This window comes from Enhydra lutris, unplaced genomic scaffold (assembly GCF_002288905.1).
Source record: "Enhydra lutris kenyoni isolate GAN:26980312 unplaced genomic scaffold, ASM228890v2 scaffoldscaffold33, whole genome shotgun sequence".
NCBI classification, from domain to species: domain Eukaryota; kingdom Metazoa; phylum Chordata; class Mammalia; order Carnivora; family Mustelidae; genus Enhydra; species Enhydra lutris.
The window spans coordinates 2,824,198-2,893,792 of record NW_019154117.1 but is presented as its reverse complement, the minus strand read 5'-3'; the positions used below and the strand labels follow the sequence as shown (position 1 = coordinate 2,893,792).

At 48.5% G+C, this 69,595-nt stretch overlaps 3 protein-coding genes and 1 pseudogene across 3 annotated transcripts; 3 read left to right on the top strand and 1 right to left on the bottom strand.

Moving 5' to 3' along the window:
* The first annotated feature begins 11,474 nt into the window (after positions 1–11,474).
* LOC111153638 lies at positions 11,475–11,940 on the top strand (annotated as a pseudogene).
* A 16,075-nt stretch (positions 11,941–28,015) lies between these two features.
* Positions 28,016–30,917, top strand: LOC111153511 (basic salivary proline-rich protein 1-like). Its single transcript, XM_022512571.1, has 3 exons — positions 28,016–28,118; positions 29,651–30,542; positions 30,779–30,917. Exons 1-3 carry the CDS (start codon positions 28,016–28,018, stop codon positions 30,915–30,917), a joined length of 1,134 nt encoding a protein of 377 aa, XP_022368279.1.
* Positions 30,918–30,932: 15 nt separating this feature from the next.
* On the top strand, positions 30,933–40,427 carry LOC111153510 (NUT family member 2G-like). Its single transcript, XM_022512569.1, is given in 10 exon segments — positions 30,933–31,136; positions 31,893–32,013; positions 34,080–34,220; positions 35,469–36,168; positions 37,058–37,186; positions 37,574–37,713; positions 38,163–38,458; positions 39,177–39,293; positions 39,662–40,225; positions 40,227–40,427. Coding segments are annotated over 10 exon segments (2,613 nt in total).
* Positions 40,428–48,996: 8,569 nt separating this feature from the next.
* Positions 48,997–56,903, bottom strand: LOC111153477 (putative serine protease 47). The gene is made up of 5 exons (XM_022512499.1): positions 56,711–56,903; positions 55,696–55,858; positions 54,130–54,407; positions 52,556–52,722; positions 48,997–49,311 (listed from the first exon to the last, which is right to left on the bottom strand). The coding sequence occupies exons 1-5, from the start codon at positions 56,901–56,903 to the stop codon at positions 48,997–48,999; spliced, it is 1,116 nt and encodes a 371-aa protein (XP_022368207.1).
* Positions 56,904–69,595: the final 12,692 nt, after the last annotated feature.

Below are 69,595 nucleotides of genomic sequence, written 5' to 3'. Positions count from 1 at the left end.
AATCACTGCACCAGGATGATATAACAATCCTAAATGTGAATGAACCAAATAACAATATGTGTGAAGCAAAAACATAGCGCTGAAAGAGACTTTGAGAAAATTCATTATTACTGTTGAAGACCTCAACACTGCTCTCTCAGCAACTGAGAACTACAGAACAAAAATCAGCAAGGATGTCTAGTAGACCCGAACACCATAATCAAGCACCAGGATCTGACATATGTATCACTCCATCCAAAAACAACAGAATATGTTTGTTTTTCAAAGCAGCAGTGAAATACTCACCAAGACCATATCCTGGTCCATAAAACATACCTCAACAAATTTAAAAGAATTAGTAAAGAGTATATTCTTTAATTAAATCAAACCAGACATCAAAAACAGAGACAACAGGGACACTTAGACTCTGAAATTTAACAGAGTACTAAACGATGGGTCAAACAGGAAGTTGTTTCAAAGGAAATAATTAAAAAATACATTGCACTGAATGAAAATGAAATAAAACATATCAGCCTGTGGGGTGCCACTAATGCCATGAAGAGGAAACTGATAGCACTAAATACATCATACATACAAAAATGTTTCAAATCAGTAACTGAAATTTATACCTAAAAAACTTGAAAAGTAGAACAAACCCAAAAGAAGCAAATGGATAGAAATAATAAAGAGTAAAGACCAATGTAGTTCATACAGAAAAATAGTTAAAGGAATAAAATGCTGGTTCTCTATGAAGTAAAAGAAACTTGACTAATCTCTTGTAAGAATGACACAAATTAGAGCAAAAATACAGATTATCAAAATCAGGAATGAAATGGGATATCACTATAGATCTTGTAGCCATCAAAATGGTAATAAGGAAGTGCTATGAACAATTTTACTATGGTCATGAATTCGTATCTCTGAAGAAGTGGACCAATTCCTTAAAAACCACATCCCCAAATTCTAGATCAAATAGATAATCTGAGTGTTTACATAACCACTATAAAAATGAATTCATAATATTCCTTTTATACATGGTTGGGTTCTGTTTGCTAATTTTGAGGATTTTTGCATGCGTTTTCATGAGAGATACTGGTCTGTCATTTTATACTTTGACATTTTCTTTGCTTTTGTTATTAGGGAGTACTGGCCTCATGAAATAAGTTCGGAAATGTTCCTTCCTCTTTTCTGGGAGAGACTGTATAACATTGGTATTAATAATCCTTCTTCAAATGTTTGGTAAAATACCCCAGTGAAACCATCTGGGCCTGAAGATTTCTTTTCTAGGAAATTTTAAGATCTACTACTGCTCTTGTACTGAGTAACTTTTCAGACCAATAAGTACTTCAGTAATTGTGCATAAACCCAAAACTCTACCAAAAAAGAGAAAAAAAGTAATGCTTAGGCCTCATAAGCACCACATTTCCAATAAAGTGCAGTCCTTTACTGTATCTCCCAGGGCTAGAGCTGAAAGCCACAAGGGAAGTTTGTGTGGTGGTGTGTTTTAGGCAATCAGAACAAAGATAAAATGGCCTTTCCTTCAACTGTGGTGCTGCTTCTGTTCCATATGGGAACAACAACAACAAAAACCTCCAATCATTTTATTTTTTTTAAATGGTAGAAAGATGGGACACAATTTTTTTTTCTATTAAATCCACATAATATGGTTGGCCCAGCTGAGCACAGAATGAAGGGTCTATCTTTTCAGTCTGTGAAGGAAGATTCTGGTTTCCTCAGCAAACCACTACTTACTCACTCTTGGGTCTCCTGGAAGGGATAGGGTTTTGCAATCAGCACCATCCCCTCTCTGGTCTCCTGGCTCCATTCCAGAAGGAAGCAGACTGAAGTGTGATGAGAACTCTCAGAATAATCAGTCCAAGAAGAGAAGAGGCAGCACAAATGGACATGACTCAGGAAAGCAGCAGCCCTGTTTTCTGCGTACATGCCTGAAAGCCAAGCATGTAACTCATTTATTCTGTCCATAGGACAGATATTTGTCATCCTTGAAACTGGTAATAATATCTACCTTTTGGTTTTCTTGTTTTTGTTGTTGTTGTTTTAGAAATAAGTGACACAACATGTAGAATGTTCAGGGTACGAGATAATCAAATATTAGAAACTCTGCATTCCCAACTTCCGCTCTTCTAGAACAACTTCTAAAATAAAAACATTTGGGGTGCCTGGGTGGCTCAGTCGTTAAGCGTCTGCCTTCGGCTCGGGTCGTGATCCCGGGGTCCTGGGATCGAGCCCCACATCGGGCTCTCTGCTCAGCGGGGAGCCTGCTTCCTCCTCTCTCTCTCTGCCTGCCTCTCTGCCTGCTTGTGATCTCTGTCTGTCAAATAAATAAATAAAATCTTTAAAAAAAAAATAAAATAAAAACATTAGGGGTTTTTACCCCCTTTCATAAAACATCAAGATCCCTGAAATAGGACACATTGTTCTAACATATATGCCCACTCCCCAACACAGGGATTCTAGAAAATCATACAATTTTAATACATAGCTTGCCTTGAAAAAATTGAAATAAATAAAAGATGAACAAAACACAAAACAAAAATCTGGGGGCTGATGTTAACATTTTCTTAGACCAAAATACAATAAAATTACAAATAAGAAAAACCATAAGAAAAAGCCTCTTATATTTAGAAAACTAAAACAAAATTCTATTCACGTGTTAAGAAATGAAATCATAGGGACGCCTGGGTGGCTCAGTGGGTTAAGCCGCTGCCTTCGGCTCAGGTCATGATCCCAGCATCCTGGGATCGAGTCCCACATCGGGCTCCTTGCTCAGCAGGGAGCCTGCTTCTCCCTCTGCCTCTGCCTGCCACTCTATCTGCTTGTGCTCACTCTCTCGCGCTCTCTCTCTCTCTCTCTCTCTCTCTCTCTAATAAATAAAATCTTAAAAAAAAAAAGAAATCATAGAAACCTATGTTTGTAACTGAATAATACTGAACTCAATATATATCATAAATAGAGAACAATTAAAATGTTAAAGGAAAATCAATAGCCAAGATGCCATTATTTGACACTAATATTGGAAGTAAATGAGCATTTCGCTCAGAAAGTTGGAAAAATAACAGGTAAATGCTCAGGGAAAAAGAAAATAAAAAACAAGAAAGTGTTTAGTAGTAGAAACTACATGAAACAGGAAGAAAAAAACTTCAGTGTATTCAGGTTCTCCAGAAAAACAGAACCAATAGATGGGGGTGGGGTGTGTGTGTGTGTTTATTAAGGAATTGGGTCATATAATAAAGGGGCTGACAGGTCTGAATCTGCAGGACAAGCCAGCAGGCTGAGAACCCAGTGAAAAGTATGCTTTGGAGCACAAATAAACAACAAAATATAGAGATAAACTCAGACACAAAGAACCAACTCATGATTCCCAGAGGGGAGAATAGGTTAAAAAAAAAAAAATTTATGCCGTAAGGATGCTTGCTAGCTTATCTGGAAAACCTCAGTTTTTGTTGTTATGGCCTTGAACTCACTGGATGAGGCTTAACCACACTTTTAAAGGTAATCTCTACTTAAAGTCTACCAATGGTAGGTGCTAACTACACCTATGAAATACCTTCACAGAAGTATCTAGATTTGTGTTTGATTAAATAAGTAGGTACTATAGTCTAGCCAATTTAACACATAGAATTATCCATCAGAGCCCACCCTTTGTCAACTTGACACATACATACATCTCCTTAAACCATACTTAATCTCCAAATAAAGTAACAACAAAGTTACTTCTGCCTAAAGTGATACAACTCTGTAGGGAAGTGGCAGTTCATTTTTGGTCCTACAGAGTTCATTGGACATGTAGGTGTAGTTGGTATTTATGTCTACATTCTTCCATTACCCATTCTGTATTCTCTTTGCCCTCAGTAAGCCCCTCAACTCATGGTTCTTTGCCAGATGAAGTGTCTCAAACTTTCATTTCTTTTTTTAAATTTTATTTATTTGACAGAGAGCGATCACAAGTAGGCAGAGAGGCAGGCAGAGAGAGAGAGGGGGAACCAGGCTCCCCGCCAAGCAGAAAGCCCGATGCGGGACTCGATTCCAGGACCCCAAGATCATGACCCGAGCCGAAGGCAGAGGCCTAACCCACTGAGCCACCCAGGCGCCCTCAAACTTTCATTTCTGAATGGGCCATTAGTGGTTCTGCCTGAATTGTAATTTTCCATTTACTTTTTAATTCTTTTTTTTTTTTTACAGATTTTATTTATTTATTTGACAGAGAGAGAGATCACAAATAGGCAGAGAGGCAGGCAGAGAGAGAGAGGTCTGAAGCAGGCTTCCTGCTGAGCAGAGAACCTGGTGTGGGGCTTGATTCCGGGACCCTGAGATCATGACCGTAAGCCAAAGGCAGAGGCTTAACCACTGAGCCACCCAGGCGCCCCTTCCACTGACTTTAATCCCAGGACCTGAGCTATGTCCTAGGGTATTTCCTGTGTTGTAGATACTCTCTTCCTTAACTCCACTGTTGTAGTGGCAGCCCAGTTTCTCCTAAATAATTAGGACCAGTCACCCCAGCCACTACAGTGATCTTCTTTTTTGCCTATTGAGAGGCATGAGGATCTGAAAGTGGCTGGGGGAGAAGGAGTCTCAATTTCCAGGTCAAAAGAATGACTGCTGTCTCCTGGTGGAAGCAAAATTTTTGCTAAGGGATCTCTATGGCTAATAGTAGAGCTGCTCCCTTTTCCAACCCTTCATTCCTTCCTGACTGTGGGGAAAACAACACTATATACTGAAGGCAGATTTAGAGCATATACCACTGCTTGGAGTATACTACACGAGCCCTGAAAGTGCTGCCACCTAGGCCGGCACTGGAAAGGAATTTCCAAAAGGCCAGTTCACTTCAGGCAACTATTCAGGATTGTGGGGAAATGGTAAGACCAATGAATTTCACGTGTTAACCCATTCACACTCATTTGCTGTGAAGTGAGTTCTTTGACCAGAACCAATGCTGTATGGAATACCATGAGGGTAGGGAAGACATTCTGTAAATCCACATATGATAGTTTTGGTGAAAGCAATGCCTGCAGTGAAGACAAAACCCTATCTGATAGACTAAGTGTCTATTCTAGTAGAAACAAAGCACCAATCCCTCCATGATGGGAGACAGGTTTTGCAGTCCTTTGTATTCCACAGGACCATGTTGCTGCTTTGTATGAGTAACTCTATGGCTCTCAGGGAACAGAAACCTACTTCTCATGAGTACGGCACTGTACCTAGTCTCTGTGATAAGGAGGGTTGACAAAACAGGAGAGAGAACTTGCCGATATGCCACTTGAGGTCCTGATGGCTTCAAATATCAAAGCACATAATGCTGGATTTTATTCAAAGAAATTATGGCTAAAAACTTCCCAAATCTAGGGAAGGAAATGGACAATCAAATCCAGTAAGCTTAACAGAATCAAGTTAGAGGAATCCAAAGAAGTTCACACCAAGAAGCATTATAATCACACTGTCAAAAGCTGAAGACAAAGAATTATAAAAGCAACAAGAAAATAATGACTTCATGTATAGGGTCCCCCATAAGATTTTGAGCAGATTTCTCAGTGGAAACCTTGCAGGCCAGAAGGCAGTAGGACAATATACTCAATGTACTAAAAGAAAAAAAACCTGACAACCCAGAACACTCTATGTGGCAAAACTATCCTTCAAAAGCAAAGGAGAGAGAAGCATTTTCCCAAATAAACAAAAGCTGAAGTTGTTCATTCACCACTAGACCTTTCTTACAAGAAATGCTAAAGGGAATTCTTCAAGTTGAAATGAAAGCATACGAAACAGCAACAGGAGAGCAAATGAAAGTAATATACTCGCTCGTCGAGATAACTATGCAGAAAAATACAGACTACTGAAAATACTGTAATGGTGAGAAAATAAATTCTAATGTAGAATAGATAAAAACATATAAATGTGTTAAGCAATTCACAGTGTAAATAAAAAGATTGTAAATTCTGACATCAATAACATGAACTATGTAGGAAGAGAAGTAAAGGTATAAAGCTTTTCCATACAACTCCTTTCTATCACAGCTAAACCTAGAGGTTAAGATGGTAGAGTGGAGGAACCCTGAGCTTGCCTTGTCCCTCAAACACAGATCAATGGGTAACTATTTTGAAAAACTAGGAATATAATCAGGATTAAGAAAACAACCAGCACAACTGGAGGGAGAGAACGGGGAAGATGAGGTTCAAGGAGTGGTGAGCTGGGGGAGAGGAAAACTACAAGACAGCGAAAGGGAGGGAAGCTTTTTCGTGGAGAAAGTCAGGGAGAGAGGAGGAGAGAGTGAAGCACAGAGGGTTTGCACAATAAGCCACAGTGAGGGGATCATCTGGGTCACAGGGGAGAAGCTCCCCTTCCTGGAGTACCTTTGGAAGAGTGTAACGTGCTTCTCCAAAAACAAAAGGTCAGCCGGGAGCCACCGAGTGGAGTTGAATAGTGCGGAAAGAGGTGCGCAGACACCCCATACCCAAGTTGCAGCTTTTCGCTATGAGCCGCAACAGATTTAAGCCACCATGTGCCCGCCAAGCAGCTGCTTTTCTGCGACAGAACTGAATAGAGAGCAGTGACACACAGACTGCAGATCACCCGGCTGCAGCGTTTCACCGTGTGCCACAACAGACTCAAGCTGCTGCGTGACTGCTCTTCGGGACGGAACCAAGTAGGGGACTGAGGCGCACGGCAGATCACCCGGCTGCAGCTTTTTGCTCTGAGTGGACAGTAGCCGCCACGTGCACACTGTGCGGCCGCTTTTCTGGGACAGGATGGTGCTGGGTATGCTGCCAGCCTCTCCACAGGAGGAGGGGAGTGGATCCATACATTGCCAGGCACTTTAAAATTTGGAGTTTTGAATCCTAGCCACTGGCCAGAGATGAAATACCGCAGATCCGTGGTTCCAGATGTGCTGATGGCCCAGGTACAGACAGGTTAAGGGCAGACATCTGACAAAAGCCCAGGACATAAGAGACTATTTGCTTTTCTCTGAGGGCCTCGAACTGCCCTCCCAGGGACAAGAAGGTGGGGGTGACATCATCTTCCTCCTTCACCACCTCTCCTTCCACCTGCCCACAGCAGCGACTTGAGAGAGCAGCACACTACTTCCAGGGGAGGCTGGACTCGCTTACCCCAACCCCCTGCCCCTCCCCTGGCAGGGTCAGCTTTACAAGGGCAAGACAGTTTGTGAGCCAGCCCAGCAGAACTCTCCCTCAGAAGACCAACACAGGCCCCTGGCATGTACCAAGTCTACGGATGAAAGAGTGCTACACAGCGCCAGCTTCAGTTTTAGTGGAAATCGGACCAGGCTTTCTTTCTTTTTCTTAAATTTTTCCTTTTTCAAAATGTCTTTTTAAAAAATCTTTTCTTTTATATAAATGTTTTTTCTTTTTTCCTCTTTTTTTGGGTATCAGGCTTATAATTTCTTGTTCACTTCTTGATTTGTTTCCTTCTCATTATTTGAATAGGCTTTTGATTTTTCTTCTTTCCTTACTCATTCACCTTCTTTCTTATTCTTTAGAATCAGGCTTATAGTTTTTTTGTTTCTTTGCTTTTTTGTTCCTTTCCCTTTTCTCTTGTCTTGGATCACACTTTTTTCTTTTCCAAGCTTAACAAATAAAGCAAACCTAGTTAAAGGTCTAAACACTCCCCAGGGAAGGAGGAACTCTGTAGAGGATGGACCAGTGGGAAAGAGTAGCCAAAATCCATCAGCCAACTGAAATCCATCAGCCAACTGTTTCTGGCACCAAAAACAGTTCCTGAAGTGCCAGGCCCTGGACAATGTATGATATATATATATATATATATATATATATATATATATATATATATATATATATATATATATAAAATGATATTATATATATATATATTTTTTTAAATATAGCATACTTTCAGGTACAGGAACCATAATAAGCTTTCATAACATGCAAAATATAGAAACTTAGCCAAAATGACAGGAAGGAGGAATTCTCCCCAAAACAAAGGTCAGGAAGCTATCACAGCCATGGACTTTCTCAAAGCAGGTATAAGCAATATATCTGGAAAAAAACTTAGATCAACAGTTAAAAGACTACTAACTAGACTCAAAAAAAAGCAGAGAAGACAGCAGAGAAACACTTGCTGCAGAGATAAATGACCTAAAAACTACTCAGGCTGAAGTAAAAACTGCTATAACTGAGATGTAAAGCAAACTGGTTATAATTACTATGAAGACTGGAGAAGCAGAGGAGATGACAGATGACATAGAAGAAAAAACTATGGAAAATAATGAAGCTGAAAAGAGGAGGGAAATAAAACTCTTAGATCCCTAAGGAAGACTTAGGGAACTCAGCAATTCCATAAACCAAATGGTATCTGTATCATAGGAGTCCCAGAAGAGGAAGAGTGGGGAAAAGGGGCAGAAGGTTTACTTGAACAAATTATAGCTGAGAACTGCCCTAATCCAGGGACGGAAATAAGCATTCAAATCCAAGAGGCACAGAGAACTCCCTCAAAGTCAACAAAACAGGCTAACACCATGACATATTGTAGTGAAACTTGCAAAATGCAGTGAATTTCAGAGAATCCTGAAAGCAGCTTAGGAGAAAAAAAAATTCTTAACCTGCAAGAGTAGGTACAAAAGGCTGGAAGGAGATCTGTCCACAGAGACCTGGCAGGTCAGAAAGGCCTGGCATGATATATTCACCATGCTAAGTGGGAAAAATATACAGCCATCAATACTTTATCTATAAGGCTGTCATTCACAATAGAAGGAGAGATAAGAGTTTCCAGGACAAACAAAAACTAAAGGAATTTGTGAACACTAAACCAGCCCTGCAAGAATATTAAAAGGGACCCTTTGAGCAGAGAGAGAGATGAAAAATAACAAAGACTAGAAAGGATTGGAGACAATCTACAGGAACATTTACAGGTAATACAGTGGTACTAAATTCATATCTTTCAGTAATCACTCTGAATGTTAATGGACTAACTGATCCAATCAAAAGTACCAGAATGGATTTAAAAAAAAAAAAAGACCCATAGGTAATTTGCCAACGAGAGACTCATTTTAGATACTGAAGACACCTCCAGATTGAAAGTGAGGGGTTGAAGAAACATTAATCATTTCAATGGATATCAAAAGAAAGCTGGAGTGCTCATCGTTATATCAGACAAATTAGATTTTAAACCAAAGATAAGAGATGGAAAAGGACACTATATCATATTAAAAGGGTCTATCCCTTTTAATAAGACCTAACAATTGTATATACTTATGCCCCTCACTTGGGAGCAGCCTAATGTGTAAACTACTAATAATAAAATTAAAGAAACTCATTGATTATAATAATATAATAATAATAGGGGACTTTAATACCCCGCTCACAGTAATGGACAGATCATCGAAGCAGAAGATCAATAAGGAAACAAAGGTTTTGAATGACACACTGGACGAGATGGACTTCACAGACATATACAGGGCATTTCATCTTAAAACACCAGAATATACATTCTTCTTGAGTGCACATGGAACATTCTCCAGAACAGATCACATACTACGTCACAAATAAGGTCTCAACCAGTACAAAAAGACTGAGATTATACCATGCATATTTTCAGACCACAATTCATTAAGTTTTGAAGTCAACCACAAGAAAAAATTTGGAAGGGCCACAACTACATGGAGGTTAAAAAGTATCCTACTAAATGAATGGATCAATCAGGAAATTAAAGAATAATTTAAAAACATACTATGGAAAATAGTGTGGTGGTTCCTCAAAAAAATTAAAAATAGATTTTCCACATTATCCCTTAATTCTACTTCCCATTGTATACCCCAAATAACAGAAATTAGAGACTTGAAGAATCATTTGTTCACTCATGTTCACAGCAGAATTACTTGCTACAGCCAAAAGGCAGAAGAAACCCAAGTGCCCATTGATAGATTAATTGATAAATAAAATATGGTACACATAGAATGAATTAATATTCTTTTAAAAATAGGGTCATATTTGATTCTAATATTTAAAAAATAAAAATACTACATGTATTAACCTTGAGGCATTAGGTTAAGTAAAGTAAGCCTGTTGCAAAAGGACATATACTATTATTATTCCACTTAATATAAAGTACATAGAGTAATTAAACTCATAGGAACAAAAAATAGGATAAATTCGGTTATGATCCCAGCATCCTGGGATCGAGTCCCACATCGGGCTCCTTGTCAGTGGGGAGCCTGCTTCTCCCTCTGCCTCTGCCTGCCACTCTGTCTGCCTGTGCTCACTCTCTCTGACAAATAAATAAATAATCTTAAATTAAAAAAAAATAGGATAAATTCATAGAGACAAAAACCAGGCAAAATTGGGGGTGGGGAAAATGTGGAATTACTATTTAATAATTACAGATTTTCAGTTTTGCAAGAAAAAGTTCTGTGGATGATGGTGGTAATAGTAGCATAGCAATGTGAATGTACTTAATGCCACTGACTTGTGCTTTTAAAAATAGTTAAAATGGTAAGTTTTATGTGTATTTTTTACCAGAATTTTTTTTTAAAGATTTTATTTATTTATTTGACAGACAGAGATCACAAGCAGGCAGAGAGGCAGGCAGAGAGAGAGGAGGAAGCAGGGTCCCCGCCGAGCAGGGAGCCCGATGCGGGGCTCGATCCCAGGACCCTGGGATCATGACCCAAGCCGAAGGCAGAGGCTTCAACCCACTGAGCCACCCAGGCGCCCCTTTACCAGAATTTTTAAAGACATATACACATAAAGAAAAACTAAAGAAGTTCATCACTAGTAGGTCTGCTCAACACGAAATGTTATAAAAGATAAACAGAATTGGCAATCCTATAACAAGATGGACCAAGAAAAAGAGACAAGGCTCAAATTAATAAATTCAGATATGAATGTGGAGACATTAACTTTCCATAAAAGAAAAAGAATCATAGGAGAATCCTATGAGCAGTTTTATGCCAACAAGCTGTATAACCTAGATGAAATCAACAACTTCCTACAAACAGAATACTAAAACTGACTCAAAGAAATAAATCTGAACAGACCTACATCAAGTAAAGGGATGCAATCTGTAGTAAAAACAAAACAAAACAAAACAAAAAACAAAAACCCAATGAAGAAAAGCTCAGAACTAAAGGGCTTTACTAATAATTCTACCAAACACTTAAAGAATTATCACCAATCCTCAAACTCTTCCAAAAAATATAAGAGGGAACATTCCATAATATCAATATTACATTGGCATCAAAGCCACATAAAGATACCACAAGAAACAAATATTATTTCCCTATCCCTCACAAACAGATGCAAATATCCTCAAAAAGATACTTGTTAACCAAATCTAGTAGCATCTTAAGTGGATTATCCATCATGATGAATTGAGATTTATCACAGGAATGGAAAGATGTTTCAAGATATGAAAATTAATCAGTATAACATATGACATTAATAGAATGAAGGAAATAAACATGGCTTTTCCCTTTTGTGGCCATTGCTGAAATGCCAGTAGCCAAAATGAAATTCAATCCTTTTGTGACTTCGGATCAGAGCAAGAACTGTAATAGGCATTTCAATGCACCCTCCCATATTTGCAGGAAGACTATGCCTTCCCCTTTTTCCTTAGAGCTGAGATAGAAGTACAACATTTTTTATTATGTTAAGTTAGTCACCATACAGGAAGTACATATGATCCATGCCCATCTGAAAGGATGATGAAGTACAGGTTGTATGAGGACACTATAGAGGTCAGCAAATTGGCAAAGTAGTCCAAGTTTACAAGAAGAAATACATCATATACATTGAACAAGTACAGTGAGAGAAGGCCAATAGCATAACCATCCATGTGGGCATTCACCCTTGCAAGGTGGTTACCACTAGACTAAAACTAGACAAAGACCACAAAAAGAAAGCCATATCTCACCATGTAGGAAAGGAAAGGGGCAAATATAAGGAAGAAACAATTGAGAGGATTCAGGAATAAAGTAATCATATACTTGACTTTAAATAAAAACTGTTAAAATGAAGAAGACATAATTATCTCAGTAGATGCAAAAAATTTAATGAAATCTATCATTCTTTTATATATGGGAAATGTATATCTATATATACACATATATATAGGAAAAAGATAATCTAACTAGGAACAGAAGGTAATGTCCTAAATGAGCTGAAGAGTACAAAAACCCCACAGCTAACATTATACTCAATGGTGAAAGGATGAATGCTTGCTTTTGCCTCTTCTATTCAGCCTTGTACTGGGAGTTCTAGCCAAAGTAATTAGGCATGAAAAAGACGTAAAATACATCCAAACTGGAAACGAAGAAGTACAGTTATCTGTTTGCAGTTGACATGATCCTATATACAGAAAAGCATAAAGAAGTCACAAAACACTATCTGAGCAAATTAACAATTTCAGCAAAGTTGCAAGATATTAGATCACACAAAAATCAGTTGTTTTCTATAATCTAGCAGTGACCCAATCAGAAAATAAAATTTAGGGAAACAAATCCACTTACAACAGCATCTAAAAGAATACAATGGAATATAAGCCATCAGAAAGGATACATATATACCATTTGCATTGACATGGATGGAACTGGAGGGTTTTTGCTAAGTGAAATAAGACAAGCGGAGAAAGACAATTATCATATTATTTCACTCATATGTGGAACATAAGGAATAGTGTGAAGGACCACAGGGGAAGAGAGGGAATACTGAATGGAAAGAAATCAGAAAGGGAGACAAACCAAGAGAGACTTGGGACTTCAGGAAACACACTGAGGGTTATGGAAAGGAGGGAGTGAGGAGTTGGGGTAACTGGGTGATGGATATTAAGGAGGGCACGTGCTGTGATGAGCACTTGGTGTTAATACGCAACTAATGAATCACTAAACACTACATCAAAACTAATGATGTACTACTATTTGTTGGCTAACTGGACATAATAAAAAAATAGAAGAATAAAATACTTAGGAATAAATTTAACCAAGGAGATGTCAGACTCGTACACTGTAAACTACAAACTACCAGTGGCTGAATGGATAAGCAAAATGTTGGAGTATTTATCCAATCCTTTGTCTTTTAACCATAACAGGAACTAAACAAGGAGTGACATCAAGATGGCAGATGAGGCAGTCACAACCCCATCCTTATACAAAACAATAATATAACAACTACCCACAAATAAAAATAGATCTGAAAAGTGCCAGAATAAAATTAAGAAGCTGAAGCACCCCAGTGGAGCACAAAATCCATGGATGTACACAGAGCAAAGTGAAGAAAGCATTCTACCTATGTCACTCCATCCCCTAGCCCAGCAGTTTGGTGACCAGTGTGACCTGAAACACTCCTCTACAGGCCAAAGGACAGCAGGAGGACCCCAACAGCTTTCATCACTGAGGACACCAGCAGCCCTTGCCATTCACCACCAGGGACTAGTGTAGACTTCACTGATGCGGACCTTAACCAACACAACTGCCCAGGGTTCAGGCCACTGTGCTCCTCGGGAGCAGAAGCCAATGCTGTGAATCCCCCCTCCACCCCTACAACTACCATGCATTCCCATGCCCCAGACCCTGTCACTATCTAATGTGGGTCCATGCCATGGATCCTGATGCCAAAAGAGATCCCTTAAACTGCAACCCCCTTATACAGAGGAAAGGGAGAGCAGAATCCCAGCAGCCTTCACTACTCCCACGGAAACCTTCAGTCTTTGATGATGCTGAAGGAACAAAGCTGCCCATATTCAATACCACTGTGCCCCCTGAGAGCCAGAGGGGGGCTCACTGTTGTGCCACCCTTAAGCTGGAGCTGCCACACCCAACTCAGTCAGAGCCCTCATAGCCACCCGTATGTGAAAATCTTTCCCAAAGCCAGTCCACAAAGCCTGGAAGAGGAGACTGCTCCTTCAAATGTATAGACATCAACATGAGGCTATAAGAAACATTAAAATAACCAGGGAAATATGATACCACCAAAGGAACAAATTTGTAGTAAGTAACCTGAAAGAAGTAGGTTATCTATGAACCACCTGCAAATACTTAAGTTTTTAAAAGAATCTCAGGAAGAAAGGGGCCAAGATAGTGACATAGGAAGACCCTGAATTCACTTCCTCCATGGACACACCAAATCTACACCTATCTATAAAGTAATTACTTTCGAAAAACTGAGGCCTTACTGAACAGCCTCTTCACAACAGAAGACAGAAAGACCATACAGAGAATGGCAGCTGTGAAAGTAAAAACTACAGTGGGGAAGGACGGTGCTGAGGGACCATGAGCTGACTTGTCTTCCTTGAAGTACAGGGGGAAAAACCCCACAATTTGAAAGAGCAACTAGAATATAAAAGATCCAACTCTAGAACTCTATTAAATGGTATGAGAGCTGCTGGAACCTTCTCCAGGATGGGAGGGCTGCCAAGCACTACCATTTAGATTCTCCTTTCTACCTTGATATATGGATGGGAGCAGGGTCTGGGTCTTCTAGCTAACCTACTGCTTCAACTAGCCCTGGGCCCTTAACTTACACAAGCCTCAGCCATCCCAACAAGGTGGCCCCAGCAGAGCACACAATGGTATATTCCTGGTCAGTGCTCATTACAGCTCAAGCCATCCTGCCAAGGTGACACAGGGGTGAGGCATCCTGGAACACTCCAGGCCCAGACCACTTTGGCTTCAGTTGCCCTGCAAGGGCACCCCCAGATTTCCATACCCATGCCAGCCACTGCTCCAGCCAGCCAGCCACATAAAGTCTACACAGGAGAATACTATACAAATAACTTCCTACATTTTCAGGAGAAGTAGCTATTCTAATTTATAGAAACAAAAAAAGCCAAGCAATATGAGGAGACAGAGGAATATGCTACAAATGAAAGAAAAGACAAAACCTCAGAAAAACAGCTAAGTGAAATGATGGAAATAAGTAACCTACCTGTTACTTAAAAGTTCAAAGTAAAGTTCATGAAGATGTTCACCAGACCAGACAGAATGGTGGATGAATTCAGGGAGAACTTCAACAGGGAGATAGAAAAAGTAACTGGGTGATATATGCAACTGATGAATTACTGAACTCTACATCTGAAATTAATGATGTACTCTACGTTGGCTAACTGAATTTAATCACAGTTGAAGAACTAATCACAGTTGAAGAACACAATAAATGAAATGAAAAATACAACAGAGGGAATCAACAGATTATAGGATGCAGAAGTACAGATAGGCCATCTGGAAGACAGGGAAAGGGAAACCCCAAAACATAACAATGAAAAGAAAAAAGAATTTTAAAAAATGAAGTTAAGGGATCTCTTGGGCAACATTAAGTGAGAAAACATTAACATTATAGGGATGAAAAGAGAGAAAGCAGAAAATTATTTGAAGAAAGAATAGCTGAAAATTTCCCTAACCTAGGGAAGGAGACAGACATCTAGGTTTAAGATGCACAGGGTTCAATTCCAAATAAGATGAACCCAACGATATACCAGGCACAACACCTAATTAATATGGCAAAATTAAAGATAAAAGAATTTTAAAAACAGCAAAAGAAAAGCAAGTTGTTATATATAAAAGAAACCCCATAAGGCTGTAAGCGGAATATTCAGCAGAAACATAAGGAACTGCCGTGGTACACTCCAAGTGCTGAGAGGGAAAAGCCTATAATCAAGAATATTTGGCAGAAGATGGCAGAGAAGTTAGCAGGCTGAGGCGACATCAGGTAGCAGGAGATCAGCTAGATAGCTTATCAAACCATTGTGAACACCTACAAATCCAACAGGAGATCGAAGAGAAGGAGAGCAACAATTCTAGAAACAGAAAATCGACCACTTTCTGAAAGGTAGGACCGGCGGAGAACTGAATCCAAAGCGACAGGAAGATAGGCCGCGGGGAGAGAGGCCCACTCCTGGCAAGCGGCAGAGCAACGGAGCACAAAATCAGGGCTTTAAAAAGTCTGCTCCACTGAGGGACATCGCTCCAGAGGCTAAACCAGGGTGAAGCCCACACGGGGTCAGCATGGCCCCGGGTCCCATGGGGTCACAGAAGGATTGGGGGTGTCTAAGTGTCACAGAGCTCACAGGTATTAGAGCGGGGAAGCTGGCTACAGAGACAGAGCCAAGGAGTGAGCTCTCAGCTCGGGGTTACCTTGAACCGTAATCCATGGCACAGGCCACTGTTCTGTGGGTGGGTTCCCCACAAGATCCAGGGAGACACCCCCTGGAAGAGCTCAGGGATCTGCGTGGTTCAAAGACTCCAGGCAGAGCTGTGTACCAGAGACAGAGATGCTTGGTCACAGGCTGGGTGAGCTTGGAGCGCGGCTGGAGGCCAGGGAGACAGGAGCGATTGAGCAATTTCTCTGATGATGCACTGAGGAGTGGGGCCCCGAGCTCTCAGCTCCTCTGGGCCAGAAATTAGGAGGCCGCCATTTTCATTCCCATCCTCCGGAACTCTACGGAAAGCATTCAGGGAACAAAAGCTCCCCAAAGCTAACCTGAGCGGATTACTTAGCCTGGACCCTGGTAAGGGCAGTGCAATTCCGCCTGGAGCAAAGACACTTGAGAATCACTACAACAGGCCCCTCCCCCAGAAGATCAACAAGAAATCCAGCCAAGACCAAGTTCACTTACCAAGGAGAATAGTGGAATTCCAAAGGAGAAGAAAGCAAAGCATGGAATTCATAGCTTTCTCCCCATGATTCTTTAGTCTTGCAGTTATTTTTTTTTCTTCTTCTAAATTTTTTTTAACTTTTACCCTTCCTCTTTTAACATTTTTTTAACTAGTTTATCTTAACAATAACCTTTCATTAAAAAAAAAACTTTTTTGAACCTTCATTATCATAGTCATATTTTATCCTTCATTGTATCTAACTTTATTTTTTGTATACACATAGGGTTTTTTCTTCTAAAAAACTTGGGGTACAACTTCTTCTAATAGACCAAAATATACCCTAAATCTAGCTCCTGGCTTGTTCTGGTCTCCAGCCCGAGCAAATTCTTTCCACTTTCTTTTTATTTATTCTCCCAACCAACTTACTTTATCAACTCCTTTTTTAGAAATTAAAAAAAAATTTTTTCAGCTTTATACACATATTCCATTCCTTCATTGTGTTTAACCTTATATATGTTTTTCATTCTTTAAAATATTGGAAGGTAGTTTCTTCTAAGACACCAAAATACTCCCAGAATTAAGTGGGTGACCCTGTTCTAGCCACCAGTCTAATACATATATATTTTTTTCTTTTTTATATTTTTTCTTTGTTTTCTTTTTTTAATTCTTTTTTCCTGAACTTCTTTTTATCCCCTTCCCCACCCCCCAACGATTTGGGTTCTTTTCTGATTTGGTTAAAGCACATTTTCCTGGGGTCTTTTCCACCCTTTTAGTATTTTATTTGTTCCTTCATATATTCTTATCTGGACAAAATGACAAGGTGGAAAAACTCACCACAGAAAAAGAACAAGAGGCAGTACTGAAGGCTAGGGACCTAATCAATATGGACATTGGTAATATGTCAGATCTAGAGTTCAGAATGACGATTCTCAAGGCTCTAGCCAGGCTCGAAAAAGGCATGGAAGATTAGAGAAACCCTCTCCGGAGAAATAAAAGCCCTTTCTGGAGAAATAAAAGAACTAAAATCTAGCCAACTTGAAATCAAAAAAGCTATTAATGAGGTGCAATAAAAAAATGGAGGCTCTTACTGCTAGGATAAATGAGGCAGAAGAAAGAATTAGTGATATAGAAGACCAAATGACAGAGAATAAAGAAGCTTAGCAAAAGAGAGACAAACAAATACTGGACCATGAGGGGAGAATTTGAGAGATGAATGACACCTTAAGATGAAACAACACTATCTGAGGGTTTTGAAGGGGTGGGGGGTGGGAGGTTGGGGAAACCAGGTGGTGGCTATTAGAGAGGGCACGAATTGCATGGAGCACTGGGTGTGGTGCAAAAACAATGAATACTGTTACAGTGAAAAGAAATTAAAAAAAAAGATGAAACAACATTAGAATAATTGGAATTCCAGAAGAATAAGAGAGAGAGAGGGGAGCAGAAGGTATATTGGAGAGAATTATTGTAGAGAATTTCCCTAATATGGCAAAGGGAACAAGCATCAAAATCCAGGAGGTGCAGAGAACCCCTCTCAAAATCAGTAAGAATAGGTCTACACCCCATCACCTAATAGTAAAATTTACAAGTCTTAGTGACAAAGAGATAATCCTGAAAGCAGCCCAGGAAAAGAAGTCTGTAACATACAATGGTAAAAATATTAGATTGGCAGCGGACTTATCCACAGAGACCTGGCAGGCCAGAAAGAGCTGGCATGATATATCAGAGCACTAAACGAGAAAAACATGCAGCCAGGAATACTATATCCAGCTAGGCATTCACTGAAAATAGAAGGAGAGATAAAAATCTTCCAGGACAAACAAAAGCAAAGAATTTGCAAACACCAAACCAGCTCTACAGGAAATATTGAAAGGGGTTCTCTAAGCAAAGAGAGACCCTAAAAGTAATAGATTAGAAAGGAACAGAGACAATATACAGTAACAGTCACCTAACAGGCAATACAATGGCACTAAGTTCATATCTCTCAATAGTTACCCTGAATGTAAATGGGCTAAATGCCCCAATCAAAAGACACAGGGTATCGGAATGGATAAAAAAAGAAAACCCATCAATATGCTGCCTACAAGAAACACATTTTAGACCTGAAGACACCTCCAGATTTAAAGTGAGGGGGTGGAAAACAATTTACTATGCTAATGGACGTCAAAAGAAAGCGGGGTGGCAATCCTTTTATCAGATCAATTAGTTTTTAAGCCAAAGTCTATAATAAGACATGAGGAAGGACACTATATCATACTCAAAGGGTCTGTCCAAAAAGAAGATCTAACAAAGTTAAATATCTATGCCCCTAACATGGGAGCAGCCAATTATATAAACCAATTAATAACAAAATCAAAGAAACACACAGACAATAATACAAAAATAATAGGGGACTTTAACACTCCCCTCACTGAAATGGACAGATCATCCAAGCAAAAGATAAACAAGGAAATAAAGGCCTTAAATGACACACTGGACCAGATGGACATCACAGATCTATTCAAAACATTCCATCCCAAAGCAAAAGAATACACATTCTTTTCTAGTGCACATGGAACATCCTCCAGAATAGATCACATCCTGGTTCATAAATCAGGTCTCAATCGGTATCAAAAGATTGGGATCATTCCCTGCATATTTTCAGACCACAGTGCTCTGAAGCTAGAACTCAATCACAAGAGGAAATTTGCAAAGAACCCAAATACATGGAGACTAAACAGCACCCTTCTAAAGAATGAATGGGTCAACCAGGAAATTAAAGAAGAATTGAAAAAATTCATGGAAACAAATGATAATGAAAACACAATGGTTCACAATCTGTGGAACACAGCAAAGGCAGTCCTGGGAGGAAAATATATAACGATACAAGCCTTTCTCAAGAAACAAGAAAGGTCTCAAATACACAACATAACCCTACACCTAAAGGAGCTGGAGAAAGAACAACAAAGAAAGCCTAAACCCACGAGGAGAAGAGAAATAATAAAGATCAGAGCAGAAATCAATGAAATAGAAACCAAAAAAACAATAGAACTAATCAACGAAACGAGGAGCTGGTTCTTTGAAAGAATTAATAAGATTGATAAACCCCTGGCCAGACTTATCAAAAAGAAAAGAGAAAAGACCCAAATAAATAAAATCGTGAATGAAGGAGGAGCGATCACAACCAACAACAAAGAAATACAAACAATTATAAGAACATATCATGAGCAACTCTACGCCAACAAAGTGGACAATCTGGAAGAAGTGGATGCATTCCTAGAGACATATAAACTACCACAACTGAAACAGGAAGAAATAGAAAACCTGAACAGACCCATTACCAGTAAGGAGATTGAAACAGTCATCAAAAACAAACAAACAAAAGCCCATGGCCACATGGCTTCCCAGGGGAATTCTACCAAATATTTAAAGAAGAATTAATTCTTATACTCCTGAAATTATTCCAAAAAATAGAAATGGAAGGAAAACTTCCAAACTCATTTTATGAGGCCAGCATCACCTTGATCCCAAAACCAGACAAGGATCCCAACAAAAAAGAGAATTACAGACCAATATCCTTGATGAACACAGATGAAAAATTCTCACCAAAATACGAGCCAATAGGATCCAACAGTACATTCAAAGGATTATTCACCGCGACCAAGTGGGATTTATTCCAGGGATGCAAGGTTGGTTCAACATCCACAAATCAATCAATGTGATACAACACATTAATAAAAGAAAGAACAAGAACCATATGACACTCTCCATAGATGCTGAAAAAGCATTTGACAAAGTACAGCATCCCTTCCTGATCAAAACTCTTCAAAGTGTAGGGATAGAGGGCACATACCTCAATATTATCAAAGCCATCTATGAAAAACCCACTGCAAATATCATTCTCAATGGAGAAAAACTGAGAGCTTTTCCACTAAGGTCAGGAACACGGCAGGGATGTCCATCATCACCACTGCTATTCAACATAATACTAGAAGTCCTAGCCTCGGCAATCAGACAGGAAAAAGAAATTAAAGGCATGCAAATAGGCAGAGAAGTCAAACTGTCACTCTTTGCAGATGATATTATACTATATGTGGAAAACCCAAATGACTCCACTCCAAATCTGCTAGAACTTATACAGGAGTTCAGTAAAGTGTCAGGATATAAAATCAATGCACAGAAATCAGTTGCATTTCTTTACACCAACAACAAGCCAGAAAAAAGAGAAATTAAGGAGTCAGTCCCATTTACAATTGCACCCAAAATCAAAAGATACCTAGGAATAAACCTAGCCAAAGAGACAAAGAATCTATACTCAGAAAACTATAAAGTACTCATGAAACAAATTAAGGAAGTCACAAAGAAATGGAAAAAATGTTCCATGCTCCTGGAATGGAAGAACAAATATTGTGAAAATGTCTATGCTACCTAAAGAAATCTACACATTTAATGCAATCCCTGTCAAAATCCCATCCATTTTTTTCAAAGAAATGGAACAAATAATCCTAAAATTTATATAGAACCAGAAAAGACCTCGAATAGCCAAAGGAATATTGAAAAAGAAAGCCAAAGTTGGTGGCACCACAATTCCGGACTTCAAGCTCTATTACAAAGCTGTCAACATCAAGACAGTATGGTACTGGCACAAAAACAGACACATAGATCAATGGAACAGAATGGAGAGCCCAGAAATAGACCCTCAACTCTATGGTCAACTAATCTTTGACAAAGCAGGAAAGAATGTCCAGTGGAAAAAAGACAGCCTCTTCAATAAATGGTGTTGGGAAAATTGGACAGCCACATGCAGAAAAATGAAATTGGACCACTTCCTTACACCACACATGAAAATAGACTCAAAATGGATGAAGGACCTCAATGTGAGAAAGGAATCCATCAAAATCCTTGAGGAGAACACAGGCAGCAACCTCTTCGACCTCAGCTGCAGCAACTTCTTCCTAGGAACATTGCCAAAGGCAAGGGAAACAAAGGCAAAAATGAACTATTGGGACGTTATCAAGTTAAAAAGCTTCTGCACAGCAAAGGAAAGTCAACAAACGTAAAAGGCAACCTATGGAATGGGAGAAGACATTTACAGATGACATATCAGATAAACAGTTGGTATCCGAGATCTATAAAGAGCTTATCAAACTCAACACTCAAAAAACACGGGGCAGCTGGATGGTTCACTGGGTTAAACCTCTGCCTTCAGCTCAGATCACGATCTCAGGATCCTGGGATCAAGCCCCACGTCGGGCTCTCTGCTTGCAGGGGAGCCTGCTTCCCTCCCGCCCCACCCCGCCTCTCTGCCTACTTGTGATCTCTGTCTGTCAAATAAATAAATAAATAAATAAAATCTTTCTAAAAAGAGCAAAGAAGACATACAAATGACACATGAAAAAATGTTCAACATCACTACCCATCAGGGAAATACAAATCAAAACCACATTGAGATAACACGTTATACCAGTTAGAATAGCTAAAATTAACAAAACAGGAAAAAATGTTGGTGAGGATGTACAGAATGGAGAACCCTCTTGCACTGTTAGTGGGAATGCCAGCTAATACAGCTACTCTAGAAAAGAGGATAGAGGTTCCTCAAGAAGTTAACAATAGAGCTACCCTATGACGCTCCTTCCTGGAGAAGGTGACTCTCACCCACGGTGTCAGGGGAGAGAAAGCAGGATGGGAAGCAGGGGCAGGCTGGGGAAGGACAGTGAGAACTGACATGCAGGGGGCCTCATGCTGATGTCACCAGAGGACACAAAGTACAGTAGGACATATGCATACACAGACCAGTCAGCAGGGCCAGGCCTGAGAAAGACCCTGTGGGGAACTTGGCCCTTACCCTCTGTGGGAGCCATCCAAAGAAGAAAGTAGATTCCTCCCTCAGGAACTATCCTTGGATCTACTACTTCCTGGCAGAGTTCATCCAATGGGTCACTCCCACCAGCACATTCTGGAGAGAACTGGTCAAGTCTGACCTCCTAGAGGAGAAACCCTGATCTCCCAGCCACTCCACTGAGGACAGGACTCCTGGGGAAGTCAGCCCCACTCTGCATCCAGCCACTAGCCGAAGTGATATTCCCAGACCCATCCAGGTAAGCTTAAGAAGACCACTGACCATGCCAGGGGAATGGCTGCTCTAGAAAAGAGACAGGATGAGTCTGAGCAACAGAAGATCACAACAAACAAGGGTCAGTCCACATGGGAGAGCCTCACAGTCGCCAATATGCCCCATGTCCCCCTCCTACACCAACACACACTCCAGCTAGTCACAATGAGCCACTACCACACAGTCCCACAGAGCTCTGCGTGTCCCCAAACACACAGACCGTACCCACCAGATGCCCACTAGTGCACCTAGAACCCTCATGTCCCAGACATACACCTTTAACCCCAGTGAAATTACAGCCATGGTCTTGAATACAAAAATGTACTCCCAACCATCCCCCAATAATCAAACACTTAAATACACACATCCTCATATCCCCAAAAAATCCACTCAGCCCCGTACCACTCCCCAATGAAATCATACAAACCCTCCAACAATAACTGAATACATTAAAACCAAACTCACATACTTAATATTAAACACAATCCCATAATCCTAAATATACCACATATAGTCCCCTAGAACTATTAACGTCCACTTGTGTACAATGCCTCCAAAACTCAACACACAAATACCATCCAATAGATACACATGGGGTTCCCTACTTTCTCCTAAATACTCCTCAAAAGAATGACCTCACCAACCCAATACAAACCTATACCTGTGTCCCTCTTGATAACCTATAAATGGCATCTGTCTATACCCCCCAATTACAGACACACAACTCACAACACCCCACTACACTGACAATCTGAAGCTCCCAAAGCCCTCTACTCCCTAAATTCTTACCCTAAGTATACACACAGCCCTGATAGTGCAAATATACATAAAACCAACACACAAAGCATTAACACATAACATTATGTCTTCTCAAATGCACAGACACACACACTATGCCACACCAACTATATACTCACGGCTTTCATTGCCCCTCAAAATCGCACATACACGGTTGCTACCATCTTTAAAATTATCCTGAAACATCCATCCCCCCAAAATACACCCATAGGTTCCCCCCATACCGATATGTCCTGATTCAGGCTTTCTCCCCAACCTCCTTCCAAACACAACACACACACACACACACACACACACACACACACACACACACACAACAATCCCTCCAATCCCTGTCCCCACCCAAGGTCTCCAGAAAAAAATACTCATCAGATCTTCTTAAACCTGAATATACAAAGCCAATCCCTCAAACCTCTTAAAATACACAAGAACCCTTCCAAATTCATCAGACACACTCCTAGACCCCCTACATAAATACATACATGTGCAACCGTCCATGCCCCAAATATACATGTACCCAGAACATAAGCAATCCCCAACCCTCAAATGTATGTATTAGATTCCTCACTAAACACTCTGAATTTACACACACCACAGCCCAGCCTGTGATATAGACACTCTATACACCCACACCAACTTCCTACCAGCACTGTGAACATTCAGAGGCACTCACACAATGCCAGTGTGTACACAGAGTGTACACAAGCACACACTTGCACACAGAGCTCCAACCTCATGATGAGAGAACAGCTCTTCTGAGGGGCTGCCGGCACATTCTACAGCATGACAACCTGCTCACACCCAGTCTGGACAGTTCCATAAAGACCTGAGCTCAGAATTCCCACCCCAAGCTCCCACTCTACTTTTCCTAGGGCACCTTTACACGTAACCACGGAAGAGGTGAGCCCACGAAAATTCAGGGACCTCCGCCCCAACCACCTATAAGTCCTCAGTGCTTGCTACCCTGCTCTCTATGTCCTGCTGGCTGTGACCGGAGACAGAGAACTGCCCTTCCACTGCACACACCCCATTACTGGGATCTGTAAGTAAATCTTGTGACTCCATGTCCTTTGGAGGGGCTGTACTGAAACTGTGCCTTCACTTCCCCAAAGTGGGAGTGCCCGTGCTGAGGGAGCTCCCTCCTTCAGCAAGTCACACCCTGCAGGTTCTCAATACAGTGTACCAGGCTCAGGACCCCCAACATACCTCCGAACCTTACACAAGGGCCATCCCAACCTCCCTCAGACACAAGCACACACCTCCAGGCTCCCTGACTTGACACACACAAACAATCACAGCCCCAACACGTACATACACAATTGCCTCCACCTTGAAGACACTCACACACTCGGAATCTGAAGTGAAGTGAAGAAACTGCTATAAGCTGTAACAGGCAGGAGTCTGATGACAATGGCGCGCGTCCTGAGTTGACGAGAGCACCTTTGGGAGAGAGTGTCAGCCCCCTGCTCCCTCAGGGATGGCGGCAACTACAGAGAACAGCGTTGCCCGGGGGCATCCTGTTTCCAGGAAGGCATGTGTCTCATGGGCTGATGAAGGCCTGGCCAATTTCTTCCAATGGTGACAGCTCTGAGAGACAGTATAGCTCCTCAGCTCCAGGAGGAGAAGCAGAGGCTGTCCGGAGTCTGCTGAGAGACCACTGTGCCCATTTCTTCCTGTTTCTACCCTCACAGGCGCTGTTTAGTAAATACCTTGTTTCCTAAACTCTGTGTCTGGTTCTGTGTTCCAAACTATGACACTCTACACACCCAGGACAATTATTTATCAAGCATCAAGGAACACAGTAAAGACCCCTCTCCTGGCTCTTACATTCCAGGGGAGAAAAGAGATAATAAACATATGGTTATATCATGGACTTGGATGCATGCACGTGCACAGTCAAGACTGTGACAAAGGACTCTTGATCTCTTGGGAGGAAGTGGGGGAAGGTGCAAACAGAATTGCAAGCGGGACAGGTTTCTTGCCCGAAGCATGAGAAAGCTGCAGGAAGGACGTAGACCACTGACCCCCAAACTAGAATTCTCTCAGCATCCCCAACTACTAGCAGCCACAGGAGCAGAGTCTGGCCGAGGGTGGAGGAATTTACCTCCCGACGTGCTCCCCCCCCTCGCCCAGCAGAGTCAAAGCCTGCCTCCAGCCTCATCCTGAGTCCCATCTTCTCCCTCCTCTGTTCCTAGTGTCCCACTGACCCTGTTCTGCTTTTCCTGGTCTCTGTAGGTTGTAAGCCTCCTCTCTTGGACCCTAGCAGACATCAGAACAGGGTACTTTGTGTGGAGAAAAGGGAACACTCTTACACTGTTGGTGGGAAAGCAAACTGGTACAACCACTCTGGAAAACGGCATGGAGCTTCCTCGAGATGTTAAAAATAGAGCTACCCTATGACCCGCCAATTGCACTATGGGGTATTTACCCCAAAGATACAGAGGTAGTAGAAAAGAAGGGGCACATACACCCCAGTGTTCATAGCAGCAATGTCCACAACAGCCCAACTGTGGAAGGAGCTGAGATGTCCTTCAACAGATGAATGGAAAAAGAAGATATGTTTCATATATACAACAGAATATTACTCAGCCATTACAAAGGATGAACACTTAACATTGACACCAATGTGGATGGAACGGGAGGGTATTATGCTAAGTGAAATAGGTCAGTCAGAGAAACACAATTATCAGAAGGTTTCACTCACAGAGGAACATAAGGAATAGTGCAGAGGACAATAGGGGTGAGGGGGGACTGAACGAGAAGAAATCATTGAGGGAGACAAACCTTATGAGACTCCTGACTCTGGGAAACAAACTGAGGGCTGTGGAAAGGGAGGTGGGTGGAGGGATGGGGTTACTGGGTGGTGGGAACTGAAGAGGGCATGCGACACGCTGAGCACCAGGTGTTGTTATATACAACTGATGAATCATTGAACGTTATATCAAAAACTAATGATGTATTTATTATGTGTTGGCTAACTGAATTTAAATTTAAAAATTTTAAAAAGAAAGAACAGTGTCCTTTGTAGGAACAGTTCCCTAGTGGCCACAGAGCCACCTTTTGGGTCTCCTCAGATGCACTCTTGTGTTGCTGCAGGGCTCCTGGGCCCCCATGCCCCAGGGCGGTTGAGAGGGTTCAGGTCCTCTCTCCCCAACAACTTCTGGGAAGTAGAGCAAGTTGGAGCTTCTAATGGCCTGGCCAAAGGGGCCACTCAGTACGAAACAGAGGATTCCTTCTGTCCGTGGAGATACGGGGCAACACAGGCTATGTCCCATGATACACACTCCAAAAAAAAACTTGAGGCCCCAGAACAACCAGCTCTGACCAGCCTCAGCCATTCCAGCAATTCCCATTCATTCCATCTGAGTGGGGGGTTTTCAGTGCTGGTTCAATACCACGATATCCCTATTTCTCTCCCTTAAATCTCAGGGTCTACATCTTCCCATCTCAAAGACAGGGCACATTAAACCCAAGAATGTATACCTTGTACACATATTGCATTCTCTTTAGAATACTCTTTAAAACAGAAAAGCAGGCAGAGATCCATTCCGCCGACAAAATGCAATACAGTTAGCCTACCATACCGGCATTTTATTGGGGACAGGTTATGAAGGAGGCAGTGAGAGCTACTAGGAATCCACCCGTACTAAGAAAGTCAGTTCAAGAAGCTGGCAATAGCACCTTCTGTTGGAGGGAGATCCAGGAGACTCACCATAAGGAAGGCCCAGAAATGCTGGGTGGGTCCAAGGGAGGTGGGAGGCAGGAGGCAGCTATGTGGCCAGCTGGTGGCCATGCTGATCACGTGGCTGGTGGGTTTGCAGCTCCACCTGGACAGAGGAAAGAGCATCAGGTTTTCCTTTCAGAGAAATACGAAGCTATGTGCTTCCCAGTCCTAGGAGCTTGCTGAACATTCAGAAAAGAAGAGAGCATTTCTGAAGGGTTTGGGAACATGAGAGCCATATCCATTCAGAGCAGAACATCGCAGTCCTTCTGGGTCACAGCCCCTAGCTCTTCTTCATGGACAAAGCCTCCCCACACCCAGCCTTGTCAGTTCGCTGACCCCTAGGGGTCCTGCCTAGCCCTGAGGACTCAGGTTTCCACTGAGATAGGCTGGTTGAGAACTAGAGATTCCCAACACTCCCCCATGACTCTGGGCAAGTGGTTCTGCAGGCTTTCACCTCCTGGACCCATGTGGAGGGCGTTCTTGCCTACCAGCCATGCTCCAGAAGAGACAATGACGCCTGCAGCTACCTAGGTGATTTACAAGGGGTTGTCTGGGAGAGCACGCTCTCTGACCTCCTCTCCAGGAATCCCCACAATGTTCTGAATGCTGCCTGTCACAGCAACAACACATTTATGAAGGTTCTGCTCTGCACAGCCATGTCCACCAGGGCCATCCATCTTGGGATGCCCTGATGTAAGGACCACAAATCCTGAAGGAATGTCCACCTGCCTAACATATAAACACCCCTGAACCTCCCTGCACAAAAAAACTGGAAATCAACCAAATATATAGGGATCCTTTGGCCCTAAAGAATGGGCCAACCTGCTTAGGAGTAATGCAGTGGTTCGGAATGACAAGGGTCAAGGCACACATACAAGGGCCCAAAGCTCTGGATGCCCCCACTCACACACCCAATGATGCCTGCTTCACACATAGACACCAGTGGCGTGCTGGTAAATACTTAAGAAAATGCTCTCAGAGGAAGGTGGGAAAGACTTCTGCTTGTGGTTTTTACCTGGCATAAATATTCCCAGCATGACTAATTTCAAGCTACCTACCTAAAGTCATTAAACACAGAACTAGGAAAAGAGATGCACCACTGACCATCCCAAGTTAGTACGAGCCAGTTCCAGTGCACCACATCCCCTCTCATATAAGTACGTGCACACAATCCACTGTACGCCAAGTAGGGAAGCAACTCCCACCCCAGATACATACACAAAACACTACATATATCTGTACATATGTGCATATATATACAAATATACATACACGAATACATATGGATCTCCTAACACACACACACACACACACACATATTTCTATCCTCATCCTGAATATAGAGACCACCTTCTACTATCTACTACCAAACACATTCAGACACAGAGTAGCACTACCCAAAGAAACACACTCTGAATACTCCTAACTTCAAACCTTACGAACAAACTTGATAATTCATGCAGTTGGTGCTGGATATTTACACAAATCAGTAGATATACACAAATATATATATACATATACACACACACACACACACACACACACAACACAAAGAAACATCCCTCACAATCCATACATGAAACAACTTCCAAATCCCAAACTATCTGTAGTGAGTAGCAGCCAGCTTTCACACCTGCAAATACTAATAATCATATCACATACCTCTAATACAGAGAAATACAATTCTCCAACTCTCCTGTATGAACACTGAGCCCCATCTCCCCATCAGACACATACATGCTCACTTTCCAAAATACACAAGCTTAATGGCCCCTACTGAAAAATACAAACACACGGCCCCAGCAAATATTCCTCCAAATAACCATGGTCCCTGAATACACACACAAACTCAATACACACACCTCTCTCCACAAGCCCGAAATATACCTAAAATAACCCAGTATGCTACAACTATGCACATTTATCACCCACACCGTTTCACATACACATATGCCACACCACCTCTACAAACATAACCTCACAGTCCCAAATTCTCATACAGAATCAACTCTTCCATCTTGCACAACAGCCCTACAAAACCCGTATCACACATATAAAACACCCACCAGTGCCATAAAACAATTCACAGACTTACCCTCAACACACCAAGACAAACAGGACTGCTGCCAATCAGAAAAAGATACACAGAACCATCCAACATGCTCTGATACACCAATGAGCCTCCTGCAATGCCCGTATATAAACACCGAGCGCGGTCTACCTAAACGAATGCACACTTTCCCAAGCATGCCCCTACCCACATGCACATAATGCTTTCAAATCTGCTCTTACTCACACGGTTCCCCAAGTCATGGGGGGAAAGCCACACGTATCATATTCCACTCAACACCGAATTACAAACCCCTAACCCCCAACTCCTGGACTTTGTATGGACCCTGACCTCGTAACACCCTCCTAACCACACTCAGCTCACTCTCACACACACAAGCTTCACCGCCCCTTTTTCACAAATACCACACATCAGAATATACCTACCGACTCGGACCTAACAAGACCCTCCAAGCCCCACCTGCGCTCCACTCCCCTCGTGGCCCCGCACCATCACACCCGCAACCACGACCGCTCCTCCCCGCGGACCCGCCCCCAGGGCCTCCCGCCCACCGCGCCAGGCCCCAAGGACCACTACAGCTGGCAGCTGAAGGGGAACCCACAGGCCGCCCAGGCCACCAGACCCTCGGGCCCCTGGTACCTGAGACCCACAAGCGCAGACCTCGAACCCCCAGACCCCGGGGACCCAAGCACAGACCCCAGACTCCGGCGCGCGGACCCCAATCCCTTAGACCCTCTGAATTCGAGACCCTCGAGCGCGGACCCCAAACCCTCAGACCCTCCATAACCTACACCCCAGACCCCAGGGACCCGAGCACTGACCCCAAACCCGCGGGTCCCCCGGGGACGCCAGTCAACCAGCGCGGAGCCCAGACCCGCGGCCCCAAAGTACCGGCCACCAAATCCCAGGAACCGACCTCACCCCTACAAGGTCAGGGTGCAAACAACCCACCCGAGGGACCGCGCGACGCACCTCAGCGTAAAGCCAAAGCCGCAGAAAGCGACGGCCATGCCTCCAGTCCCCGCGGGCCACACCTCAAGGGCGCACACAACGCGAAGCAAGAACGCCACAGACCGCGGGCCGCCACCCCTGCACGTCGGGGAGCGCGCGCCTTCATCGTCAAGCCTACCTCACGCAAGCACGAGGCGGCCACGCACGGCCCCGCCCTCAGCCAGAGGACCGTTAGGGAGCCCGGCCCCCGAGCCCGCGAGCCCGCGCAGGCGCACTTCCTCCGGCGGGCAGCCTCAACGGACGCTGGGAGCTGTTGCAGGGGAGGGTCCGGGAGACTTTCAGCCCCGCCCCCCCGGTGAGATGTGCGCGTGCGCGTGCGTGGCGGGCGCGTACGTGTGTGCGCACGCGGTAAGCCAAAACGGGACCTGAGAATCGTGCCAGAGAGACCCGAAGACATAAGTCCAGGAGCCGGGGGCTGCACGGGGACGACTACCCTCCCGCACTCTTTGTGGTCCTCCTGCCTTCTAGCCAGCGCGTGGGAAGTGAGCGCTCACGGCCCTAACATCGCAGACGTGCACTCCCTGGCCTCAGACGCGACCTTGCGAACGACCTGGGACAGGTGCCTCCGAAGCCCGAGGGCCCCGCGGGCGGCCGGCCACCTCCGTCCGGACTGCGCGTCGGCTGCTCTTTCCCGCCTTTCTGCGCCCTCTGCGCCCGGCTGAACCCCTGAGCCCCGCAAGGTTCCATGGAAGCACAGTTCTGGCGGAGAATTCAGACCCGGGGAACACTCGACGCGATCTGCCCTGACTCCATTCCCAGACTTTCCCCGGGGCACAGCCTGTACACAACAGGTTTCTTGGCGGAGCTGCTCAGTGACTGTGAGCGTCGTCCACACAGCTTTCCTCGCAAGGCTCGTCTTCCGCCTTGGGTCGGCACGCGCCTGTTTCAGGTGACCTAGCAGGCGGCATGGCCGCAGTTTTGCTCTGCCCTCCCTCCTCTTCTGGAATATCGAAGAACTTCAGTGCGCGTGAAAAAAGGATGCAACGGATTGCCCTGACTTTGTGGGACATTTTTGGAAGAAGCTTCAGTCATCCCATCTCTTTCCAGTCCGTTGCCAGAGGAGGGCTGTTTCCGGGCACCGCGGACCTCGGGAGCCTCGCACGGCCCACCTCCAAGTGCACGGGAAGAAGACTCCACAGCCCACAAGCCTGCTGTCTCGCCTTCTGCCAGTGTCCTCTGACTGGGTGGAGGTCATGGTCCTTCGCAGACCTGTGAGCCCTGTCCAGAGATGGCTCTCTCTCAGCAGTCACTACAGGCATGCTCAGAGACCAGCACGGGAAGGATTTCTGGTGGTGCCTTCCACGACCGGTCTTCCCAAATTGCATTTGGGCGAATTTGATTCCGTCTGCTTCTGGGCTGTAGGATTTTGAAGCAGTACAGAAATGGTTGCGGAATTGAGACGAGCTCCTTTTCCCACAGTGCCACTTTTGTATCAGTGGCCCCGAGAAGGCTCCTTCAGATCCTACATCTGAGCCATGAGTGAGAATCTTGTGGCAACTTGACGGACTGACAGGACAAGGGCAGGAAGCAGGAAGGAAGTGCTTTTGCCAGGTGCAACAGTTTAAGTCGGCTGAAAATCATTTCAGGCTTCCCAAGATAAAAGCTCAAGGCCTGAGTAATGTCTCCAAGTTGTTTCTTTTTCCAGTCCCCAACACGGATCTTTGAAATTAAGTTCACTGAGATTTGCTTGAATTGCTCTCAGCTCATGTCCCCAGCTAAGATCAAGGAAGCGTGCGTGGAGCAGCTGCGGGAGAGAACAGGCAGGGGTGTGTGTGGAGGGCCACGTGAGGGCTGCGTAGGGTGAAAGGCCTGGGAAGGGTCCCATAGGGCCACACCATGCAGCTCCCTTCCTTCAGGTGGCTGGTGGGACGCTCCTGAAGTATTCCATATAAATATCGCCTAGACCTAGTCACGGGGTGTGTTGGGAGAACACTTAAAATCATGAGGAAATGGGGCAGGAATTGAGAAGTGACTTTTTTCACCACTGTAACACGGGGTGAGGGGGGAGAAGAAGCCCAGGCCCTGGGCTCACAGTCCATGGCCCTTCCCCTTCAAAATGGCCCCAGGTTCCTTTTCACACAACAGTGGTCTTTGGAGTCAACTTTCCTTTGAGGAGGGTGCAGGGAGGCAAGAACTGTTTCAGCGCCTTAACCAAAAGGAGTTCTTGTTCAGTGCCAGTTCAGAGTGGAGCCATCCTTCTAAAGCTCCCTTTCCTTCCCCAACACCCTGCTGTCGTAGGAACTCTGCCGTCATGGCGGTGGGAATGAGGCTTGTCTCCCGAGACATCTGGCTTCAGCCTCTGCAGTTCTCAGCCCTCATCACCCTTGGCCCATTTCCTAACAGTCCTCTCTTCTCACAAAGAAAACACCAATGCTCCTTCGCATCATTGTGTTCCCAATAAACTGACATTGACGTGAACCATGAAGATAAGAGTCAGTGAGATTTTGAAGGGGTGCTACCATGATTCCCACGTACATGGGACCACATTCAGTGTGAGCCTGGATTCCAAAGAACGAGGGTCTACCATTTGCAAGCCCAGAGCGGGCTTCCAGGCTCAGAGTGGCCGGCCAGCCCTTAGAGGAAGCTGGTTGTGTGAGTGGGAAATGGATAGGAGTGGATACCCCAGGAGGCTTTGTCTCAAGGGGCACATCCATTTCATGAGCAGTGATTGTAACAGCTCAAAAAACCAGGGCTATCGGGTCTTTCTGTGCCCCTTCAAAGTAAGAAAGGGGAAGATCTCCTATGCCTTCTTTCTGTCCTCACCCCCCACTAAGCCTAGACACTCAGTGATATATGATGGCTCTTCCAAATTCCAAATCATTCAAAGAGCCCGCAGACACTCTGTGTGTGTGTGTGTGTGTGTGTGTGTGTGTGTGTGTGTGTGTACACACAAATGAGCTTTGCAGTGAAGCCGAGATACCACTCTGGAGTGTTCATATCCAAGACCTTTTTCTCACAGGTAAGGGACTAATAATAACTGGATACGTGACACATTTTTGGTAGAGATGCCAGATAAAATACAGAATCCCACCTAAATGCAGAATTAGATAAAGGGGGGAAAGATCTGCATGAAAAGTATATCTCAAATATTGCATGGGACACAATTCTTGTAAACGCTGATTCCATGTTTATCTGCGATCCTAATTTAATTGAGTGTCCATTATTGTTATTTGCTAAAATTGGCCACCCCATTCGATGGGGCCCTTCGAATTTGAGAGGACTGTAGCACTTCTCCTGGGAATCTAGCCTCCAGAAAGGAGGAGAGGAGCCACATTACCAGGACAAGAACAATCACTGTGCATATCCACACACATTTTGGGACCGCTCTCAACCTTCAACCGGAGAGAAATAGGCTTTCCTTCTTCAAGAAACGAAGAGCGTACATTGACTTTTTGAGGCACAATGCATCTCTCTAAAGATCAAAAACACACAGGTAACAGTGGGTTCCTGGGAGAAAGGGGCCGGGTTGCCAGGAGTAAGAGGTGGGAGGAAGAGGCGCCCCTGCGCAGCCCCTGTTGAAGGAGTCGAGAGCCAGGTAGGAAGCAGAGCGGGTGGAGGGACACAAACCGAGGTCTCTGGATACAAAATCGAACCAGAGGAGCACCGGGTCACACCTTGGTGCGGTGAATCCGGAAAACAGTGTCTGAACTGCCTGGAAAGGCGCGCGCCCCAATTGTGCTGCCCCTGCATCGTTCGAAAGGAACCTGGGGTTCTGGCCCACCTGCCAGAGCCTGACTCATGGAATGTCTCCCCACCCCCAGCCAGGGCAGGGGCCCTCCGCCCCTCCCCCGCCACAGAATGTCATGAAGTCCTGCGTTCTCGCCCTGTTTAGATTCAAACTTTTCCGTCCTTGGCTTGGGTCCTGAGTGTCTCCTGGAGCAGCTCACCGTGTGGGACCCGGACCTGACTTTCCTCAGTGTGGAGGCTGCCAGGCGGCGGCGTCCTCTGCCTGTGGGGATGGCTTTACAAGGAGGTGAGCCTTTGGCTTGGGTTGGACGTGTCAGGGCCCAGGCCACCCCTGAAGTCCTTGGGATTCAAATGTGACGCCGGCCAGGGGCACTTCGCTGGGGTTAGGCAGAGGAAGGGAGCGCACTGGACCCCCAAGGACAGCTGGCCTGGGGGCTGAGAGGCCGGGAGTCTGCAGAAACCTGCAAGGACCTTGGGGAGGGGGCTCCTTGGACGTGGGTCAGGCCCTGTCGGGGGAAACGCCCCGTGTGTGGAGAAAGGATGGCGGCAGTCTCGCCGATTCTCTCCGGGGGCACACGCCTCCTTGGGCAGTTTGCAGGGAGAGGTGGGAGTGTGTCATGCCGGCGGCGCAGGCCGGGGCAGGCGGAGAGGCGGTCTTAGCCAGAACGTCGTCGCATGGGCTGTGTGCGGCCAAGTGTGCAATGACGTGTCCTCCCCGAGACCTGGGCCGGTGGTCCCTCTGAGCCCACGTGTCCCCGGGCCACGTAGGCCTTGTCTTGGATTCAGCAGGGTCGGGGCACCAGGAGGCCTCAAGGTAGGGCTTGGGTTCCTCAGCCGCTCTGGGTCGCTCTCCGTCTTGAGGAAACGCAGTTCCCACCTGCTTCCTCTTGTCCTGTTTTCTGGGCTGCCGACCCTGGCCCTGTGTCCCGGGTGTGTGGATGGTTCTGAGACGGGCTTACCGCAGGGTTTGGGGGGAGCTTTCCTGGCAGAGATCCAGGTCAAGCGTTCTTGTTCGGTTGTGCTGGGCCGGGAAGGAGAGGGTGGGATTCCCAGGCAGCGTCGGGAACGGGAAGGCTGGCGGGAGAGGGGCCCGAATGGTTCAGACGCTGTCTGTTCACAGAGGCCCTACAGGTGCCTCGGAGGGACCTTGCAGAAGGTCCCCAGCTGCCAGGGGGCCTGCTGAGGCCATTTCCCACAGGTCAGGGGTCCAGCCAGGCCCACGTCTTGGGAGGCAGCCCGTGAGGCTGGAGAGTCGTGTCTGGGGGTCCGTGGGTGGTTCTCAGAGGCAGTGCTGGCCCAACCGCCTGTGCAGACAGGATGTCGTGCTGGGAGGGGCGGGGGCGGGAGTTCCCTGCGGGAGGCCAGAGCATGGAAGTCACTCTCGGACACTGGCAAACCGCACCTTTTCCCGTGATGTCCCTCACGCGATGCCACGGGATTCACTGCTCTGCTCCCCGGGGCTAAGGGGGCCCCGGGTCCTCCCTCCCGGCTGCGGGTTCTCTGACCCCATCCGGCCCTTTCCTTCTGTCCACAGCATCTGCAGTGCTGGGACCCCATGTGGCCACGGACCCAGGAGCCTCCCTGTCTGCTTTCATGGCACGGCCCTTCCCCGCACCCACTGCCGGCGCCCGTCACCGGCCACTCTGGGGGCAGCACCTGCCGCCCCTCAGGACCCCGCCATTCCCTCCTGGTGGCCCCCTGGTGCTGCCAGCTTTCTCCAGGACTCCGCTGGTGGCAGGAGAGGCTGGCCTTGGCCCCAATGGGACTGGGACCTGCAATGTCATCGTGCAGGTCCGCTCAGAACAGGGGTGCTCAGTGACCCCCCAGACTCAGACCATCGTCCTCACTCAGGCCCCCCTCAGCTGGAGTGCTCCAGGGGCCCTCTGTGGGGGTGCTGCGTGTCCCGCACCCCTCTTCGTGGCAGCCTCTGCGGCGGAGACCAGCATGCCTGCCTCGGCCCATGGGGGCTCCCAGGCTGGCAAGGGAGGCTTGGCCCCAAGCCTTCCACCTCCGGCTCAGCCCCCAGTCGCGCAGCTGACCACCGTCGTGCCCCCAGTCAACGCCAGGCCACAGCCTCACGGAGCTTCCAGGAGCCGGACCACGGCCTCGCCCGAGGACTCCTGTAACCCCAAGAGTGTTTACGAGAACTTCCGGCGCTGGCAGCGCTTCAAGTCGCTGGCCCGGAGGCACCTCCCGCAGAGCCCCGACGCAGAAGCTCTCTCCTGCTTTCTCATGTGAGTGGCCTCTGCTCTCCTGCAGCCCTCACGCAAGCCCACCTTGGGGCGCGCACACAGGGCGGTGATCTAGGGCCGCTGGGAAGAAGAGCTGCGGCCGGGTCCCTGCTCTAGGAAGGCACGTTCTGGTCCAGGACACCTTTCAGTCACGCATCTCAACTGACATTGGGGTGGTGGTGGGGGGGGTTGTCCAGCCAACCTGTACCTTCCAGAGACATCACGGTGACATTCGCCGGGGACTCACAGGCAGAGAGGGTCCGGGTGTCAGAGGAGGGGCTGTGGTGTGGGTGCCGCGCTCTCTGTCACCCCTGTCTCCTGGGAACATGGGCCTGGGGCATCTCACGGCCAGGGGACCAGCCCAGCAGAGGAGGCTTGGGACGTGCAGGGCCCGCAGAGGTCCTGTGCGGGCCCCACCCTCGCTGTCCCAGAGGATCCCTCAGAACGGGAGGGGAGGGAGCAGAGGTGGTGCAGGGGTGAGGGTGTGGGATCCTTCCTGCAGAGCTCTGACCAGGCAGGCCCGACCATGGCATCTGGGGTCCCTCCCGAACACGGGGTGATGGCACTTCCTGCAGAGGCTGGACTCATTGCTGGGCACCTTAATGTCCGCGAGTATTATTCCTCTGAGAGGCAGAGTCCAGAAGGACTGACTTGCCAGGCCACCACGTCCCTGCTCCTGTCAGTGGACAGTCAGCCTGGAGCCCAGGGCCCAGGGCTGGTGTGGTGGGAGGCGGTGACCGTGGTGGTTGAGAAGGTGGATTGGCACGCCCCGACACCCCCTGCCACCTGCCAGCACTCGGTCATGCTGGGTGGGGGACACGGGCTCCAGAGGACCCGGGGAAGGCTGGGGGTGACCGGACTGCAGCCGGCCCCTGACCCCGACGGCTTACAGCCCGGTGCTGCGGTCCCTGGCGCGCCTGAAGCCCACGATGACGCTGGAAGAGGGAGTGTGGCGGGCCGTGCAGGAGTGGCAGAGCAGAAGCAACTTTGACCGCTTGATCTACTACGAGATGGCGGGAAAGTGAGTCAGGGTCTCTGGCCCGGGGCTGCTGGGCGAGTGGGCCGGGGGCAGGGTCTGGCTGTGCCGATGCTCGCTTGTCCCAGAGGGCCGCCCTCCCCGCCTCCCTGGCGGTTCCACCCTCCCTTGCTCTGGACCCACGGCTGCCTCCACCAGAAGGTCTCAGGACGGGGTCGGGGAACCTGAGGCCGCCTCGCCTGGGGTCGGACTCCCTCCGAGGGGGTTGTGGAGGCGATGCGCCGGACAGCCCGCCTGCTGCCTCCTTGGTGGCCGGGGCCACGGCCGTCCCTCCAAGGCCCCGCCTCTCCCGGTCCCTCAACCTGCTGCTGGCCTTGCTGGCTCCAGGGCCGGGCCCCCTCCTCAGTGTGGCCTGGGCCTCCTCACCCCCAGGTTCATGGAGTTCGAGATGGAGGAGGAGATGCAGATGCAGAAGTTACAGTGGGTGAAGGTGGCCCAGGGCCTGCCTCCCCCAGCGCCCCCGAAGCCTGAACGGCGGGGGCCCCCAGCCGCGGAAGCGGGCCCGCAGCCAGGTAAGGCCCCCGCGTTCCCGTGACAGCTGGTGGACCGTGGCAGTGGGGGCCGAGGGAAGGCCACTGTCCCTGTGTCGTGTCTGCTCCCACAAGGGGACATTGTCTGGTCTTTGACCAGAGCAGCCGGGGGTCTCAGCTGCCCTTTGTCAGGACGGGTATTGACCTAGTGAATTTCTTGACTCCTCTCCCCACGCCTGTCAGAGGACCCGGCACAAAGTCTGCCTGGGAAGTGGGCTGTGGGGAGACCCCTGGAGGATCGGTGGGTCCGCCCTTGCTCACGTGGCTGGCTGTGAGACGCTCCTCCTCCCCGCTCTGCCAGTCCCACGGTGCCCACAGCTTCCGGTGGCCCTGACCCAGCCCCCAGGGACATCAGTGTCCCCCAAACTCTGCCCTCCCGATGCTCTGCCGGAGCCCCTCACGCCTCCTCCCTCCTCCCCGCTCTGCCTCAGCGTGCGTTCCCAGGAAGGCGGGTTCCAGGGCCCAGCCCTCCCGCCAGCAGCCACGCAGACCCCCGCGGCGCCCGGAGAGCAAGGCGCCCAAGGAGATCCCTCCAGAGGCTGTGAGAGAGTACGTGGACATCATGGAGGGGCTGCTGGGGCCTGGCCACTCGGCCCCGGGGGGCCCGGCAGGTGAATGGGGAGAGGATGGAAAGGAGCCACAGCAGGATGAGGCCGCGACCTACCCGGACCCGGGTCTCCTGAGCTACATTGACGAGCTGTGTTCCCAGGAAGACTTCGTCACCAAGGTGCGCTGGCCCGCAGCCTGGTGTCTGGAAGATTCCAGGGATTGGCACTCCGACGCCCAGATCGGGGCTGAGCTCAGGCCTTTGGCATTAAGCTCTTTCCTTGTTCCTGGGCTGTGTGTGCATGTGTGCGTGCATACTTGTGTATTTGCCCGTGTGCATGCAGGCATGTCTGTATACTTCTGTGCGTGCAGGCGTGCGTACGCACATGGACATGTGTGTGCACACATGCCCAAGCATCGTGTTTGTGTGTACGTGTTTGTACCTGTGCATACCCGTGTCTGTGTGCGTAGAGGCATGTGTGTGTGTATTTGTGCCTTGTGTGGATGTCTTTGTGTATGTCTGCATGTGGTCCTGTGTGTCTGCTCACGTGTGCGTCTGCCTAGGGGTATGTCCTTTGTGTCTCTGAGAGTGCACGTATGTTTTGGGGGTGTTTGTGTGTGTGTGTGTGTGTGTGCATGCCCAGGTTTTGTCTGTGTACACATATGTGTGAATGTCTGTGTGTCTGCACATGTGCATGCGTGTGTGTGTGTGTGTGTGTGAGAGAGAGAGAGAGAGAGAGAGAGAGAGACAGTGGGGCCAGTGACTGTAATGTTAAAACTTCTCCCACCATCTGGAGAAGGATGGGTGAGTCTTCACTTTCCCACATTTCCTGCAGACCCTCCTGGCTCACAGGGGGCTCCCTGCCAAGTATGGCCCCAGCCTCTTTCCTCTGTCCCAGGTGGAGGCAGTCATCCACCCCTGCTTCCTGGCGGAACTGCTGTCCTCGGAACCACAGCTGGACCTCCTGGCCCTGGCTGAGAAACTGGAGCAGGAGGAAGGACTCAGCCTTGCAGAGGTGAGCCACGGGAAGGACGGGTCCCAGGCAAGCTGGGGGATGGAGGGGACCCAGGCGATGCAGGGGAGGGAGTGGGGTCCCAGGTGAGCCCGAGGAGGGTCTCCAAAACAAAGACCCACGTGACTCTGTCCCCCCTTTGCTTCTTGCGAATCACAGCACTGGGGAGGCCAGCGTCGGGTGGGCACAGAGGCGAGAATGGGAAGTGGAAGATGGGGAGCCTGGGGAGGGAGGGAGGGAGGGAGGAACTCAGGGGGATGACAGCAGAGCCACAGCCTCGTGGGTCACCCTCCCTTCCTCTCCCCGTGCCACCGTCCCACCCCCCATCTCACTGGCCTAGGCTGGCCACTCACTGTCACCTCCTTCCTCAGCTGGTGGAGAAACGACTGATGGCCTTGAATACGGAGGAGGGTGTGCAGGCACCCCCACGCCTCTGCGCAGCCCGGTCGGGCCCCACTCCTGAGCACGAGACCGGTCCCGGGAAGGGGCTGGGGGTCAGCGACAAAGCCTGCCCAGCAGACACTGACGGCCAGGACCTTCAGAGGCACGGCCGAGCACAGACACGCCTGTCGGGGCCCAGAGCCTTTGCTCTCTCTCCCGGACGACAGGCGTCCCCTGCACCCCGGGCCAGACGGGTCCCCTCCCCTCCCCAGGGTCAAAGGTGCGCCTACCCTGGACTGGGCCCCAGGGGTGCCCCGGTTCTCAGAGAGGCCCCTCCTGCTAGGGACACTCGAGGGCTGGCAGATGGGTCCAGTGAGGACGAGGAGGAGCTCCCCAGCCTGGCCTTCCTCCTGGCCTCTCAGCACAGCCTGCTGCCCTGGGGGCTCTCCCAGAGTCCCGCTCCTGCCTCAGTCATCCCCAGCCCTGGCGGTTGGGGGCCACGGGGGGCTCCACGGACCCCCTCTCCTCGGAGAATAGGCCTCGGCCCGGCCACCCCCCCCAGCTACAAAGTCCAGGAAGCGGGCTCTGTGTGAGGGTCCTGCCTCTGTGGCGAAGACGCCCCTGCCTGGGGCCAACCTCAGGGTGTCTGGGAGGCCGGCCTTGGCTGTGGGGCTGGTTCACCCCTCACAGCCTGCAAAGAGAAGGTGTGACTCCTTGGTCACAGGGAGGAGAAGGAAGCGTCACTGCAGCCAGTAGGGAGAAGTGGGCCTGCCCTCCAGGGCCGGCACACCCCGGGGCCCCCCCAAGGAGCCTAGGGGGTCCTTCTCGTCCTGGTGCTGATCCTGGTTGTGGGAGGTCAGGTGGGAGGGAGGGAGGTCGGGAGGGAGGTCGGGACGGAGGGAGGGAGGGAGGTCGGGAGGGAGGGAGGGAGGGAGGGAGGTCATGACCGTGGGGGCGGGGTGGCAGCAGCCCACTGGGGCACCGTGTGTAAATGGGGAATAAAGTTAGTTTTGTGGTTAACGCTCTGGGCCACTGTCTTCCTACTGGCGTGTGGGCTGCCGCCGGGAGAGGGTTCCCCACGGGATGGAAGGGCCTGAGAGGGGCTTCCTGGGGCTCCCGTCACCATCCGGACCCCTGAAGGTCCAGGGATAGGGAGCCCTCTGCACCACGACCGTTTTTGAGAATGAAGTCCGCAGACAGCCCCATCTTCCGGAGCTCCCTCTGCGTCCCCGAAGCTTCCGCCACGGGTCCGACTGGGCGGGTGGTCCTCAGCTCCTGCAGGGCTCCCTGTGCGGGGCCTGAGGAGATGGGCTCTGGGCCTCGGGCTCGTGGTAGCAGGAGTGTCTTCTGGTCCCAGTGGGATCACCGAAATAGGAGGGCCAGTGGGGGATCCTCCCAATCCCAGTGAGGACAGACACGGGGCATGGATGAGGGCAGATGGGGGCACTGGCCACGGTGTGCACGCAGGAACCACAGCTGTGGCGCAGGCGGCAAGTCCCGTGGCGGGATTTCTGGACAGGGCCATCTTCTCCAACCATGCAGGGAGGTGACCCTGCTGCCCCCCACAACTGCCCTGCACCTCCCAGTCCGCCCACCTCCCCTCACTGGGAGTGCTGGTCCCTTCCAGCCCCTACCCCTGTCCCACCCAGATGCTCTGATCCCAGGAGCCAGCACTCAGGCCCTCACCCGCCTCCTTCCCAGCCAAGGCCTCCTCTCCAGGTCCTAGATTCCGGTGCCTTTTCCGGGTTTGGTGAGGCCCCTACAGCACTCAGCACTCCCAGATGTGCTGTTCCCGCAAGCAGGATGGGGCCAAGGCCATCCAGGGCCAAGGGACACCTGGCCCTCTGCTTCCCTCCTCCCGACCCCAGCAAAGAGTTTGGTGCAGAAAGGAACTCATGCCGGCGTCCTCATCCCGCTGTAGAGAATCCGCAGGCCACCCCACAGGGGCTCCTCCCTCTCCAGGCAGGCGGCTCTGGAGTGCTCCCCACCCTCCTGCCCCTTCCTGAAGCAGAGGTTTCCTCTTGGTCGCACTCCCCAGCGGCTGCCCCTCCCTGTCCAGCTGGGCCTCACAGAGAGGAAGGGGCTCAGGGGCCCAACCAGACCCAAACAGAGGCCGCCCCCGTGCCTGTCACCCCGCCGTGTCCCTGTCCATGGTGTGCGCCTAGCGGGCGCTGGATGCTAACGGCATCCGCGAAGATGGGCCTCTTTTCCTTGGAAAACAGAAGGTCTGTGCAGCGGGAAGGAAATTAAGTGGAGAAACGTTTCAGATTTTTATGGCGGCCAACCTTCCTCGCCACAGAAACACTTAGGAGAGGTGACAGCTTGCGGGGACGGTGTGGCAGGGCCAAATCAGGAGGGAGCTCCCAGGAAGTGAGGACGAATCTGCGGTGAGGACCAGGTCATCCGGGCCCCTGGGGAAGTCCCGGTGCTCACCCAGAGCAGGCCCAGCTGTGCTCTGCACCACCCAGCGGGGCAGGTCCCGGTCAGCTCGCTGGGTCTCCAGAGAGCCTGCAGGAAGCCAGGCTCACGCTTTCCCGAGAGCACCGTGGGCTCCGGGCAGTCTGGGGACCGGGGTGGCCCTGTCAGTCGGCCTTGCGGGTTTGGCTGCAGAGCCTCCTCCTGCTCCCCTAGGACAAGATCCAGCAATGGGTCCTGGAGTTCTGGGGAATCCCTTGGATAGAGGAGCATTCCTGTCACCACTGATCACAATGCTGTGCCTCCTGAGGGCACCCGGGAAGCTCGGGCTCCCGTGGCCACCCTTCCGTGCCTGCATGTTTGTTCTTCATTCAGAGATGCGTGTGTCCCACGGGCCACGGTGCGCTGGGCGGCCAGAGGAGAGCAGCCAGCTTGTGGGATCCTGGCCAGGGCGCCCCAGTGCCCCCACACATGGCGCTCGCCCAGCGGCTGGTCACGGGCAGGCTCTGCCTGTGTCCACGCCTCCATTCATCATCCACTGTCCCTGGACGCAGGTGTCATAGAGGCTCTGGCCAAGAAGGATGGTGTGGGGGCTGCGTGTTCAGACAGACAGTGGGGCGAGCTGGAGCCATTCCTGCTCAAGTGTCTGCTCTGGAGAGTCTGGGCTTGGATAGTCGCCACGTGTCGGCCCCCTGGCGTATTTGTTGGTGGGACCCTCCCCCAGACAAACTGGCAGGGGCCCCCACCACCCAGCACATCCACTGGGAAGGCCCCAGGCATGAATCCCTGAGTTCTGAGGGCCTGTTTCCTCTGGTATGCCTGAGGTGCCTCAGCGCAGTAGGTATCGCGTCAGTCTAATAATCCTCTGGTATGCCTTTGCACACCTGGGCCCTTGGTGCTCATTTTCGTAAAATATCTTGGGGTTACACTCTGCTGTCTGAGGGTTCCTTTTGCCATCCTCCCTGGGTCTCTGAAAGTCAGATCCCACTCTCATTCTATCGTCTGTGTTTGGAATGTACTTTGAGTTGGTTCATTCTGAGGATCCTGTTTCAGGGATGCGTGTTGTGTGAAAGTGTACAACGTGTCTGGACATTGTACGTAGAGATGTTTTCCACCCACAAATGCAAATTTCAGAAGGATCCCGACTTGGTAGGGCTCTTAATTTATTTATGTTAGTCCATCCCAGTGTGCAGTCTGTTAGCAGGAATCTGACCAGATTCTGGTTCTCTCATATTCCTTCCTAACATAGGGAAGGAACGCCTCTGAGTCACTAGTCACAAAATTCTGCCTCTGCTGCCCCATGGGGTCTCTGGTTCCAGCTCCTGATCACTGACCACTGCCCCCATGATGCTTTTATGTCTCCTCCCCATAAGTCGAAGTGATCTAACTGGTATTCATAGATCACAGTTGGCCAGCATTCATTCACACTGCTTTTCTCCTTTTCAGTGAAAATGGGTAAAGTCATTAGGAATGTTTCAACTACATTATTAAAAAATGGGAAAATGCAATAGAAAGCAGTGTAGAGGATATGTAGACACAGTGTTAGCATTGTGACACGTTTGCTCCAGCTCAATTATAAAATAAAAACTCTATGAAGACATCACATAGAATACAATTCATTCATTTTAAGTGTATGGTTTTGATGGCTGAGTAATATTCCATTGTATATATGGAACACAGTTTCTTTATCCATTTGTCTGTTGAAGGGCATCTCAGCTCCTTCCACAGTTTGGCTATTGTGGACACTGCTTCTATGAACATTGGGGTGCATATGGCCCTGCTTATCACTACATCTGTATCTTTGGGATAAATACCCAGTAGTGCTATTGCTGCATCATATGGTAGCAATAGTTTTAATTTTTTGAGGAATCTCCACACTGTTTTCCAAAGTGGCTGCACCAGCTTGCATTCCCACTAACAGTGTAAGAGGGTTCCCCTTTCTCCACATCCTCTCCAACATTCATTGTTTCCTGCCTTGTTAATTTTTGCCATTCTAACTGCTGTAAGGTGGTATCTCAATGTTTTTTTTAAAGATTTTATTTGTTTATTGGACAGACAGAAATCACAAGTAGGCAGAGAGGCAGGCAGAGAGAGGGTTGGGGGGGGAAGCAGGCTCCCCGCCGAGCAGAGAGCCCGATGCGGGGCTCGATCCCAGGAACCCAGGATCATGACCTCAGCTGAAAGCAGAGATTTTAACCCACTGAGCCACCCTGGTGCCCCTCAATGGGGTTTTGATTTTAATTTCCCTGATGACTAACGATGATAAACATTCTTTCATGTGTCTGTTAGCCATTTGTATGTTCATGTCTTCTGTCCATTTTTTGACTTGATTATTTGTTTTTTGGGTCTTGAGTTTGAGAAGTTCTTTATAGATCTTGGCTATCAGCCCTTTGTCTGTAGTGTCATTTGCAAATATCTTCTCCCATTCCATGGGTTGCCTCTTTGATTTGTTGACTGTTTCCTTTGCTGTGCAGAAGCTTTTTATCTTGACGATGTCCCAATAGTTCATTTTTGCTTTTGTTTCCCTTGCCTTTGGAGACGTGTTTTGAAAGAAGTTGCATGGCCCATGTCAAAGAGGTTACTGCCTATGTTCTTTTGTAGGATTTTGGTGGATTTCTGTCTCACATTGAGGTCTTTCATCCATTTTGAGTTTCTTGACAATACATTATGATTAAATGGAGTTTATTCTAAGAGTGCAAGACTTGTTTAATATTCAAAAATCAGAAGTGTAAACCACCATATTAATAGTCTAAAGAAAAAGATCCACATGGCCATAGAAGTTAATGCAGAAAAAGCATTTGAGAAAACTCAACACACATTCATGTTAGACACTCATAAAACTGGGAATAGAAGGGCACTACCTCAACCTAGTAAGGGATATCTACAAAAAACCCTACTGATGACATCATACATAATGGTGAAAGAATGGACATTTTTCTCTCAAATTCAAAAACAAGATCAGGATGTTCTTTCATCTCTCATTTTCAACTTAGTACTATAGACGCTGGCCCATACAGTATGGCAAGAAAAAGAAATAAAAACAAATAAATTAGAAGGAAGGAAGTATTACTGTCCATATTCATGGATGACATGACTGGTCACGTAGAAAATCCAAAGAAATCTACAAGAAAATGCTTAATCCAAAGAAATCTACAAGAAAATGATGATCAGTCTATCTTGTGTCTCAGGATACAAAATCAACACAGAAACATGAATTGTATTTCCCAATATCAACAATGAACAATTGGAAACCAAAAATTAAAAAACAATGCATGTACAACAATTCCAAAAAGCTAAATATTTGGTTATAACATTTTTTTAAAGAGATGATCAGTATGATAAAATGAGTAAAACCCTCATGAAAGGAACCAAACAAGACCTAAATAAATGAAGAGATAGATCACATTCATGAATTGGAAGATAGTATATAGTAAAATGTCAACTGCCCACAGACTTCCTTTGTCAACCTAGACAAGCTTATCCCAAAATGTATAGAGGAAAGGTAAAGGTAAAGGTACCAGAATAGCTAGCACTGTTTTTGAGAAAGCAGAATACAATTGGAGGACATTATGACTTGACATAAAGCTATAGTATAAGGCAGTGTGGTGTTGGTGAGGGATAGCTGTGTGGTTCCACGGACAGGACAGCGAATTCAGAAATAGTCACACAGAGATACAGCAAACTTGTGTTTTTGGGAAGCAGAAAAGCAGTATGATGGATAGAGGATAGCGTTTTTAGTAAATCTTAAAAATAACTCAAAATGATTAATAGATTGAAATGTAAGATATAAAACATTGAACCTTGTATAAACGAAACTAGGAGAACATCTTTGGGTGGTAAGGCTTGTTGAGGAGCTCTTGGACCCGACAGCAAAAGCAACAGCCATAAAAGAAAAAAGAAAAAAATTGGACTTAATCAAAATTAAAACTTTCCCTGGATGAAAGGCCCAGTCAGGGATGAAAAGAAGTTACAGGTTTGGAGAAACTATCTGCCCTACCAGAAGTGGGAAGGAGTTTTCTCTGAACTACGCTTGAGAACGTAACAAGGCCACTGGAAGAAACACTTGTGCAAATGTGCCCCCCACCTCACCAGGGGCTGGACTCCAGAGCCGTGGACTCTCAGCTGGTCCACACAGGTCTTTAGCCACCAGCTACCAGCTACCACGTGAACCCTTCCACAGCAGGGCTGGCTCTGGCAGCTGGCCACACTTGCGCAAGCTGGGATTCCCAATCCTCTGGTCTCTCTGATTTTCTGGGCCATAGTTTGCTCTATAATCTCAGTTTTCTGCTGGGTCTAAGAAGAGCTGTTGATTTTTAGTTTTTTTCCAATGTTTATTATGTTTTGAGGATGGGAGTAATGACTTCCAAGCTCCTTATCCTCCAGACTAGAAACAGGAAGCCTGTAATTGATTGTTAGTTTGTTCTCACTTCTGTAACTTGTCTGGGGTTGACTTGGCAATGACAGCTGGCAGCCGGTGCCAGTGCCCCATCTAGGAGGGCAGGGAATCCCCAGTGACAGACCTTCCATGTCCCTTTCCCCACGGATGCTGCCAGTGCCCCTCCAGGCCTTGCTCCCAGGCTTGCTGTCTCCTCCACTTAACCCCTTCCCTCCACCCCTACTCTAGACTGCCTACTCAGGAGCAGAGATCTGGGGCCCAGATCTGAGGAAGCCCATCCCAGGTGTCTGAGGGGATGCTGGGGAGGGTGACAGCAGCTGAGTACAGCCTGCTGGAGTCTGGAACAGCGGGGAGCTCCAGCTCCCCGAGAGAGATGTTCTCCTTACTACCTGTGCCATCTCTGAAACCCTACAGACCCCTGCGAGACTTGATTTCATCTTTAATAGGAAACTGAAGCGGGATAATAATCCTGAGCACGAAGTTGGCTGCAGGTGTTGGGGAAAGTTGGTTGCTCTGTTGGGGGAGTGAGGCGTGTGTGGGATGTCTCTGGTAGAGGTCTGAGAAGATCCAGGAGGGGCAGGGAAGCACCTAACTCCAGAGCACAGCCCGCTGCAGCTGCCACAGGTGGCAGAAGAGAGGGATAGGACTGGTGGAGACACTAAGGCTCCAGCTGAACTGCCCACGCTGCCCTGAGCTTGTGAGCGTGTGAGAACGGCATGCCATCTCAGCACTCATAGACATCTGGGGGCCTGAGGTCCCCTGCCTGGGGCCCCAGAACTGAATTTCCACCGAGGGAGAGAATGCTCACCTCTCCCCTCCAGAGACAGCTGAGCCGGTGGCAGGTACACAGCCACGCATTGGGTACCTCACTGGTGGGGCTCTGGCCAGAGGGACGGCCAGGGTGGGGTCTGCCAGCAATGCCCACGCAAGCATGGGCCCTGGGAAGACACGTTCCCGGGGCCTCCCAAGACCATCTTGGAAGGCAGAACCTGCACCAGTGAGATCCCAGTGTTAACAGGCATTGAGTCCATTTTTGCCCATCTGCCACCAAGGATCCAAGATATTTAAACAATGCCAAAATTGGGAAGAATTTGCATGGAACTCTCTGACTGGCTCTTGATCTGTGCACTGAATAGGAGCTTTCCCACCTTATTGTGGGTGTGAGGGCTGGGATGGGTGCATTGGGAGGAGGGGGCTGTGCTGGCTGTACCAGGGCCTTTGTCAGGCAGACGGCCAGGAAGGACACCCTAGAATATTGTTTCAAGGCTTATCACCTGGCCACTAGGTCCTGGGTCAGCTAAGCAGGAAAGGTGAAGGCATGTGGACACCCCAAGCAGGTTGGCTTGTGGCCTTGGGAAGTAGGGAAGAGTTTGACACGGAGTTGGGTCCCTTCTAGCTGGGGACAGTGGAGCCACAGGGGCAGGTGACGAAGGTGTTGGGAATCCACTGTAGGAACAGAGGTCTGAGGACCACCGGCCTGAACCTTGGCTCTCAGCCTGGCATCTGGCCTCCTCTGCACCTGACTCACTCTCCCAGACCCTCCGTGCCCAAGCACCCTTCCTACTACAGGCCAGAACCCCTTTCCTCATGGCCTGGTCATGCACCCCAGTCCAACTCAACCACCCAGCAGTCTAGAGTTTCCCACCACCTGCACTGGGAGTCGGTCCTCCCTCCTCCAAACCCCTGGGTTGCTGTTTCTCTACTTTGGGGGAGATTCTTGCTTCCCCACACTGTAGATATCTAGTGGAATGTCTGTCTTCTGCTTGTGGGCTGAATTGTGTTTTCTAAAATTCTTATATTGGTGCCCTAACTCCCAGCACCTCAGAATGTGGCTGTATTTGGAGATAAATTCTTTACAGAGGTGACTAAAGGTAAACGAGGTCACTGGGGTGGCCCTAATCTCATAGGACTGGTGTTCCTATAAGGCAATCAGGACATAGATACACGGAGAGACGACCATGTGAGGACACAGGGAAGATGGTGTCTACCAGAAGAGAGGCCTCAGGAGAAACCAGCCCTGCCCACACTTGGACCTCCGCCGGACTTCCTGTCTCCAGGTCTGGAAGGTGATAAATTCCTGCTGTTTGAGCCCCCACCCCCCAGCTCTAGTGTTTGTTATGCAGCCTGAGCTGCCTCGCACACTTCCTCTGAAGGCGCACGTGCTCCCCAGTGCTCCCCGAGGCAGGAGTGAAGTCTGCCCTCTTCCCAACTGGCAGCCCTGCCCTCTCCCCTCCACCCTGGGACTGTTGTCCTGGGAGCCAGATGCCTGATGTCAAGGGATGGGCGAATGCCAAGAAGCAGGAGGGGCAGTGGGGTCCCAAGACAGGAGCAGGACGAGTCTTTATTTGTTTCTGTTTTGGTTTTTCAGGCTTGGCTTGGGGGTGGAAGCTGATGGACAGGAAAGTCCTGGAGGGACCACTGAGAGCCAGTGGGGTTGCGGGAGGGGAGGCGTGGAAGGTTCCAGCAAGCAGACTGGGGCTGGAGGCAGAGAGCTGGACAGAGGGGCTCGGTGGGTCACCGCAGGGCCTGCCGTGAGTCCCTGAGAGCAAAGAGCAGCAGGAGCCAAGTCTGGGGAGGTACGAGGGCTGTGCCGCTGCTGGAGGAGCCTGTGGCCTGCAGAGGCTGATCTGGAACCCGGATCTGAGGAGCAGATGTGGGATCAAGCGGAGGGGTGAGCCTCCGGATCTTGTTGATCCAGTCGGTGAAGTAGTTGACCCTGGTGAAGACGCTGGGGTAGACAGGGTGCCAGCAGTCCAAGCCCCAGCTGGCCAGCCCCACCAGAACCCAGGCCATGGGGAGGTCACAGACGAGGGGGCCCCCGGAATCACCCTAGGAGAGAGAGGGGAGTCAGTGTGGGTGACGGAGCAGAGTCTGAGAATAGCAGAGGCAGGTGGGACTTGTGAGTCTGGGAAAGTCTGGGCCTGCGTCGCCCCGTGGACCCTTCAGGTTCACACCGGTGGGCCTGGGAACTGCACTTCATGGGACTCGACCGTCCCTCAGGACTCTGCCCTCTGCCCGTCCACCAAGGGGGGCGCTGGCGGCTGGGACAAGGGACAGGGGCCAGGAGGGCTGGCTGTGAGTGGAGGCAGGTCGGCCCAAGCCTCTGCAGCTACCATCCATCCCCACACCCTGGGGCCCCCTCCTTTTCATCCATTTAGGACTTTGGATTTTTCCCCGCTTCTTGGTCGAGCATGACCAGAAAACACCCAAGCCCAGGCCTGCTGGAGGCAGCCCACATTGCTGGGGGCTGGGGGAGCAGGCAGGGGTCACCTGGTAGGGGTCATCTGGTGGGGTGCTGGGAGTTACTGGAGTCCTGAAACACTGGCAGGGCACGTTGGTGGCATGGTGGGGACACTCCTGGGTGGCGTGGGTTGGGAGGCTCAGTACTCTTGGGGGGTCTTCTGGGGAGGAGGGCACTCCTGCCACACGTCTCCGCTGGAGAGACTCCGGGACCCCAGGAGAGGCTGGCAATGCATGGTGGGTGTGGGTACAGGAAGACTGCTGGGCTCCTAGGCCGACCGACAGCCTGGGTGTTGTCAGATGTCCGGCTGAGAGCCAGGTCTGGGGACGAGGTCGTTTGGAGGAGACAGAAGGGCACAGGTGTGGCTGGCCAATGATAGCCTCACCCCAGGACCCCGAGACCTTACATGGGGCTCTGCAGTGGTGGTGGAGTTGAGGGTCTTGGGATAGGAAGACTGCCCTGGGTTGTCTGGGTGGGTCCCCACGAGACAGAGGGCGGCAGGAGGTCAGAGTCACAGGAGGAGCTGGGCCCCCAAAGCCAAGGCTAGACCCATGAGTTCTGCGGTTAGAGGCGGCCACGGGCCAACAAGTGCAGGTGGCCCCAGGACCTGAGGAAGGAGAGGAAATTTTTCCCTCGAGCCTCCCGACAGAGCTGGCAGCGCCCACACCACCATTTTAGACTTTGGACCCCCCAGAAACGCCAGATGATGACTATCTGTCTTTTCAGCCATCCAGTTTGAGGTGGCTCACCAGTGTGGGCCCAGACTCACAGGCAGGGGCTCCTTGGAGAGTGATGACCTCTTGCCTTCCCAGGGACCCCCACCTGGAGTGACTCTGGTTCTCCCCGTGGTGAGCCCGCCACAGCTGGGCCTCCTCTCCCACCACAGCCTGTGTCCTCTCCAGGCCTCAGCTATCCGCGCAGGTGAGCTGCAGATATCATGCCGGGCCCGGGGCCAGCCTGGAGGAGGCAGGATGGACTCCTGCGGCCTCCCGGCCCCTGCAGAGCTCTCAGAAGGCAGAGGAAACCCCGACACTGACAGAGCCCCCGCCAAGCGCACCTTGGTTTGCACCGCGCAGAGACAGAACAAGCAACGTGTGCGAGTGTGTCCGGCGGGGCCCAGGCAGCTGCGCCCACGTCCGAGAGGGCGAGGCTAAGACAGGCTCAGAAGGACACGCAGTGCTCAGATCGGGAAGGCAGACTGGGCAGGAGAGTGAAGGCCAACCTGTGTTCCTTGTTTCCTACAGACCAGGCGCGGTGCTAAACTCTCTACCGGAACCTTGTGAAGGGGAGGCTGTCGGCGCCCCTACTTCATGGGTTAGGAATCTCGGCTGGGCTCCCAGCACGAGAAATGACTGTTTGAGACTGGAGCCCGGTCCGTCCACCCCACAATCTGAGCGCTGAGTCACCCTGCAGCACCCAACGCCCAGAGCTGCTTCCAGCGCCCTGCATGGGGAGGAGCTCTTCAGGGGAGAGAAGAGAGCCCCAGGGTGGGGGCCAGAGCAGGAGGCCTGGCAGATGCAGCCAATGGAATCTCATGGACGGGCTGCAGTGATGGGAAGGCTACCGGGGGTGGGGGGGTGGGCGGGTTGGGGGCTCCCTGGTGTCCAGCTCAGAGGGGTCCTCAGCCTGGGGTGGATGGTACTACAATGTCCAGCCCCCAGGCCCACAAAGGGCACCGGCTCTAAGCTCTACAGGCCTGGCCTCCGCGGGAGAAGGCAGGTGCAGGGAAGAGTCAGAAGGGATGTCTGAGTGTGTGTCCCCTCTGGGTGCAGCTGGCCCTGTGAGGAGGCTGGGCCAGAGGGTCCCCACTATCGGCTGTGGCCTGAGAACCAGGCGAGCAAGTCTACCTCCTACCAGGAGGGCAGGCGGCTGAGGCCCCTCCCCTGGCCCAGCAGCTGCCCAGGCCGTAGTGAGAGTGGCTGTAAGTCAAGCCTCCCCCCAGCAGGCCCATCTCACACCTCCTGGGTTTCCCAGAGCCACCATCACATATGACCACAAACCAGGGGCCTTAGAAAACAACAGAAACTTGCCTCTGCCAGTTCTAGAGGCAGACTCTGATGTCAAGGGTCTTGGCGTCTTTCCCTCCACCTTTTAAAAACACCAGTCATTGCATTTAGGGCCCCTCTGAATGTAGAACGGTCTCACTTCGAGACCTAATCACAGCTGCAAAGACCCTACATAGTTCCCAGTACGGTCACATTCTAAAGTTCCCAGTAAACATGAATTTGGGGAACAGTATTCAGCCCACTACACCAGCCTTTCAACAACCCCATGAAGGAGGCCTCAGAATCCCACTCAGGCTCGGAAGGTGCCACCCAAGGCCCCAGGGCAGGCAGGGACAAGTGGCTGAGTCGTGTGTCTGGCTCCAGGGCCCTCCCTCTTTCCCTTCCTCTCCTCCCCTTCTGGAGCTTTCCTTGTAGGAGCCAGGCATCCAAAAGCTGGCTGGCTCTCGAGGCTGAGCCCGGGGAGCATGCTGGGAGGCAGGGTGGGCTTGAAGTCAGAGCGCCAGGGTGGTCCGGCCGAGCTGCCTTACATGAGGCTGGCCACATTCCCTCGCTGGGCCTGCTGGCCCACGTGCAGGAGGGGCTCACACAGAGGGGAAAGAGACCCTTCCGGGCCCCGTGCCCAGCAGCCGAAGCACATCCAGAACACACAAAAGTACAAGGAGTTCCTGAAAGAAAAGGACGGGCAGCGCGACATCAAAGTGAGAGGGAAAAACTAGAAGGGAAAGACACACAGGCCCAGGGGGGTCCACGCGCAGACAAGAAGCAACACAGGCCCCTGGGGACATGGAGGGAAGCAGGCAGGAAGAAGAGAAACGGCCCCACTTACCTGGCAGATGGCCCTTCCCGTCGAGAAGTCCCCAGCGCACAGCATCTCCTCTCGCACAGAGTGGCTCTTGCTGTTGCTGAGTCTTTGTCTGTATAAGACGTTACAGAACTCGTTCTCCACGAGGTTCACCTTACCCTCCTGCAGATGGAAGGGCGAGTGCAGGTGCTCTGTGTGGACAAGAAGGAGACCAGGGGCGTGCACTGTGGGGAAGCCCAGCCACGCCGCACCCCCAGTGCCCCCAAAACACGGGGCCTGCTCAGCACAGATGAGCCTGGAACATGGTGGCAGCCTTCCATTCATCCCTCACAGGCTCCTCTCCCATCTCCCAGACTCCCCACAGGCCCCTCCATTTCCTGCACCTCATACCCATCCTAGTCCACAAAGACAGATGGCAAATCCCACCAACACACGCCATTCATGGGCCCTTAGCAAACATGGACCACTTGCCTGTCATTGACCTTCCTCCCATCCCTCCATCCTCCTACCTCATGCCCCACCGTGCTCCCTCCTTCTACCCACCTGTCCACACACCCACCCGTTCACGTGTGGCTCCATCCCTCCAGCATCTGCCCACCGGCCACCAGCCACTCATCTCCCAGCCACGAGCACTCACCCGTCCATTCATCTGTCCTCATGCTGGACATCTGTGGACACCCCGACCCAAGGGGCATTGTTGTTGGGGACACCGGGTGAGTGAGGAAGTGGACGGGACTGTTATAGATCTAATAGATGGTGTGAAGGAAACAGAATGGGAGGAGGTACCTCTTTCCACTCCTGTGAGCAACACGACTGCAGAGGAGGGGCTAAGTGGTAGCATAAAGGCAAAGTGACTCCCGTCAGCCAGGGCTGGTGGGCAGAGAGGCCAGGTGGAGAAGCCAGGCGAGGCCAAGCCCCTGGGGTGAGGATAGCCTGGTGCACTCAAACAGGAAGAAGGCTGGTGGCTGGGACGGGGGATGTAGCAGGGAGATTGGGGGCCAGTGACGCGCAGGCCCGACCCCCAAAGCGGGGACTTTGGGCTCGTTCTAAGCACAGATGGGAAGACATGCAGCGAGCTGAGCAGGAAGTGGCGAGATTCATGTTTTAAAGAGAGCAGACGGCCATGTTGCCACTAAAGCAGGGCACGTGGGATGGGAGCTGGGAGACCAGTGTGGAGCGATGGTGAGATGCCTACCAAGAGCCAGGCCCTGCGGCCCCCTTGGGATATTAGAACAAGTGAGACACGGTCCCTGCCCTCAAGGAGGAAGAACCAGCCTGTGTGCCTTCGTGTGTACGTGTGTGCGTGTGTGCGCGTGCCTTCGTGTGCATACATGCATGTGTGCCTTTGTGTGTGCATGTGCACATGTGTACGTGCATGCGTGCATGTGCACACGAGGGAGAGAGAGAGAGAATGCTGGAGGCTGGACAGTCCCTTGGACTTAGAATCACACATTTTTCAGAACTAGAACTAAAATAGTCCCGTCCTCTAGAAATGAGGCCCGAGGCCCAAGGTCCCATGGCCACTTGCCTGGGCCCCCTCCGACCCAGCACGCCTCCCTCCTCCCCTGTGGCCCTCACCCAGCCCCACACCCCCTCACTGTCCTCGCTGAGCATCCCCCAGCCGGTGATCCAGCAGGACAAGTTGCCGGACAGCTGCATGCCAGGGCTTGGGAGGCAGGCAGGGGCGATGGAGGAGGTGAGGTTCACGGGCAGGTGCAGCTGCAGCATGGCTATGTCGCTCCCAAAGGGGTGACGCTTCTCAAAGTCTGGGTGCACGATAATCCGGCTCAGGGGCATCTCCCGCGTGTGCTGAGTGTGCTGGTAGAGCTGCGTGCTTCCCAACAGCACCTGGTAGTCCGTGGGGGCGTGGGATTTGCTGGCAGAAAGAGCTCGCGGTTACCCTCCGCTCTGAGCACGGGCCAGGTCTCTCTCCCTGCCACTTGTCTAACCGCCCCTCCCTCCGGAGCCTGCGCCTGTGGGAGGCCAGGCCGCTTGGGTCTCCTCTTCCCAGCTCTCCTGAGGCCAGCTGTGCTTCTGTTCCCCGCTACACCTGGAGGAGCAGGGACTCCTCGTGCTCAAAGCTTCTCGCTGGGGCCTCACACCGAGCTCCTCCATTTTACACAGAGAAGCTCCGGCTCCAACCTCCCTCTAGCCTGACCCATCCCAAAGCTCCCCATGGCCCAGCTGCGGCCCCACACCTTTCCTGCCCCTTCCTCCTATGAATACCTTCCGGCCCCACAGCTGTTTGTCCACTTGTCATAAGCATTCACAAAAGATCTGGTAAATGAGCAAATGAGTGCAGAAAATGGAACCTTGCCTTGTCCCCTGAACAGAAGTGACAAAACGTCCTACCCTCCTGACTGGACGGCCCGCCACCCGGAAACCGCCCCCCTCAACCCCTCCTGACCTCCTCCCCCCACCCAGCCCAAACCCTTCCCTCCAGATCTGGGCCACTGCACCTCTTCTGACCTCCCTCCCTGTCCACGGACCCCTCCCTTCTCAGCACATTGGCTTTCTCTCCTGCCAGCATGGAGACACCCCCTTGCCACAGAGGGGCTCATGTGTGGCACAGGGCCAGTTCTGATGGGACCCTGGGCCCTTAAAGCTACTCTGCCTGAGCCCAGCTCCCTGCCCCGGTCTGTGATCCCCTCCACTCCCTTGAGACCCTTCCTCGTCTGTCCCGAAGCCGGGCATGGAGCCAGGCCCAGGAAGCCAGAGGAGCCAGCCTCTCGAGCAGCCACATCAAGGTCAGACAGCCTGGCAGGCGGGTGCCGGCAACCGCGACTCCTCCCAGGCATGCAGTTCTGCAGAAGCAGTAAGTCTGATGCCCCAGAGTCTGGGGACACTGAGCAGAAGCCCTGGCCAAGGAGGCAAAGAGCCTGTCCACACTGCATGGCGCCAGGACAGATCTTGCCAGTCTCCGGGGGCACGTTTGTGTCAGGGGACAGGCACTGGGGCCGAGGACAGAGAATGGGGTGAGCGGGGGGCACATTCAGGTGGAGGGACACGGGTCAAAGGCAGGAATGTCGTGTGTTTGGAGGCCACACGCCGCTCAAGGGTAAAGCCCAGAGGAACTGTCATCGGACACCCATCACTCTTTTCCTCCTCTCCCTTGCATGCCCTGCCCTGCAGCCCGTCTGCAGGCACCCAGGAAGGGGACTCACTTGAGAAAGCAGTGGGCAGCGGAAAGCAGCCAGAGGGGGTCGATGAGGACAGCTCCGCAGACGTGCATGCGCTTGTGCAGCAGGCTGGCCTGCCACGGCCACCGGCCAGCCGCCACATCCCGGCCACCGTAGATCCTCCCAGTCACTTTGGGCCTCCCACACACTGTGGAGACACCCCCCAGCCTGTCCATGATAGAGACAGTGGTGACCCCAAATGATGCGATCACAGAGGCCCTCCTCCTCTTCACAGACATGAAAACTACAGCCAAGGCTCAAGGCGCCTGTCCAAAATCCAGGGGCTGCTGGACCCCGCCTTCCTGACCGCTGCAGAGGACCACAGAGCAGAGCACAGGCGGAACCCTGGAGGAACGAGGGAGGGCCCAGGGTTCGGCTAGAGCAGGGCAAGGGGCACCAGGGGGCCATGGTTGCATCTGCAGGGAAGACAGGCGTCCCTGAACCCACCTTCTGGCGACAGGGCACATCCCAGACGTTTCCTTTGACTAGCACAGTCTACCTCCTCACCTACTCTGCAGACCGGAGAGCTGCAGGTCTCACACGCTACGGGACTTGCTCCAGATCACGTGTCCAGAGGGCTCCTGTGGCCCCTCCACCCCATCCCAGCATCTCAGGGACGGAGGGTCACAGGCAGGAGTCTGGTGCTGCAGGACCCAGGGGAAGCCGCAGCTGCCCTGACTCAGGACGCTCGGTTTCTCGAAGAGGAGGAAGTGGGCTAATGAAGACAGCCCTGGTCCCGGGATTCACACCTGGCGGGCTGGGAGCCGTCTCTTGGGCCCCTCATCCAGCCGCAGTCCTCCCCAGCCCAGCCGCCATGCCAGGGCCAAGCCTGGCACCTGCCCAGTTCCAGGGGGTCTACAGTGGGGCCTATTACCCGCCTGTGTTGGGGTTTGGGGATGGCCTAGGGCAGCCAGTCAGAGGGGGCCGAGAGAAGAGGGGGCGGCTGCCCCCCCAGCCCCTCCCGGAAGCCCCTCCGCCCACACGCCTCAGCCCAACGCACCAGCTTCGGGCGCCAACCGCTGTGCTCCGCCCTCTGGCCGCCCGGGCTCCTCTGAGCCGTCCTCTTCCGGAGCGGGGGCCAGGGCACCGGAGGCCACCGACCAGGACCCTCGCATGCCTGCGGGCGGGAACAGGAGCCAGAGCAGGGCCGCCAGCCAGCCTCGGCCGCGGGGTGTCGGTGCCTCTGTACCCATACCCAGGGCTGCTGACCCCAGTCTGACCCGACCCGACCTGACCCTACGCCCTGACCCCGTGCGGATCCCGGGCCCTGCCCCTGTCCCCACCCTGACGCCCCCTCACACGTCCCAGCACCACCTCCTCCTAACCCTGGGCCCTGAGCCTGCCCAGCCCCCAGCCCAGCCCTGCCCACCCTTGCCCAGCTCTGACCCAGGCCTAGCCTCCTCCCCACACCTGGTCCTGACCCTCAGGGCCTGACCTCCGGCCCAGCTGGTCCCAGCATCACCCAAACTCAGGGCAGTCAAGTGCTCCTCTGAATTCAAGAGAAAAGACAGTAGACTCCACATAGTCAGATGGGAACTGTGTGAGAAGGTGATTCATGGGAGTGGGGATGTGAAGGGTCCACAGGCAGGAAAACATGCTCAGTCTAACTGGTAATCTCGAAAATGAGAGGGAAACATTACAGTCTGTCACTCTGAACCATCTAATTGCAAACATTTCCTGAGATGGATAAAGACCCCTAATCCTTCGTGCGCCATTGATTTCTCTGTAGCTGAAGGGGAACATCCAAATGTCAGATGTGCTCCCTATCGTGTGCTCCTATATAATACCCTGAGTTTATTCATATTTGGAGTGAGAGCCCCTCATTTCACACTTACTTCCTTGGGTGTACAGGGAACTTATTTTATTCACCACCTATAGGGACGAGAGAATAAGGGAATTAGAGTTGCACACTAAAATACACTGAAATACCAATGTTTTGTTGTGTTCTGGAGACAGAGAGAGAGAGAGACTGTGTGAGCAGGGGAGGGAACAAGGCAGAGGGAGAGAGAATATTAAACAGGCTGCCCGCCCAGTGAGCAGCCAGACATGAGACTCAATCTCACCACCCTGGGATCATGACCAGAGCTGAAACCAAGAGTCAGCCCCTTAACCGACTGAACCACCTACGTGCCCCTGAAATACCAGTTAATTTTTTTAATTAAAAAATTTTTTAAACAATTTTATTTATTTAGTTGACAGAAACACAGCTATAGAGGGAGCACAAGCAGACGGAGTGGGAGAGGGAGAAGCAGGCTTCCCACTGAACGGGGAGCCCACTGGGGGGGCATGGGGAGCCCAATGGGGGGCCCAATCCCACGCCTTGGGATCCTGATCTGATCTGAAGGCAGACACCCAATGACCAAGCCACAACGGTGCCCCGAAATACCAGTTTAATAGCCACTATGGTTATTTAATGAAAACAGAAGCACACAGCTTTACTTACTAGTTAAGAACTTATACTTCAATAAATTAAAAAAATCCACTCTTAGGTTTTGGTGAAACTATACTAGTGTTGGGAAACATTTATATTTCATATGGAGCCTGGAAGAATAATTCATGAACCTCGTCGAAGGGAATCTAAGGTCAAGGGTGAAGGTGAGGTGGACCCTGAAGACCATATTAAATGAATCAAGGTTGACATTTCTGTGGAGTATGCAGTTGGATTTGTCCAACAGGCTTTTGGAAGTACCGATTTAGAATTTGGGGAAGTATCTTGGGGTTGGAGATAGAGAGCACTTTAAGGTTCAAGGTGGCAGCTGAGGCCATAAGAGTGGATAAAATCATTGAAAGAAACATGTAGAACAAAATTACAGACCAAAACACAGGAAGGAGACAAATAAGAAGGAGCCAGTAAGAGACTGAAGATTGCATGGGGTGAATGGAAGTCATGGAAACACTAAGTCACATGGCTACAAGATTTCCTGTCCACTTTCAAGCAGCTTTATGGGGATATAACCCATAGACCATAAAATTCATACCAGGGACAATTAACTTCGAGAACGGTGGAACAATCATCAGATTGCCGGCTATCTCTGCTCCCACCGAAGGCTCTTAGACAGCCCCTGATCTGCTTTACATCCTTCTGCAGTTGTGTTCTCCGGACACTGCACATAAATCGAATCCCATACTATGTAGTCTCTCAGGTCTGATTTGTTCACTCAGTGTGACAGCACTCCCGGGGCCTCAGCGGTGAGCTGGCCTCACGCCTACCAGCTCCTTCTCGCTGCCCTACGAGAGGCGAGCCCCCAAACCTGAGGTCGGACCCTGTTCTGCCGGGCAACACTAGCACATTGTTTTGGAGGTTCGTGCATGCTGGGGTGTATACTGGTATTCTGCTCTGGTATGGGGGTACCATGTTTTGATGATCCATTTACAAGTTGATGACATTTGGACTGTTTGTAATTTTTTTTTTTTTAAGAGAGAGAGAGTGCCCACCTGCAGGTGCGTGCAAGCACAGGAAGAGAGAATCCCAAGCAGAATTCCCACCCAGCACAGGGCCCACACCCAGCTCGATCTCACGACCCTGAGATCATGACCAAATCAAGAGTCTAACGCTTAACTGACTGAGCCACCCAGGCGCCCCTGTTTGCAGTTTGGGGATATTACAAACAATGCTGCTGTGAGTATTCACGCGTTGGTCTTCATGTGGACAGCTGTTTTCATTTTACCTGGGTAGATTCCTGGAAAGGAATGAAAGTGCTGGGTCATACGTAAGTTTATCTTCAAGGTTGTATAAGCTGACAAGTGGCTTTCCAAAGAGTCTGCATCATTTCACATTCCTGCTCCCACGTAGAAAGCTTCTGGTATATTCCATGGGCTTGCCAACACTTGTGTTTTTATTATAGTCCTCCTAAGGGTGTGAGGTGCTCTCTTCCTATAGTTTTAACGTTCCTTTTTTTTTAAGATTTTATTTATTTATTTGACAGAGATCACAAGTAAGCAAAGAGGCAGGCAGAGAGAGAGGAGGAAGCAGGCTCCCCATTGAGCAAAGAGCCCAATGCAGGGCTCGATCCCAGGACCCTGGGATCATGACCTGAGCTGAAGGCAGAGGCTTTAACCCACTGAGCCACCCAGGCGCCCCTCTCTTCCTATAGTTTTAATCAGCTTTCCCCTAACGACCAATGGGTTCGAATGTGTTTGCATGTGTTTCATTGCCTCTCACATATTTTCTTTAGTAAAAATGCCCATTCAAATCTTTTGCTTATTTCAGAAAGTGTTTTGTCTTTTTACTGAGGTGTTATCTATGATCTTTACCAGGTATGCAATATACGAGTATTTTCTCCAAGTCTCTGGCTTGTCTTCTCACACTTTCCACAGTGGCTTTTGAAGAGCAAACGTTTTTAATTTTGCTGATGTTTAGTAAGTTTGGTTTTTCTATGGATCCTGCTTTTGGTGTCATAGCTAAGAGATCATAAAGGCCTTCTGCCGTTTTCCTTGAAAAATTACATTCAGGTTGATTTTTAGTTCATGGTTGTTAGTGTGATGTAAGCTTTTCTGTTTATTGGGTTTATGGATTTTCTTATGACTCATCCATTTGTCCCAGCACCATTTCTCAGTTAAAAAAAAAAATTAGACTTTCCCGCATTGAATTGTATTGGGAGCTTTTTTGAAAATCAATTTATAATAAAAGGTAAGATTTTCTTTCTTGTGCACATTATTTCAATGTGCCATTGTCCTACATGCCGGACTTCCATTGTCTGGGCTATATGTGTTGTTGCAAATTTTGAACGAGGGAGATCAAGGTTTCCAGATTCGTTATTTTTCCAAACTACTTAGGCTATTTCAGGCCTTCAACATTCCCATATATATTATAGGATTAGCTGGTCAATTTATATCTCCAAAAAATTTGCTGGGATTTCCACAGGGACCGCATTAAATTTTACAGGGAAGTTGACAGTTGCTTTCTTGATAATATGACATCTCCCAATCCATGAAAAGAAATCTTTCTTGATTTAGATCTTTAACTTTTCTCAGCAATATTTTATAGTTTTCAGTGTACAGATCTTGTACATCTTTGTCAAATTTATATCTAAGTATTTTCCATACTACTATGAATGAAATTATTTTGTTAATTTCTTTTCATATTTCCATAGCTCATGTACAGAAGTGCCATTGACTTTTGTAAGAAATGTTGCTTCTTTGGATCTTCAACCTTTATTAATTCTAGTCTCTTTTATTTTGTTTTGGTGGGTTCATTGGAATTTTCTACATAGAGGGTCGTGTCCTCTGCAAATAAAAGTTCTACTTATTCCATTCAAAGTTGGGTTACTCTAATTTCTTCTTTCTTTCCTTCTTCCTTTTAGAGACCATATTTATAAGGACTTTGCTTTTCGACTATGGTCCATACATCTCTACGTTTATATTGGAGTGTTTGACTATTGCCAGTTAGGTGATTATTGATATGGCTGCAACCGCATTTTCCAGTTTTCTCCTTGTTTTCTGTGTGTCTCTTACCTTTTCCCCACTTAACTTGTCTACTTCTTTCTTCTCCACATTTTTTATTGTGCCATCTAATTCCTGTTAATTCTCTAACTATATTTTTAGTGACTTTCATAGTGACCACTGAATTTGTTGGGGTCCTCCAGAGAAACAGAAGGAATCAGGGGAGAGAAAGACAGAGAGAGACAGAGATTGATCAGTTATGAGGGATTGACTCACATGATTACGGAGGCTGAGAAGCCCCACAATCTGCCACCTGCACAGTGGACCCAGGAAAGTGAGTGATGTGATCCTCGTCTGAGTTCAGAGCAGGAGAAGGATTTCTTGTTGCTGGCATGAATATGGTGGGGCAATGTGGCAAGGGATGTGGTGGTCTCGTGCAGTGAGAGTGGCCCTCCACGATGCCAGGAGGAAACCAGGACCTCAGACCTTCAGCTGCATGGAACTGAATTGTGCTGAAAGCAAGAACAAGCTTGGGCGTGGATTTTCTACCCAGAGCCTCCCAATGAGAATGCAATCCTGTAGAAAGCTGCACGTCAGCCTCAGAGGACCCTGGGTGGTGAATCTCCTGTGATTTCTTCCAGTTCTCTGCTGCCCCACACATGCCTCTATTCCTCCCATGTCCCATGTGTGCCCATACATGTCACAACACTTCCAGACAGTGCTGGGGTTCCTTTGAGCACCTCCATCCCCCTGATGCTGTTGGGGGCTCCTCTGAGCCCATCCCTGACCACCCCATTGCTGCTGGGCCTCCTCCAAGCCCCCATCCACCCTGACATATCTGGGGCTCCATGGGTCCTGCAACTTCTCCAAGGACCCTGTTCCTCGACACAACTGTTTGCTTGTAGGTTGTTATTGACCCCAAATCCCTGGGGATCTTCCCATGCCCTCTGTGCCCCCAGAAACTACTGTGACTCTTTACAAGCTGCTGGTGCCCCCCATACCCCCGTGACCACTTCCAAGTTCTCTCTGTGCTCCTAGATACCACTGTGACTCCCTTTCAGTCTCCTGTGACCCAATGGTCCATGTCTCCTGCAACTAGAGACACTGCCACCATCTCCACTTAATAAGAGGGAAGAGCCACCTGCCCAGGTACTGCTGGCTCTGGTATTGGGGTCCTTGTGCCCCACTGACCTAGGCTTTCTTGGCCTGGGGTCAGCCTGGGGTGGAAGCCTGGGGTCTTGTCTGAGTGAGTCTTCCCTGTCCTGCACATGGCTTCCCAAGTTCCCCTGGGAGAGTAGACAAGCTACTTTCAAAAGTCCTAATTTCCCCAAGTCTCACCCTCAGCTTATCTCCTGGGCTTGGAATGGTCTGTTTTATGTCCGTACAGAATCTCCTAAGTCAGGTGTCTGTTGGTTCAGAGTGGTCTTGTAGTTTATAGGCAGTGCCTGGTCATTTTCCCATGTGTCTGAGCTGTACAAACAGACAGGAGTTTCTGGACTCAGGCCTTCGGGAAACCTCAGACAGGTTAGAATGATGGCACACAATTATTTGTAAGTGAGGTCAGCTCTGCTCCCTCACACTGGAGGAGGGGAACCAGGAACCAAGCTGATGCTGGCCAGAAACTGAGACCATGGCCATGCTGGGGCATGGGGGGTGGGAGGAGTGGATAAGGGCCAGTAACAACACCACAAAATTTTCTTATTTCTTTGATCAGGCATGGGCTGGTCACTAGAAACTTTTGACTATTTTCCGGAGCTCCTACAAAGTTGGTTCAGAAATTTCTGGTGAGGGGGTTGTTTTGTTTCTTTTGACATTTTTTTTTTAAGATTTTATTTATTTATTTGACAGACAGAGATCACAAGCAGGCAGAGAGGGAGGCAGAGAGAGAGAGAGGAGAAAGCAGGCTTCCTGCTGAGCAGAGAGCCCGATGTGGGACTCGATCCCAGGACCCCGAGATCATGACCTGAGCTGAAGGCAGAGGCTTAACCCACTGAGCCACCCAGGCATCCCTCTTTTGACATTTCTGTGGGGAAACAAGATCTTGGTCAGTCCTAGTCCACAATTTTACTGATCATCCTTCCTTGCACTTTGATATAAGTTTTAGTATAAGTTTGGAGGCACCTGGTTGGCTCAGTCAGTGAAGCGACTGCCTTTGGCTCAGTTCATGAACTCGGGGTCCTGGGATCGAGCCCTGTGTCAGACTCCCTGCTCAGGGGAAATCTGCTTCTCCCTCTCCCTCTGATCCTCCTTCAGCATGTGCTCTCTTTCTGTGTCTCAAATAAATAATAATAATAATAAAGAATGTTTGTTGATTTTTTTTGAAATTTTAATAGTTTATTAAAAAAACTTTTTTTTTTAATTTAAAAATTTTTAAATAAACATATAATGTATTATTAGCCCCAGGGGTACAGGTCTGTGAATTGCCAGGTTTAAACACTTCACAGCACTCACCATAGCACATACCCTCCCTAATGTCCATAACCCACCACCCTCTCCATACCCCCCTCCCCCCAGCCACCCTCAGTTTGTTTTGTAACATTAAGAGACTCTTATGGTTTGTCTCCCTCCCGAGCCCATCTTGTTTCATTTATTCTTTTCCTATGCCCCAAACCCCCCACGTTGCATCTCCACTTCCTCATATCAGGGAGATCATATAATTGTCTTTCTCCAATTGGCTTATTTCACTAAGCATAATACCCTCTAGTTCCATCCACGTCATCACAAATGGCAAGATTTCATTTCTTTTGACGGCTGCATAGTATTCATTGTATGTATATACACCACATCTTCTTTATCCATTCATCTGTTAATGGACATATAGGTTCTTTCTATAGTCTGGCTATTGTGGACATTGGTGCTATAAAGATTCGGGTGCACGTGCCCCTTCGGATCACTACATTTGTATCTTTAGGGTAAATACTCAGTAGTGCCATTGCTGGGTTGTAAGGTAGCTCTATTTTCAACTTTTTGAGGAACCTTGGTGCTGTTTTCCAGAGTGGTTGTACCAGCTGGCATTCCCACCAACAATGTAGGAGGGTTCCCCTTTCTCTGCATCCTCGCCAGCATCTGTCATTTCCTAACTTGTTATTTTTAGCCATTCTGACTGGTGTGAGGTGGTATCTCATTGTGGTTTTGATTGGTATTTCCCTAATGCCGAGTGATGTGGAGCACTTTTTCATGTGTCTGTTGGCCATCTGGATGTCTTCTTTGCAGAAATGTCTGTTCACGTCCTCTGCCAATTTCCTGATTGGATTATTTGTTCTTTGGGTGTTGAGTTTGCTAAGCTATTTATAGATGGTGGATACTAGCCCTTTATCTGATATGTCGTTTGCGAATATCTAATCCCATTCTGTCAGTAGTCTTTTGGTTTTGTTAAATGTTTCCTTTGCTGTGCAAAAGCTTTTGATTTTGATGAAATCCCACTAGTTAATTTCTGCCTTTGCTTCCCTTGCCTTTGGCGATGTTCCTAGGAAGAAGTTGCTGCAGCTGAGGTCGAAGAGGTTGCTGCCTGTGTTCTCCTCAAGGATTTTGATGGATTCCTTTCTCACATTGAGGTCCTTCATCCATTTTGAGTCCATTTTCATCTGTGGTGTAAGGAAATGGTCCAATTTCATTTTTCTGCATGTAGCTGTCCAATTTTCCCAACACCATTTGTTGAAGAGGCTGTCATTTTTCCACTGGACATTCTTTCCTGCTTTGTCAAAGATTAGTTGACCATAGAGTTGAGGGTCTATTTCTGGGCTCTCCATTCTGTTCCATTGATCTATGTGTCTGTTTTTGTGCCAGTACCATGCTGTCTTCATGATGACAGCTTTGTAATAGAGCTTGAAGTCCGGAATTGTGATGCCACCAACTTTGGCTTTCTTTTTCAATATTCCTTTGGCTATTCGAGGTCTTTTCTGGTTCTATATAAATTTTAGGATTATTTGTTCCATTTCTTTGAAAAAAATGGATGGGATTTTGACAGGGATTGCATTAAATGTGTAGATTTCTTTAGGTAGCATAGACATTTTCACAATATTTGTTCTTCCAATCCAGGAGCATGGAACATTTTTTCCATTTCTTTGTGACTTCCTTAATTTGTTTCATGAGTACTTTACAGTTTTCTGAGTATAGATACTTTGTCTCCTTGGCTAGGTTTATTCCTAGGTATCTTATGATTTTGGGTGCAATTGTAAATGGGACTGACTCCTTAGTTTCTCTTTTTTCTGACTTGTTGTTGGTGTAAAAAAAAATGCAACTGATTTCTGTGCATTGATTTTATATCCTGACACTTTACTGAATTCCTGTATAAGTTCTAGCAGATTTGGAGTGGAGTCATTTGGGTTTTCCACATATAGTATCATATCATCTGCAAAGAGTGACAGTTTGACTTCTTCTCTGCCTATTTGCATGCCTTTAATTTCTTTTTGTTGTCTGATTGCCGAGGCTAGGACTTCTAGTATTATGTTGAATAGCAGTGGTGATGATGGACATCCCTGCCGTGTTCCTGACCTTAGTGGAAAAGCTCTCAGTTTTTCTCCATTGAGAATGATATTTGCAGTGGGTTTTTCATAGATGGCTTTGATAATATTGAGGTATGTGCCCTCTATCCCTACACTTTGAAGAGTTTTGATCAGGAAGGGATGCTGTACTTTGTCAAATGCTTTTTCAGCATCTATGGAGAGTGTCATATGGTTCTTGTTCTTTCTTTTATTAATGTGTTGTATCACATTGATTGATTTGTGGATGTTGAACCAACCTTGCATCCCTGGAATAAATCCCACTTGGTCGCGGTGAATAATCCTTTGAATGTACTGTTGGATCCTATTGGCTCGTATTTTGGTGAAAATTTTTCGTCTGTGTTTATCAAGGATATTGGTCTGTAATTCTCTTTTTTGATGGGATCTTGTCTGGTTTTGGGATCAAGGTGATGCTGGCCTCATAAAATGAGTTTGGAAGTTCTCCTTCCATTTCTATTTTTTGGAATAGTTTCAGGAGAATAGGAATTAATTCTTCTTTAAATGTTTGGTAGAATTCCCCTGGGAAGCCGTCTGGCCCTGGGCTTTTGTTTGTTTGGAGATTTTTGATGACTGTTTCAATCTCCTTACTGGTTATGGGTCTGTTCAGGTTTTCTATTTCTTCCTGGTTCAGTTGGGTAGTTTATATGTCTGTAGGAATGCATCCACTTCTTCCAGATTGTCAAATTTTTTGGCATAGAGTTGCTTATAGTATGTTCTTATAATTGTTTGTATTTCTTTGGTGTTGGTTGTGATCTCTCCTCCTTCATTCATGATTTTATTTATTTGGGTCTTTTTTCTTTTTGATAAGTCTGGCCAGGGGTTTATCAATCTTATTAATTCTTTCCAAGAACCAGCTCCTAGTTTCGTTGATTTGTTCTATTGGTTTTTTGGTTTCTATTTCATTGATTTCTGCTCTGATCTTTATTATTTCTCTTCTCCTGCTTAGGCTTTCTTTGTTAAGTTTGTTGATTTTAACCAAAGAAAAGTTCTCCTGGGAACTGATGGGAATTGCATTTTAAGCCTATAAATCAATTTCAGAGGAACTAACATTTTCCTGCAACGGCTCTTCAAATCCATGAAAGCAATACCTCTCTGCACTTACTTACTCTTGCTCGTTTTCATTAGTTCTACAAGTTTCATTTCTGGGTCCTCTACATTTCTTAAAAGATTTATACCAAACATCTCATTTTGGAGGGAACTATGGTATAGGTTTTTAATTTTGGTTTCCAATTGTTTGTTGCTAGTCTATGGTAATATGATCAGCTGCATATTACACTAATCTTTTATTCTGAGACTTTGCTAAAGTAATCTATTATAATTTATTTTGAGTTTTCTCATAGAGAGTCCTGAGAATCTTCAATGTAGACAGTTATATCGTCTGCAAATAATAACAGGAATAATTCATCTTTTCCAGACCATATGTCTGTATTTCCATATCTTCCTAAACCACACTAACTAGAACCTACAATAATAAGTTGAAAATGGGATGAGAGAAGATATTCTTGCCTTGTTTTTGAACTCACAGGAAAAGCTTTATCCTTGTTCTCCTCCTCCTCCTCCTCCTCCTCTTCTTCTTCTGATTAGTAGTAGTAGTAGTAGTAGTAGTAGTATGATGTGTTGGTCACCACACAGTACATCATTAATTTTTTTAAGGTTTTTATTTATTTATTTATTTATTTGCAGAGTGAGATTACAAGTAGGCAGAGAGCAGGCGGTGGGAGGGGGGCGGAAGCAGGCTCCCCGCTGAGCAGGGAGCCCAATGCAGGGCTCAATCTCAGGACCCTGGGATCATGACCCAAGCCAAAGGCAGAGGTTTAACCCACTGAGCCACCCACATGCCCCAACATCATCATTAGTTTTTGATGTAGTGTTCCATGATTCATTGTATCCACATAACACCTAGCGCTCCATGCAATACGAGCTTTCCTTAATACCCACCACTGGGCCAACCCATCCCCCCACCCCCCTCCCCTCTAAAACCCTCAGTGTGTTCCTCAGAGTCTATAGTCTCTCATAGTTCGTCTCTGCCTCTGATATCCCCCCTTCATTTTTCCCTTCCTTCTCCTAATGTCCTCCATGTTATTCCTTATGTTGCACAAATAAGTGGAACTATATGATAATTGACTTTCTCCACTTCACTTATTTCGCTCAACATAACATCTTCCAGTTCCATCCATGTTGATGCAAAAGTTGGATACTCATCCTTCTTAATAGCTGAGTAATATTCCATTGTCTATATGGACCATATCTTTTTTATCCATTCATCTGTTGAAGGGTATCTCGGCTCTTTCCAGTCTGGCTGTTGTGGACACTGCTGCTATGAACATTGGGCATGTGGCACATCTTTTCATTACATCTGTATCTTTGGGGTAAATACCCAGGAGTGCAATTGCTGCATCCTATGATAGCTCTATTTTTTAACTTTTGAGACGCATTTACACTGTTTTCCAAAATGGCTGGTAGGAGGGTAGGGTAGGAGGGTAGGAGGGTTCCCCTTTCTCCACAACCTCTCCAACACTTGTTCTTTCTTGCCGTGTTAATTTTTGCCATTCTAACTGGTATAAGGTGGTATCTCACTGTGATTTGGATTTGACTTTCCCTGATGGTTAACGATGTTGAATATTTTTTCATGTGTCTGTTGGCCCTTTGTATGTCTTCTTTGGAGAAGTGTCTGTTTATGTCTTCTGCTCATTTTTTGATGTGATTGTTTTTTGGATGTTGAGTTTGAGGAGTTCTTTATAGATCTTGGCTATCAGCTCTTTGTCTAGAGTGTCATTTGCAAATATCTTCTCCCATTCTGTGGGTTGCCTCTTTGTTTTGTTGATTATTTCCTTTGTTGTGCAGAAGCTTTTTATCGTGATGAAGTCCCAGAAGTTCATTTTCCCTTTTGTTTCCCCTGTCTTTGGACACATGGTTTGAAAGAAGTTACAGTGGCCAATGTCGAAGAGGTTACTGCCTATGTTCTCCTCTAGGATGGTGATGGATTCCTGTCTCATATTGAAGTCTTTCATCCATTTAGAGTTTATCGTTGTGTATGGTGTAAGAGAATGGTTGATTTTCATTCTTCTGTATATAGCTGTCCAATTTTCCCATTATTTATTCCCACCATTTATTGAAGAGACTATCTTTTTTCCATTGGGTATTTTTTCCTGCTTTGTGGAAGATTATTTGACCATAGAGTTGTGGGTCCATATCTGGCTCTCTATTCTGTTCCATTGGTCTACGTGTCTGTTTTTGTGCCAGTACCATGCTGTCTTGGTGATCACAGTTCTGTAATATAGCTTGAAATCAGTCAATGTGATGCCCCCAGCTTTGTTTTTCTTTTTCAACTTTTCTTTTTCAAAAGCAGAAGGCTTTTGCACTCCAACAATACAGGATCCTGGAGTCTCCCTCCCCCTTCTGTTTATCTTTTTTTTTTTAATTTCTTTTCAGCGTAACAGAATTCATTGTTTTTGCACCATACCCAGTGCTCCGTGCAATGCGTGCCCTCCATAATACCCCCACTTGGCTACAGAAAGGGAAATTAGAGAATCGATTCCACTTACTATAGCACTAGGAACCATAAGATACCTGGGAATAAACCTAACCAAAGAGGTAAAGGATCTATACTCGAGAAACCACAGAACACTCATGAAAGAAATTGAAGAAGACACAAAAAGATGGAAGACCATTCCGTGCTCTTGGATCGGAAGAATAAACATTGTTAAAATGTCTATACTGCCTAGAGCAACCTATACTTTTAGTGCCGTTCCGATCAAAATTCCACCGGTATTTTTCAAAGAGCTGGAGCAAATAATCCTAAAATTTGTGTGGAATCAGAAGAGACCCCAAATCACTAAGGAAATGTTGAAAAACAAAAATAAAACTGGTGGCATCACGTTACCTGATTTCAAGCTTTACTACAAAGCTGTGGTCACCAAGACAACATGGTACTTGCATAAAAACAGACACATAGACTACTGGAACAGAGTAGAGAGCCCAGATATGGACCCACAACCCTA

Bases quoted from the DNA above. Each gene is read 5' to 3' on its own strand.
- LOC111153511 (XM_022512571.1), top strand. From the start codon at position 28,016: ATGACAAGGGTCAAGGCACACATACAAGGGCCCAAAGCTCTGGATGCC. The intron at 28,119-29,650 runs GTAAATACTTAA...ACCACACATCAG, and splicing joins TAGACACCAGTGGCGTGCTG to AATATACCTACCGACTCGGA. The intron at 30,543-30,778 runs GTGAGATGTGCG...CCCTGGCCTCAG, and splicing joins CTTTCAGCCCCGCCCCCCCG to ACGCGACCTTGCGAACGACC.
- LOC111153477 (XM_022512499.1), bottom strand. From the start codon at position 56,903: ATGGGTACAGAGGCACCGACACCCCGCGGCCGAGGCTGGCTGGCGGCC. The intron at 55,859-56,710 runs GTGCGTTGGGCT...GTGTCTCCACAG, and splicing joins GCGGTTGGCGCCCGAAGCTG to TGTGTGGGAGGCCCAAAGTG. The intron at 52,723-54,129 runs GTGAGGGGGTGT...TTGTCCACACAG, and splicing joins GGGGATGCTCAGCGAGGACA to AGCACCTGCACTCGCCCTTC.